The sequence below is a fragment of the Barbus barbus genome (genome assembly GCF_936440315.1).
Source record: "Barbus barbus genome assembly, chromosome: 3".
Lineage (NCBI taxonomy): Eukaryota > Metazoa > Chordata > Actinopteri > Cypriniformes > Cyprinidae > Barbus > Barbus barbus.
In genome coordinates, this window is record NC_136731.1 from 38,068,993 (window position 1) to 38,141,081 (window position 72,089).

The following is a 72,089-nucleotide window of genomic DNA, read 5'->3' on the forward strand; positions in this document are numbered from 1 at the left end:
TCTGTTGTACATACGGCAATAACAGTCTTAATGTTGCTTATAGACAGTGTCAGGTGATTGTTTAATATAACCTGCTCTTTCCCCAGTCCAAATATAGCAACAATATAGCGAACACTCAGCAGATTCATTATGCTCAACCTGCGGGACCCACAAACTGCATTTTATGAACTGATGAGGAACAAGAACGCACAATCAGATGACGCCACAAGATCTCTTGCAACCCAGAAGTGTGCGTGAGCTGAATGCATTCAGGATAACACTGGCAATGCTCCCATATTCACAACATTTTTAAAAAGGTTTGTGCGTGATCCATATCTGTCATGAGAACAGACCGTTGGCCTGAAAGGTCCTGCGTGCAAGCATTTACAAAATCAATATGTGCATAGCAACAATGAAAAACGTCTTCTTATATTTGCAAGACAGTCTGTCAAGTAATTGCCAATCTGCTAACACTCCCTCAAGTTTTCTCAAGAGTTCCCTTCCATAATGCCAATTACAATCTCCTGTTACCTCAGTGACAATGGACTGTGATGATATTAAAGAAATGCATGAACACTATGGTTGCAGATCAAATAGTGGGCTAAAGAATCCTGCTTTTTTCATACTAGATTGAACACATATGTTAAGAAAATGGGTCGTGGATGTTGCTTTTTTGCTGACTCATGATAAAGCGGGTCAGTTGATACTGGAGCCTTGGTAGATGGCTGACTCGTATATTCATACTTATATAGCATCTAGTCATGTAGCCGTTTATCTATATTTACTGACATAGATCAAATGTAACGGCCGTGTACTATTTTCAGTTTTGGCATGCGGTGCATGTAATCTGCAGTAATGAGAGTAATAGGTCTCCATCTGGACATACTTGTCCTTTCTCAGGGAGAGAGGGCTTTTATAGAGACAAGACAGCAATGGTAATAGCTACACCATTAAATATAAAGCAGGATAATACTATAAAACACATAATGTCTATTCTGATTGCACTAAGACATCTGAGATAATACCAGACCCATTTAGCCTGTGTGTTATTGTTAAAACAGAATAGATTAAAGAGCCAGATGATATCAAGACAATTCTAATCAATAAAAAAAACTGTTCAAATACAAACTGTGCATTGTGAGTATTACATTGTTAATTGATGTCTCTAATGCTAAGGAACATCAATATATCCTGACAGATTTAATTTTATCCTGACTGGATTCATTATCCAGACTGAATTAATTGCACTGGCAGAAAAAAGAGGCTGATCTTGCTGTCTTTCCTGACTGCTCGCTTGTTATCCATCGATCACAAAGCTCTTTCTGTGATGTCTTAATTTCAGAGAGTGAGTTAATTCAAGTGTGTGTGTGGGTAAAGGGGTAGTGGTGGTCGTCTTTGACAATGTAGGATGTATATTTATTGATAAATTAACAGATCGATGAAGAACTGCTTCTGACTGGCTACATGATCCCAGTGATACCAGATCTATTGTAACTTACACTTTAGACTTCAAAACACCTACTATCCAGATTGTAAAAGCGATGATGATGTTAGACTGGAATCCAAAGACTTATTGTCACATGCATTTAAAATTTGAATCACCTCACTGGTTGTAACTGACTATAGTTGAGTAACCACCAAAAGTGATTGTACTAACTTTAAGATAAAGTATGCAATATATAATGCTTTTGAATTCATTATCAGTTCAATTATATTTCATGCCATGTAATGAAGCACCAGGCTGTCTAAATGAATGCAAACTACCATTTCACTGTTCATCATGGTTTCATTGTTTAAACGAGGTTATATAAATTAATCTGTTCAAATGTTTATAAATGATGAGATCCTCATTCTTTTTTGTGCCAGATAAACATTGCTTTGACTGATAAAAAGTTTCCGAAGTCCCATCCCAGTGTCATTTGATCTCAAGATGTGAGTTGATGCCAGTCGGCAGTCTCTGTAGATCTGACTATTGGAAGACCACTTTAAGAAAGGTCTTGCTCGGCTTTAATGGATTGGTAAACTGATGTTACAGGTCTAGGTTACCTTTAAAGCTTATATCAGCACAAAGGATCATCGCTCATCACTCTCAGCACTTTCTGCCATGGAGAGGAAAAAAATCACAGACTAACATTATTAATGCATATAGACATTTTCATAGATCAGAAAGACATAGGTCTCAAAGAAAGTAAACGGGGGGACAGGAACAGCTATACTGATTTGGGATTAAAACGGTTGATATTATACAATATGCACACATTTAAATTCATTTTCTAGACAAGCAGATTTTTTTTGAGTATCATATTTAATACATTAGGCTAACATGGCTCATATAGCTATGATATATGATATTGAACTCATGTTTATTTAATAAAAATCATTCAAGAAAAAGACGTGTGACACCTGAAGGTGGACATTTTTAGGATTTTACTTGCTAAAAAAGTATTAAGTATCAATCGGATGACAGAAGGCATGTGTACAACATGTTTTACAATAAAGTTTTGACCACATTTATAATTAAGAGGCCTCAAAAATGTGTGTATCAAATAATAAAGCAGGCTTTATAGAGTTAAAAGAAGAAAAAAAAAAAGCCAATATGGTAAGAAAATGAATTAAATATAAGAACTAAAGAAGTCTTGTTATAGCACAATTTTTTCTCTCCAGAAAAAATAAGATAATTAAGATTTTTTTTTCTTTTAATTTTGCAGTGCACCAAGCTGCTTCTAAAAATGCACTCACAGAAATGTCAGAGCCATGTTTACAACACATGCATTCATGTGCATTTACATGCGTTTCATAAACACCGAACAGGTGGAAAACACATCGGAAGAATGGAGGTGAAAAGGAAAGAATCGTAAAAACCTCTCATCCCTGGCACTTAACCGTCTATGGCCTTATCACGCCTCATCTGTCACATCGGTGACTCACTGGCTGCAGTCGCCCTCCTGTGGCGTCAGTTTGATTACACCAGCCCCGTGACGTCACACACCCCTTACACCCATTCACTCAAATCATCTTATTTATTCATTTTTTACACTCCATTTTTAAAGGGCTTGGTTTGCAAATACACTTGATTTTCTATTTCAAACAATGCATTTTATTCAGTAATTTAAATACAGAGCGCGTGTGGAACGGAGTCAGTGTACAGAGATGGATTGCAATTAATGCTCAGGTGGTCAAGAGATTTATATACATGCACATGCATGCATATATATATATATATATATATATATATATATATATATATATATATATATATATATGCGACGGCAAAGCAATACGTAAGAATAATGAGTCTAAATGCGATCAGATCAAACCAGCTCGTTCAGTCTTCTGCATATGCGTTTCTGTTAGAGATAAAGTGAGAGAGATACTAGAAAGAGAGAGAGAGAGAGAGAGAGAGAGAGAGAGAGGTGCTGATGGGGGGAGTTGGCAAGCACTCGTGCCCCCCTCATCTCTGCGTGCACGACTCTCTTCTCCGCAGTGCACTGCTGGACAGCCCTGAGTGCGGAGGACAGGACAGCACAGGACAGTTAGCGCTTCCCTACAGTCCTAAAGTCCCAAACACGAGAGCAGCACCCACATGGAGCTAATATGAACTGTCGGAGGGCTGGTCTTCACTTCACGACTCACACTCACAGATTTACAGTTTAAGAGGGAAGGGACCTATCAGACATGGACACCTTGGTGTGGATCTTGATTTGCGGAGCGGTAAGTGTTCGCGTTAGTTTAGATGGGGGCGCATGAGCGCTGGGTTTCGGTGGTCGTGTAGGTTAATTGAGATCAGGTGAAGCGCTTCGGCTCGGTGATGCTCCGGTGATGCGCCTGCGGAATCGGCGGAACTTGCGCTCGGTCTGTGGAAGAGATGACTAATCTCAGCTGCCCGGTTTCTGGAGAACAGGTGTCAGCCTCCTGTACTCTCTTAGTCTTAGTCTTTTCAAATGAATCTACTCGTTCAGTTTGTTTATTATGTTCCAGAAAATAGCAATGTGCAGCGCCCAACTGGAGCCAAACTTTCATGTCAAGTTGCCTCAGTTAAATATGATTTTCTCGAATTATTAGACCGACTCAATTCGTTTAATGTTTGGCACATTTTTAGTAGCCCATATTGTGGAGTTTTACTAGGCTATGTGTGTGTTTAGAGTGTCCGTGTTCTAATGACTTTCAGGGGAATCAGCATTGTTATAGAAATGCCAGCAGGTACTTTTCGTGGCGCGATCTGATGAAATGCATCTTCCACAACTTCGTCCTCGGGCAAGCGATTTCTGTTCGCTAGCGCCAGGTGAAAATACATGCCCTCAGTAACTTTTGTGAATACTTAAATGCTTACAGTTGAACCGTATACCAATTTTAATTTGATAAGATGCTTCAGAGCCAGCGAATCACCCATAATTGGTACCTTGCGCAGGTATTTAGATCAGACCGGACTAGTGCAATAATGTGCAGAATTTATCACAAACCCTTAAAATAATAATTACCAAACAGTCTTAAAAATAAAGGTGCTTCACAATGCCATAGAAGAACTTTTTTTTTTTTTGTCTAAATGGTTCCATAAAGAACCTTTAACATCTGAAATTATAAAAAGGTAAGAAAGAGATGATTCTTTAAAGAACCTTGGACTGGTTCTTTGTGGAACCAAAAATGATTCATCTATGGCATCGCTGATGTGAAGAACCTTTTAAGCACCTTTATTTTTAATGTAACCACCAAGTATTAAAAATTAAGGCAAGCATTATAAACCATAGTTTCCACCAAGCATTTATTGTTAATAATGAAAATCATAAAAAAATATCTTAGATGGTTTTTTTTTTTTAATCTTTTTTCACAACGACAGTGGTGCCAAATACAACTGTATACTGGGGTATTTTTGGCGTGAACTTATCATGGTTCGTTTTTGTAAGGGATACGTCTGATGCTCAGGGTGAAAAACTCAAAGTGCGTAAGCATGTGACCCCGAGGGTCCCCTACAGAGCGCCCTGCGTGACCCTCACCACCTCCAGTCTCGTGTAACACGGACCAAATCAATTTAAGCATGCACACGCTCTTGACTAAACACAATTACACCGTGACCTCTTTTCAGTGATCTGATTTGCAAAATGGCAAACGGAGCCGGCAATTGAGTTTGATCCAGGTGCACAGAGTCGGTGAAGAATCTCCACTGACACATGAGCCAGCAGCGCTCCGTCTGGAGTGGGATCTTACAGCTGCGTGAAGGCTTTACGCTCCTGGTGCACTTTACAAGAGATCTGGCAGGGACAGAAATGGCCTAATTGGTGGTGAAAAAAGTGATAGCATCTTGAGCCTTGATGTTTCACGGTATTAAAGCTCAGTAGCATTTTCTGGCCGGTGCATAGCAGTGCTGTACAGACAGGTGCAGAACACTGTAATGATAGGGCCTACATACAGTATGTAAACGAGGATATACCATAGACTTCAAATAACCCATTAGTTGAGTTTCCAATTGAGAACTTTCCTGGATTTGACCAGAGGAGAAGATTTTCCCCAAACTACAGCTAAGTAAATCCACAGACACTCGTACACACATAGTCTTTGCTCAGATGTCTTAAGCATTGGGCATGCTCCATACTGGGGAGTCCATTAAAGCCTGCCAAGTTAACTCATCGGCACACTTACTCAAGCGAATGCAAATTAAGAGAAAAAAGAAAGGAAGACAGCCAGGGTTTGACGAAGAGAGAGAGAGAGAGTAAATGAGGGGGTGAGTTGGCTGCTGTACTGGTGCATCTGTTTCTGAATGAGAACGAGAGAGGATGTGGATGAGGAGGGGAGGAAGAGGAGGGCAGAAAGAGGAGTCTTAAAGGGCAAAGAGAGTGTATGAGAGAGAGAAGAGGCGAGGGAGGTAGATAAGATTAGAAACAAGTGGTGAAAATGTGCAGGAGATCAGAGAGGTTTTCCCTTTTTATTTTGACTGTGGGGAGTCTAGATGGTGACGACCTGTCTGAATTGAATTGAATTGTAACAACTTGTAATGTGCTATGGTTTCTATTAAAGGATGTTTGTGTGTGTGTGTGTGAGTGAGAGAGTGAGTGAAAAAAAAGAGAGAGCATGCTAATTCATTAATGAATGCAATGAGAAAAATGTGCTGTCAGTTTAATTACCCTGCATGTGTGTGTGTGTGTGTGCATGCACATGCTTGTTTGTGAGTGTGTCTTTGAAACGCTCTGGAATCCACAAGTTAATGAATGAATCTGTGCTTCTTTTTTTACAGCTATATTAAAGAGAAATGGTTCTACAAGGCACAAAAGTAGGGCTCTAGAAGTAAAAATGCCATTAATTTACACAGAAATAGATTTGAATGATATTGCATAAACCTTTCAAAACAAACCTACCCGGAGCTCAGAGATTAAGATATATGTTGGTGCTGAAAGCCTTGTGGTTAGTGTGACGACATTTAGCGCAGCTGCGCCTCTGGCGACCCAAGTTCGATTCCTGACTTGTGGTCCTTTGCTGATATATGTTGCTACAGCAGTCACAAGTCAGTGTAAATTCAAGTTCATTATTAAAAATGTGCTTAATAGCTAAACAAATAGGAAACAATTACAGTGCAATTACAGTGCAAAAATGACACCTTTTGGCTAAAAAAAGTAAGCACAAGTATATATATATATATATATATATATATATATATATATATATATGAAGCAGTATATATTGCTTAAGAACTATTCAATTAAAGTATTGAATAATTTTGTATTTTTTTATTATTAGTTATGTGTAAATTTATTACAAGTGCACACTTACTCAACTACTGCATTGTACATAATTCACAACACGTAATTGGATGAGTAGTTCATAAGCAAAAAGAGTTAATTAAATGATAATTTCACACTTTTTTGTTCAAATCAAAGTTTGTAATGTGGTAGCTGATCTGATTGCTTTGGTTCATGTCTTAGGACATTTTAATGAAGAAACTGAAGAATTCCTATGGAGAAAATTAATAGGAAAAATACTTTTGTGTGGGTGGTCACTGAGCTCTGGACACATAAAACACATCACAGCACTGAGCGTGATCACATGATCAGATCGAACCTATAGAGAGATGAAGAGTGAAGCGCCGCAGTAGTAAATTAAATCAAAGTGAAGTCTGCATCTTCACTAATGAGCCTCCGAGTCCTCTTAAACACACCGCACACACACATCTGTTGTCTGAGACAAAATGAGCCCATAAACACCTCTTACAGTGCCTGCGTGTACAGATGTTTATGACCCCTTGGGTTATTGACAATACTCAACAAACAGATCAGGACCCGTGAAAGAGGAAGCACACAGTGGAAGGGTAGGGCTAATAGATGTCTTGGGTAAAGAGGGTCTGCGGACTCTGATCTGTGAGACCTTGATGTGTAAAATATGTGTAATCGTACCCGCGACAATACGAGAGAAACAGCTGGACATGCAGTAGACATATGTATAACTCCAACTGCCTGTCTCATCTTGCTCAGTACGCCCCAGCTTTTGGACACACCAGTGAAATGCAATCAGCACAATATGCTGTGATGCAGCTGTTACCAAACTGTAGTCCCATATGCAGCAAATATGAAGGAGTTTATGGACAGTGAGGGGATTAACTGGAAAATTACATTTCAAAAAATAAAAAATAAAATAAACCATCCAGTACAAATATCGATAACACTTTATTCAGAAAACAAGACTTAATATCTTAAAGTCATGCATCTTAATTTAAGAATGTTGTACTGGAAAAATAAAACAGTGTAGGTTTACTATAAATTAGAAATACCACTAGAAAAGTTTTAGGGATTCAGAGTGATGGTTGTCATGATTCTTAGCATGTCTTGTCTTTTGTCAGCTGTCACAATTCATTATGCAATGTATAATATTTAATATTAAAGTCAATAGAAGATGAACTATATACAATTTTTTTTGGTAACAATTAAGTTCACAGTAACCATAATCAAATCTACTAAAACAAACAAAGAAATGAAATTTTCTGCAGAACAACATTTAAATGGAGTGGTCCAGGTTGAATTAAGTGCAGCAATTACTGGAGAATAAGAATGAAATAGCATTTGAGGAGTATCAATATGACTATATTGCCTTGCAAATACTTTAATTAACGTATTAACATCAAAATATCTCAGGGGGTTATGGGTAATTGGAGACTAGGAACCTGTGGAGCCCTAGAGAGATGGAATAATAATGCCATTTCTTTCTTTCTGTAGCTGGGGCTGGTGTTTGGCTCTAAGCTGGAGCGGGCCATAGATGAGGAGTGTGAGTCGGGCAGTTACACTCATGACGGGGAGTGCTGTTTGCAGTGTCCTCCAGGAGAGGGAGTGGTCAAGGAGTGCGGGGCAACCCAGACCGAATGCGGTCAATGCTTAGACAGTGAGTACAACTACACATATACACAAACTGTACTCACATGCAACAGACAGAAGTGTTCATGCACATGCATACTCATAATCTTCCATGCATATGCACACACAAATGCTCACACTGTAACAAACACTTACTTTCAGACAAATAAATTTATTAACACATAATTAGTCTCTCACACGTACACATGTATACTTATTAGCACATAATTATTTTCTCTCGCTCCCTCACACACTCACGCACGTGCACGTATACCCAAAGAACAGACAGAAGGCTGAGAGTAATTATGCAATTAGTTGGTTATGGTATATGAGCTGCTGTGTGTGTGTGTGTGTGTTTGATGCATTAATTTAGGCCAAATGTTCAGCTTCATAGTTTGTGAGGAAAACGAGATAGAGAGAGTAACAGAGGAAAACAGGAAGTGATAGATGGACACAAATGGAAAGAAATTTTAAATGAGAAATATCTAGTTTCTTATGCTCATCAAGGCTGGATTTATTTGATCAAAAATGCAGCAAAAACTATACTATTGTGAAATCTTATTAATATTTAAAATAAAATGTGAATTATCAGCATTATTACTCCAGTCTTCAGTGTCACATGATCCTTCAGAGATCATTATAATATGCTGATTTATTATTATAAATGCTGAAAACAGTTGTGCTGATTAATGTTTTTGTACTCTTTAAAGAATAGAAAATATATAAAGAAATATATATAGTATATTCTTCCCATTCACTGACACATTTAGAAACTGCACTGGCACATTTGTAAATGACAAGACACATTTTTCACCCGTTTTACAGCAGGTCTCATTCTTTTGTTGTGAGTGTTTCCTAAAAGGGCTCTATCCTACTTTCTGCTCTCAGTAAGAGAAGCGCTCACAGTCCTCTGCGCGCACTGAGAAGCACTTAGAACGACAGGCCTGAAATAGAAGAGGTCTTATGTTTCAGGACAGGACACTTTACATCAATAACCCAACTGGGTGCTTTTTGTGTTTTCAGTCTGTGTGGGATATAAATAAAGATGGTGAATGCTATATTAAAAAAGCTTCTGCATTAATTTTTAGTGTAACAAAACAAGCTTCCTGTTTACTGATAGACAAAAACGCATTCTGTGACCTTTGTGCTTATTTCCTGTCACTTTTTTCCTCAGTATTGGCAAAGACACACACACACGCGCATGCCTCTTTCATGCATCCTCGCCCCCTCATCCCCTACCCGGTCTAGACACAAGCATACATCAGCAACTACTGAAATATTTAGCTGTTCATTTTTCTCTGTTTCCCCTTCCCTCACATGCACATGCACACTCACACACTCACAGACACACACACACACACACACTCACAGACACACACACACACACACACACACACAGACACACACACACACGTTGGTTTTTGTGGTTTATGGGGACTCTCCATAGGCGTAATGGTTTTTATACTGAACAAACTGTGTGTGCTATTGCCCTACACCAACCCTACACCTAAACTTAGCCCTCACAGGAGACTTTGTGCATTTTTAGATTAAAAAAAAAACACCATTTAGTATGTTTTTTTAAGCCTTTTGAATTACGGGGACATAGGCAGTGTCCTCATAAACCACCTTCATATTGTAATACCTCTGTCATACCCATGTCATTATACAAATTTGTGTCCTCATAAACCACATAAACATGCACACACACACACACACACACACACACACAAACTCATGCCAATGTGTGTGTGAGAGACAAACCTCTCACCATCACAGCTACTGTCTCAGTCCTCATTTCTTTACATGCCCGGCCAATGTCCTGGATTCACACACACATGCTAGCTGACATGTATCACTTTCCATTGATTACTTTGATTCATTAATAAAGCCTAAGAGTTCAAAAATGATCTTGTAGCTCCACTCTTGGAGCTTGGCTCTAACAACCCCAAGGTCATTGGTTTGATTCATGTAAGTGAATCTCTCGAACCCTGTCAACAACAAGTTTGAATGTATTTCAACACAATAAAATAAATTAAATAAATGTATATATATATATATATATATATATATATATATATATGCTAAAATAAATGCACTGTAGACAAAATATATATTTACAAATATATATATATATATATATATATATATATATATGTCTATTACAGTGCATTTATGTTATGGTACTATTTGTTATATTGACTAATTTATGCAGCTTTTAAAAATAAAGCATTTACTTTAATGTAATTAAATATAATTAAAAAACACTTTGTCTAATCTAGCGAGAATTACCACTGATAATAAATACAAACATATTTATTAAAAGTTTTTTAAATTGAAATCTGGAAATAAAACATAAAATAGGTTCTAAACAGGTTTTCTTTATTCAAAATCTAAAATGTTTTTCTGGATTTTAGAGGAAAAGTTACCTGGACATATTTTCATGAGATTTAGTCATATTTATATACAATGCATAATTTAAAGGCTCTTTGTTGATTTGAAGTGAACTGTGAATGGAAGTCAGTCTATTATATATTCTGTTTGTAACGGTGGGAGCCGTGCTGAACTGGAATCAGTCAGTGTGTCATTTTAGACAGAGCTGACTAATGACTGATGGGGATTTGGGAAATAGAAGCATTAGATAATGATACTTAAGCACAGGCAACATCAGATGCCCTAATACAGGCCTTATTCATGTGAGAGAAAGAAAGAAATAGAGAGAGAGGTTAATGCTACTGAACATTTAAGCAGAAATCAGGACTAGAGCCTTTGCTGTTTTTATTGGCCCATGCAGCCGCTCTACTGTTCCACGCAGCTTTGATTTATTAACCGTATTATAACAGAAACAGTCATACTAATAAGGAACAACTGAATTGTAAAAACAGAACAAGAGAGAGAGAAATACATTCCAGTTTGTTCCGATAAACCGATATGGTTGTGATTATAAATCAGAATACAGTGCATTACGCAATGGACGTTTTTCCTCTGCCCATTCAGTATTAAGTTACTTTACAAAATCTTTCAAAATGTGCCAGCAAAATATTGGCAAACATCCCCAGTTACAGTTCTCCTCACCCAAATGACAGCCATGCAGAAAACCAGCTCTGAATGAGCGTAAAAAGATCTCATGCACCTGGCTGATTTATCTGTAACTGTAAAAGGATGAAAGCACACTGATGACGGCAGAGGAAGACACGCCACATGAGGCAGTCCAAGACTTTTTATGTTGGCCCTCCTGTGTGTGATGAAGGTATTTATTATGTGTGTAAACAGTCATCAGCAGAGCATGTGCGTGTGTGTGTGTGTGTGTGTGTGGGTGGGCGCTCTGTTGTTTCTGTTGTTGTCATATGTGTTTATAATCAGTGCAGGGACGGATGTGTTCAGGTGCATCCCTGCGAAAATCCGGCTGGTGCTCTGTTTGTCTGTTCACAGCTGAATGCACACGCTCCACACGAATGTCACAATAGTCTTTACTCACTATAAAGATGAAATGTATAAATTAAACTCAAACAAGAAGGAAAAAATTAAACACTAAAGTCAAACTATAGAAGTAATGAAAGTAAGATGGAGATCAGATAGCATGGGGGCCATGTGTTCCTCTCTCAATGTCAGGGATATTATAGTAAACACAAAACAGACAAACAACGTCAAGCGTGTGTGTGTGGGTGTCTGTTTATATATATAAATTTAAATATGTATCGGGGGTGTTTCCTGCCTCAAGGGAGGCAATGTGGGTTTTGTTGTGAAAACCTGGCAACCCTGCAGCAGGAGTCCGTGTCTGTTGTGCCTCCCTGAGCCCACTGAGTCTTAACAGACCCTCTAAAGTGTGCGGTGAGTTTGATGGGGGGGAAATTGAGAGTGAATGGGGGAAAATCACTTGAGAGGAGGCAATGCCATATTAAAAATATGATTGCTTTTTAGTGAGTAATCAGTAATTAAATGTAAATAACCAAGTCTGAGACCAATATTTATTGAGCTTTGATGACCGATGACCCGAAAAATTAAAAAAGATAACTATTAAAAATAATAGCTGAAAATAAGTTCACAAATAAAATATGTTGTTTAAATTGTCACTGCCTTGAGTTATTTTGTAATAAATGGAAAATGCTTAAAAATACTAACTTGAGATTCATACTTGCCTTTAACAGAATATTGATTACAATGTTAATGTAAAAATATACATTAAAAATATTTTTCTGATAGTGTAAGTAATGTTTATTTAAACAAGAAAAAGTGAATTTACATTTGATTTAAAAACATTTGAGGACTATGCCTCTTCATTTTAGAACACCACTGTACACCACTGGTAGATAGATAGATAGATAGATAGATAGATAGATAGATAGATAGATAGATAGATAGATAGATAGATAGATAGATAGATAGATAGATAGATAGATAGATAGATAGATAGATAGATAGATAGATAGATAGATAGATAGATAGATAGATAGATAGATAGATAGATAGATAGATAGAGACAAATGGACTGATCTTTAAATTCTCCGCTGCAGAACGAGGTCATATCCATCCATTAATAAATAATGAAGGAGAGAGCGAGAGAACAAACAGATGGGCTGAAATGGTTGTTCGGCTGAATTGACACTTTCGCAGATCACTGTGGCCTGCATCACATGACCCATATGTTTACCCATCATCCCCCTCTTCTCTCGTAGAGCACTAGAGACCAGTCTGCTCTTTGCTCTTAGAAAGAACATCATTTACTGAGTCCGTCTGTGCGTGTTCATGAGGATGTTACACAGTGATATGGAGAAGTGGTACATTATGTGTAAGGCATTGAGGAGCATACATCAAAGCTAATCAATGAAGATTAATTTATCATCCTTTAATCTGGGAACTGATTATATATGAATTAAACATCATTTAAAAACAGCATTATTGCTGCATCAGCGATCTCAGGTTTGTCAGCACAACATGTTTGAGCAGTTGTTTTGGAATTTCTCAGACACCTTGATTAAGGTAACCAAGTCATTAGTTTTAACATCACCTGCACAACAAGAGCAAACATGACATGAACATCAAGTTTTTCAAGGAGTGCTTCTGTCCAAAGTATGGTAGAGAAGTGAACACCTCACCCTCAGGCCAACCTTAGGCGTGAACTCATCTGTCTGCCCAGTGTCAAATCCTTCCAGCTTCAAACAGACATACTGGTCAAATGCTGGTTGTTTAGCAAGGAAAATCCTAATATGATGTCATTAATATCTCAATATTTTTCCATAGTTTCAGGTTGCATGTTTCTCTTGAGAGTGGGATCCAGTGATCACACATTTTCAGCTATGCCACACCTTGCTCATAAGTCTGCAATTAGACCTCAGAGATTTCAATATGAACTCATTACATTTTTCCATAAACAAATGATCTGGGCTATGCTATCAGTGTCCGTATTATAGATCTTACAGCATTCAAAAAAGGTCTTATTTGTAATAAACTAGGACAAATATCTCAGACAAAGTTAACACTTAAAGGAATAGTTATTTACCTCACTCTTGTCATTCCAATCCCATATGCAACCAAAACAATCAAAAGAATGATTTGTTCACTGAAGCAAGTTCAACAGCAGTAAAAAAAGATGTTTCAAAGTCATGAACAAAGATTACTGGTGTGCAATTTAGTACATTCTTTTTACTTCAAAATGTGAAACATTTGTTTCAATGTGTTACTTGCCATTTCTTTATAATGAATTGTTAAATTTACTAGCAATTTCTGAGTGAAAATTGTTTCTACACCATTTTTTTAAATCTATTTGGTGTAATGCAATGTGTTTATGCGGTTTAAGATAAAAAAACCACATTATTTTCCACATACTGTACATTATTGTTGCTCCTCTATGCCCCGCCTTTCTAAAACACATCGATTTTTACAAAGCTGAGTGCTCTAATTAGTGCGTTGTGATTGGCTGAATACCTCAAGCGTGAGACGGAAATGTAATGCTCCTTACCGTATTATGATGGCGTTTCCAGGCTCGATGCCACAAAAACAATAACCCACTATAAACCCAATAAACAACAAGCACTACTCTACCCAGCTCAAAACTCGCATTTGAATAGTCAGTAGCAGAAACGTACTTACAGGCTGTGAGTCAGAAGTGTCAGACTGTCCTTGCAAAGTTGTAATTGCCCCACTTTATAGAAACAGCCTTTGTGCAAGCCAGCGTTGCAGGCTACTCTTCCAGGTTCAGGAAATAGTCCTTCGTAAAATGCGCTGCACACACTCTAATATTTGGGTTGAACTGTTCAGGAACACTGTTGTAAATACAACTTAACCTCTGATTACTAGTTGTGTCCTCTTTTAGAAGCCCAAACAAAGTACTTTCGCTTTCACAACGAAACACAGCGTCTCCAGGTGCCGGCGGCAGCAACAACACTACAGCGAGAATATAAGTTACGCCTTCTTTCATTGCGTGTACGCTTGGGCGGTGTTATGCAAATCTCCCCACACTGTGACGTAGACATGTGGGGGCGTGTTTGAACGAGCCGTTTTAGGCGGGCGTGGTCGAGTCTTAACTTTCATAGAGAATATCTCTTTGGTTTTGAGACTTTAGTCTTTGCAGCTTCAGGGATCAGCTTGTAACACTCCAAAGAGAAAGGGAAATTTGAAATCGCATCATATGACCCGTTTAAATGTGAAACATCATGAAGATGACTAAATGACAGATTTTTTTTAAAGTCTCCTAGGCTATGAACGGGCAACCTCTGAGCAATGAAATATTCTTCTGGAAAACAGCTGTGGGCCTGTTTTTGTTTCATGTTTGTGGTGTTTGATGAAAAGCTGTCCTGTGTTCCAGGAATACAAGAACATTTCCAGCAGAGATCTATCTGTATGTTTTTCTGCTTATCTCTGTTTGCTTGTTTGTTTATTTATCTCCAGGATAATAAAAGACCAGGGACACACATGAGCGACACATGAGAGAGAGATTAGAAACCCACTTGTGCTTGTATGAATACCTCAGCTTGATAATATCTTCCCCTTACTGCATGTCGGACCAGTCTAAAGAAGAAAAACTGTCATTTCTAAACAGTACGTGGAGAAGTGTTAGATTAGTGTGCTGGTGAGACATTTCTCATGAGTGTGCAGATGTGTATCTGCTGCTCGCTGTGAGAAACCGCATTCTTTCTCAGATATTATCTTCATCTTCAGACAAATATGGCTGGTTTATTTGGTGTTAACAGCTCTAACTTGCAGAACCCACCTTTAAGTGTTTATGTAGAAATAAAAGAGTTTCATTTTTGCTTCAGTACATTTTTGCTGTACTGAAGCAAAAATGATGTTTTTGCCTTTTCAACCTATGATGTCTTGTTCACATCCTGTTCACATTCCTTTGCTTTCTGTTGTAAGATCTTGGCTGTAATATAAAAGAGGAGCTGAAAGTCCAATAGAACAGTTCAGATTTATCTGTCAGATCCTTTTATGGTAATGATATATTATCTGCAGGACATAAATTGGTCTGAACGTTTTTCAAATGCTATTGCTTTGAGCAACAGGGGGACTGAGTACACTTGACCTTCTGTTTCCACACGATAGCCCAGAGGAACATGTTTTTGCTCAGAGGCTTCTCAGTTATGTTTCACGTAATTATCAACTTTGTCTCAGATGTTTCTCCTAGAATTACTTCTCATGAGATCTTGGAAAATTGAATGAAAAATCTCTGACTTTTGATTGTAAACTATCTCTAAATTTAAAGTCTCTAAATTTTATTTTATTACTGTCTAGTAGAAACAAACAGGGGTAACACACTGATCAGACAAAACCCGACAAATGTGTCTGTTACCTTTGTCGGCATTTGTTGGTGTGATGTGAACTGGTCTTTAAAGAGAAAGTTAGTTGTCTGGGGTGTTGGGAGACAGCCAGAGACCTCCATATACACAAGCAAGAGCTGCCACGGCTGTGACCAGGCATTTAAAACAACTTGGTTTATAGAAGATCATCAAGCATAAAGCGCTTCCTCTTTCCTGTGAAAACAAACCAAAACCAAAACCAAACAAACACATTCTTATTCTCCTCTCATCCTTGCTTTCTCCTCTCGTGTTATCAGAGTGACACAAGATCTAGGGAAATATATTTAAATCCCAAATTTGCAGGGATTGTGTTACAAACCCTTAGAACTCCACGCCATCTAAAATGTCTGTCACACGTAATTTTTTTGTCCTACAGTAAAGCCTGATTTCACTGGAAGCCTCACCACACACAAACTCTCTGAATAATTTAAAGCTTTCCAAATAATTTTTCATCCCAATGTTTTATTTTCATACAGCACCTCAAACTCACATATAGGAAAAAACTCCTCTTGAGAAAAGCTCTTATTGTATAATAAAGGTAAACAAATGCTGCCCTGCAAATCTTGAAACTTTCAAATCTAAGTTTAAGTTCTTGGGATGATGGAAAAAGACAGAAGACAAAAAGGAAAGAGGACATAATGTATAAAAAGTCATATGTTCATCACAATGAATCTGAACCATCACATGTCAGTTAACGCTCTTTTTTTCATGATTATTTGGCTGAATCAGTTTGAATCAGTCTGTCATTTGCTGATCCGGTTCCTGTCTCTTCTCTCCATCACTTCCTGTTATTCTTTATCCATTTTATAATACCTTGCAGTGCCATTTACATCAGTGCTCAACTGCTGCAGAAAAATTGGGAAATACGTAACTCATGGAAATCACAGTTTTTTGAGCAAATCGTCTGAGCCATGAATGCCATGTGACTAATCGCTCTGCTAAAAAATGTTAGAGTGACAACACTGATTGATTCAAGACACAAGACTGCATACAGTCCCGAACCCTTCACTAGAGCTGCTGCCAGCAGCAAAACATCTATTTCATGAGTTCGGCTGCTCATCCAGTCCTGATAGTTAATGGTAAACAAACTTGACTCACTGTCCTCAATGGAGGCTTGGCCCCGAGGCTCAGATTGAGCTCACAGTTCATCCGCCCATTGCAGTATTACCTAGAGAGGGAGAAAAATAGAAATAGAGGAGGAGATAGGGAGGTGGAGGGATGCCAGAGGAATTGATGCTTCTTAAATAGGCTCCTAATGATGATGGACAGGACTGAATGAATAGGATACTCCCGAACCTACGTTTGGAATGTCATAATATGAATATATAATGCTGCTTGCAAAGAAATCGGTAACACTTTATTTTGATAGTCCACTTTAGACATTCAACTAACAGTAAGTAACTTTGCAACTACATGCCAACTAGCAGTCATTAGAGTATTAGTAGATCGTCTGCTTAATATCTTCTAACACTTTATTTTGATGGTCCACAACATACAACATACTGACTATAAGAATCTTTGCAAGTACATGTCAACTTATTCGACTAACCCTAAACCTAACCTAATCAAATGTAACAGCCTACTCAGAGTTAGTAGATATGTAGTTGCGAATTAATGAGAATTAGTTGACATGTAGTTGCTAAGTTACTTATAGTTAGTAGAATGTTTAAAGTGGACTATCAAAATAAAGTGTAACCAAAAAATCATCCAGAAAAGTCAGAAAAGACTACTATTTTGATTGGTCTTCTATGGACCCTTTTTCACATTTCAAGCGTTTGCAGAAGCAGAAGTCATTATAGTCAGGCAAACTTTCAGTGAATGGAAAAATTTAATGAAAGCTTCAAGAAATATAAATTTTGGATTGCCATGTTCTCCAATAGCAAAAGAAAAATGAACAACAGGATTTCCATGACTTCTAAAAGTAGAACAAATATTGAGAGATTGATTATGTTGGTTAGAAAAGCGAGATTTCACATTTCTCATCACTCCCTCAGCCATTGTATTAGAAATACTCATGTAGCAATGTTAACTAGTTTTCTGTTATTCAAGGCAGAGCTAATAAAACACAAAGTATAGTGTCATAGATGTACATAATTGAAAAAAAGTTTAATTTAAGTCATAATGTTTCGAAATTGAGATTTATACATCACCTGAAAGATGAATAAAATCAATAAAAAAATAATCAATAATTTTGACCCATTCAATGTATTTTTGGCTATTGCTACAAATATACCCCAGCAACTTAAGACTGGTTTTGTGGTCCAGGGTCACATATGTTAACGTCAATGTCACACTGTTAATATCTGTGGAAAAACGACATCACTGCCTGTAAAAAAGGGGTCCATAGAGAAAGATGCGCTTTGCAGCCAAAGTGTATAGTTATGACCTCTACCAGGAGGGGATGATGGGACGATGCTACAGGGGTGGACAAACCTTTGGACTGCACAGCTATTTTGAAATCTGAAGTCTGTTTCATATCGGGTCTGTAAGCAATTAAACTCAGATGCATTATGTCTACTGTAATGCCAAGTAGACTAGCACACCGTTCCTTTCCTTGATTACTAATTTTTCCACTTTGTCTTTTTTAACACGTCACCCCTCCTCGGTATTTCCATACCTGTAGTGTCTTATTATTACTATCACCACTGATTAATTATAATTAAAGCACTAAGGACGTAATAATTTAACCTGAGGGGTCATTATTAGCAGCAGACGGGCAGGTTGTAATTATCTTGTCATTCTGGTGATTTTTCTCTGTCTCTTTTCTCCAGGTGAGACATTCTCTGAGACGTTCAGTCACACAGAGACCTGTCAGACGTGTAAAGAGTGCACGGGTCTCATGCGCATGCAGACCCCCTGCACTGACTCCAACGACGCTGTGTGTGTGTGCAACTACGCCTACTTCATGAGCGACCTGACGCACCAGTGTGAGCCGTGCACCGTGTGTCCACGTGGTCATGGTGTGATGATACGCTGCGAGCACTCCCACGACACGCTCTGTGAGGAGTGTCTGGACGACACCTACTCTGATCAGGAGAGCACGCTGGACCCCTGCCTGCCCTGCACCATCTGCGAGGAGGGAATAGAGATTCTCAAGAAGAACTGCACGCCCTACGAGGATGCATGGTGTCATGGTGAGAGAATAATACTCTCAAGAATATCATGTGCAAACACTATCAAAATTGAAATCAAATAATAGCATAGTTAAAAAAAAAAAACTGAATTAAAAAAAGGAAGATTATAAAAAATATAGAAATATAGTTTGTATATGGTTTGTAACAAATATAAGAAAAATATAATTTGAAATATTTATTTTAATATATTTTTCCTCCTGTTTTCCCACAAACTAAATTTCTGCTTCATTTTTCAGTTTACTTCTGCAGGGTTTTTCCTGCATATTTATCTCGCACACAAAATGTGCACTTGTAGTATTTGTACCAGTGGTCAATAATGGCAACTGCATGAACACCACAAGCAACTTGTTTGGCTGTATGCGACGTGATTGAGCATGATCTTTCTCAAATGGTTTCTAACAGCTAATTTCTCCCAGTCTCAGTCATAATGTTTGCTTTCCTCCATGTGTTTAAGGATCAGTCTGGGTCATTTCCGTATGTGTCTGATTGTGGCCTTGCAGTTTAAAGGTCAAAGTGTGGATACTCTGTGCAAAGCCCTGTAATTATAGAGGTCACAACAGTCCAAAAGGTCAAACCCAGTGACACATGCAAACACACATGTAAACATACACACCTCGGGGTTTACAAAAGATGTATAAAAGCAGGCATGTGGATCACAGGGATTTTACAACAGGTAATAGATGTTCTTATATCTCCTTAAAAGAGAGAGAGAGACAAAAATCACTGTAAACCTCATCTGGCTTTGTGGCTTTCATAAAAAGTCAGCTTCCCAAAAAAAACAAAAAATTAAACAAAAAATGTATTTAAAAATTTAAATAAATAAAATAAATAAAAATAAAGACTGTTGCAGTTCCATGTTGTGCCACTAGTTGTGCTACAATTGCAGATTTTTATTTTCAAATTATTGATAATATTACTTTATTATCAGAATAAACTATTATATAATATAATAATCAAATTGCGATAATTGTGTAGACTCCATGTTGCTATATAGACACCAACAATAGAAAAAACTTCTTTTGCCAATTACAAAATAAAACTTCAAAAGAAAAAAAAAAAAATCACAAATCAGCTTGATCTACTATTAAAAAATTGCACTTATACAGGCACAAATGAATTTTTATACCTTTAGTTTACAGTGTGGAATAATATAATTATTTATTATAATATAATATATTCAAAGTACTTTATCGGCCACTTTATTATCCACACTATCTGAGGAAGGCTGAAGGCCGAAATGCATCAGTTTGCAGAGTTTTAGGCATTTTTAATGTTTGTTGAGATGGCGAGAATTTGAATAAAGGCTTTTTAACATTTTTGGACCAGAAGAAGTGCCTTGGATTCTTCTTTTTCCTAATAGTTGTTTCAAACCCAACCAAAGAGCACCTTCTGGGATTATTTCAGGAGGTCCTTGATCAGCAAGTAGCACTTCAAGATGTCTCCTATGATACTTTATTGTCCTTCATATTTCACAGACTAACTAAAACATGACCAGGTGAAAGTTTGTTTCTGTTAGGGCTGTGGTTACCAAAGAGACACTCTGGCTGTGGCCTGCAAGTGAAATGATGGACCTCTTTAACACTCACGGTCAACTAAACACACAGAGAAAGCTCTGTTTTCATGGCTGGAGAGGGCATGTAATGTGGCGTGTCATTGCATTAGTGTGCTAGCGCTTGGGCGGTGGGACTGTCTGATGTCTAAAGCCTGGGGCTGTATGTGTGTGAGGGTCATTATGGCTGCTGCTGCTGACGAGGATTGGGTGGGCTGGATCTGTCAGTTTGGGGTTTAGTGTCAGCCCTGGCCCTTTGGTTCATGTGTGTGTCACACCCAGATTAACATCTGTCTCAGGTAATCTGATCACAAATGGACAATGCTAACTACAGGTGTAAACGGGGGTCCAAACAGCTTTGTTATTGGATCACTCAAACCACATTTAGAGGTAGCTGAAAAATGCATGTGGTCGCATGGAATTTCTTGTATAAATGCTAATGTGTCCTGATGCATCCCAGACAACAAAAAGGTAAAGTCTAGGGTCAACAAACGAATTTGCAAAAAAATTGATTGTTTCCAAACAAGTTTCCTGGAATAGGCAAACTCAAACTTTGAGCAGTCCAGAACAGCAACCTCAAAAATCAGAGCAATGTTTAGAAAGAACAACAGCCACATAGTTAAATGTCTTTACTTATGAACATACCAAAATGTGATTAATATCAAAGTAAGAATTAATATCAACAAATCACACATTTTTTATCTGATTTACAAAGTGAATGTTGGCTAAAACAGTGTGTGACTTAAAGTGCTCTGCTGTGTGTATGTAGGGTAGCATAATGTGTGTAATATAAATATAAGGAGATATCTCTGCAGATGGAACCTGTAAATCATAAAGCATCTGCAAGTGCTGTCAGTTACACACACACACACACACACACACACGTTCAGCTTCACTGGTAGCAGTTCCTGCTCTTATGTGACTCTCATCAGCCTCTTTCCTGTGAGAAGAGGAGAAGAGACACAAATGAAACAAAAAGAGAAAAATGGGCAAAGAGCTGAAATGTGATGGCTAGTGTTGTGTTTCTCTTAACAGTGTTGGAGAGTAACTTATCAAATCAGTGTTTGCTAATAGCTTATTTTATTTAGTGTAATTGTGTGTTCAAATTTAATGAATTTTTTTTTTTATTTGTCTTTGCTTTTTGCCTATTTTCATTTAGAAAAAAATTCAACAGCAAACAAATCAACAAAGTTTGGGGTCAGTAAGATTTTGTTTTTGAAAGAAATCACACAATTTACTCAGCAAGGAAATTAAATTGATCAAAAGTGACAAAACATTTGTAATGCTATTATTAACTGTTCTTTGACATCCTGAAAATATGTATCACACTTTCCACAAACATATTAAGCAGCACAACTGTTTTCAATACTGATAATACTAAAAATGTTTTGTGAGCACCAAATCAGCAAATTTGAATGATTTCTAAAGGAAAAAAAAAACAGCTTTGCCATAACAGTTAAAGCAAGTGAATGGTAGTGTGTATACTTTAAAAAACCTACTTAAAACTACATTTTGTTATTAACTTGTAGTGTAGAAAACTAAGATACTTTTTCATTCGACTGTAATTCAACTACTTTATTATTAGCTTGTATAATTGGAAGCTGCAGTTTTAAAATATCTCCCCCAACACTGTCCTGAAGATAATATGATCATCCTTTTTTGTGTACGGTTACAGCACAGAGCAGCCTTGTTCTGCCCTGTCACACACACACACAGTCATAGAGGTCCTTATGTATTTCTGTACAGATGACCACCCTCTGCGAGCACCACATTATCATCCTTAAAATGACCTTATATGTGACCTTTCCTGCTTCTCTCTCTCTCCATCTTGCTCGCTGTCTGTGTATCTCTGACCCTTTCATGTCTATCTCTCTGGTGGGTCAGTCATTTCTGTGCCCTTTGATGAGGGTGGCACATTAAAAACAAGCTTGTTCATGAGAATGACCACAGCACACATGTCTAAAATGATCAGTCTCTCTACACGCTGGTGGTCCATGATTCATTTCCTGCAGCACATACAAACTTAAGTGGCATGTGTCTGTGTGTGTGACAGAAAGAGAGAGATGTGCTGAGCTCTTTCCTTTGTTGGATCGATAAGGCCGCTGAGGTTTCTAACTCTCGGGTTTCAATCTGTGACCTCTATCACAGCTACTGCATCACACACACACACACGCACGCACGCACGCACACACACATATCAGAGTGTGTGAGTGGAGTGGAGCGACAGCAAAATTTCTGTTTTGCTCCAACTCCACTCCGGGTTTCATTTCCCACTCCTAGCATTATTGTTTTGTCACTCATTGCTCAGATAGATGGCTGCAGTGGCAAAGAAAACACTGTTCATCTTTGATATGACAGAAGAATAAGTTCAAGGGTGGTCGTATATTACAAAAAAAGCGCACTATATTCGTCTCACATCACATTGTTAATGTACATAATGACTTCACCCTAGTCTGGAAGAGTTAAAAATAGCCATTTTTCAATAATATATTTGACTTGTTGTGGATTGAATGAAGTCTATGCTTCATATAGAGAGATGTATAAACATAGATTGCTCTTTCTGTTGAAAGAAACTATCCGAAACGATTAACGGACATTTCTTATTTTTATTCTTGAAGCAAATTTTTGCTTGTAAGGTGATTAGATTTGGTGATTAGTAAGTGGTTTACCATCGGGTTTAGATTTCCTGAACAACTTCTCTAAACGTTTGGACCATTTGCCACAATGAACTCATGGTTATGTGAACTATATTATATTTTTATCTCTAATCAGCACAGACCGGGTTCCAGAATCAAATCACTAAGGGTGCTCTAGCCTTAACTCTTTCCCCATCAGTGTTTTTTCAAAAAAGTTGCCAGCCACTGTCAGCGTTTTTGATAATTTTCACTAAATTTTCATGGCCCCCAGACTATTTTGTTGTATGAATATATGATCATGAAAAACATCAAAATAAAGAACAGAGCCTCTACTTTATAGAAAAAAAAAAAAAAAAAAAAAAAAAAGTTTTATTCTATCACCATGCATTTTTTTAAATTGTTTTTTATTTTTTTTACATGGGGAAAGGGTTAATAATCTATTTTGACATTTCATATTTCTGTCCCTTCTATTGCTATATGGTTATCAATCACTATATCAATCATTGCAATTTCAAAAGTGAATCCCACGTTTATATGCAGATTAATTTGTTGCCTCTGGTTCTTATAACAGCATGAAAAACTATTTTAATTTATTAAAATTCTGATTGGATATTCTTATATCTTATATCATGTCTACACTTTGTTATAATGAAACGAGTGTGCAAAATTCTGCATTAAACAAAAAACTCTGGATTCTGACTTAAATGCATCTAATTGATGAGATTGGCAACATTGCTCAACGCTGCCAAAAACACATTGTAAAATCTAAACACATAAAATCTAAACTAAAATAAAAACTAAATTACCTGGGAAAAAACTAATTAAACAAAAACACAGTTTTATAACTGGGACCAAAATAAAATACAAATCATTTTTACTTGGCATATTATAAAACTAGAGCTAACTATGGTAAAATGAAAACTAACAAAACCTAAACTAAACTGAAAAGACACATTTAAAATAAAATGTAAATTAAGTTTAAATAAAAAATATAAATGATAACAAAAATACAAACATGCATACACAAACAAATAGCCTCACATTTTTAAGAACTTGTCTATTTATATATATTTTAAATAACAAATCTTTAAGTGTGTGCGCATATGTGTGTGTTAATGCCTCCTGCTAGTGTAATTACTGCAGCTAATCAGAGCACTTAACAGCAAAGCTTCTGTTCATTTAGCCATATATCCGTTCACACACACACACACACCCATCAGGCTCTTATCGTTCCCCCTCCTGTCTATCACACACACACACACACACACACGAGGAGAGAATAAGGATTGCTGTGTGTGTGACAGTCTTTCGAGAGTGTTTTCTGTTAGATAAAGAGAGCCATTATAACAAACTTGAAAAGGGTCGCCAGATAAGCATTAAAATCCCTTCCAAAAAACAGCACTGTGAGAGGAGGAGAATAAAGACTCCTCATTAAATAAGGCACCCAGCTGAGGGTTAACAAGCACTTCACACTTGGCACCTCGTCTTGAAAACGCCCACTTAAGAAGAAAAATGTTTAAAGTAAAAAGAGAAGAATTTGAAATTGTTAACCTTTGGCTTGGGTGAGTTTTACAGCCTTCGTCCAAAAAAGAAAAGCCTAGTTTTCACTCAGGTTTCAAGCTCAGTCAGGCTGAAAACACATCCACATATCGCAATTTCACATACTCGGTTTTCAATCAGAGAGCCAGAGAAAGAAAAAGAGAGAGCACTTTCAAAAATCGTTTAACTTTTAGTGCATACTCGTTCAGAAAACAAATGAATGTTTCCTTCAAGAAAGAGGGAAGAGACGGGCTTGGGGAGGTCTTGAGAAGACTGACAGCTACTGAGGGAGAGACAGCAAGTGAAAGAGACTGATAAAGAAAAGAAAGAAGGCTGCTGCACATCTTTAGATGCCCACAAGTTTGAAAGGTGTGCCAAAGATAAGAAGACTGTGTCTGCGTGTCTGCAAACCAATCTAGAAAACAATGTTCTTTAATTAATTGTTAAACAGCTCATAACTAAGTCACTTTCATTATGACTTTAATATTCAAACATGACTCATATGACACTTCATAGACTATAAAACAAGCTAGTAGCTGTGGAACAGAGTTGCTGGTTCACACCAAGGACGATATCTATAATGATAACAATAACTATTAAGTTTTAAAAATAGACCGAGACCTTAATCAGGTTAGATGTCATACTGAATATAAAGGGGGCATGAACTGCCTTTGTTTTTTTATTTTGTACTGTTCTCTGAGGTCCACTTATAAAGTTATCAAGATTTTTACACCAATAAACATAATTTAGAAGCCCACTGCTATGACTGGCTAATAGTTGTGTATGTTTGACAGCTTACATTCTTCACAGATGGACTGTGATTTAGGTTAAAAATGCACATATATTCAGTACATATTAAATGATCTGTAATAACAGACAAAGCAAAAGTTACCATGTAATAATAATACCTGGTTTGTAAATGAATCCGTGGTAAAATAAAGTGAACAAAGGACCAAGCTTTTACTGAAGTGGTCTGGAACTTCATTAAAAATAAAGTTCGTCAAATAGAGTGTATTTTTTGGTTTTTGAGTAGAGCTTTGTAACCGCTCTTGTCATTTACCTACTACATGCATGAATCGGTGGGTGGGGCTAAACAGACAGTGATGTAGAAGCAGGTGTTGATCATCTTCTATGGAGGCGGTGCTTATCCACACTATTTCATCGTGGAGTTAAACATTCCACAAGCTGTCATTTTGCTGACTGCCTTCAATATAAGCTGTTTTTAGACTAACAACAAAGTTACAGGATGTTTTTACATTTACATTTACATTTATTCATTTAGCTGACGCTTTTATCCAAAGCGACTTACAATTGCTATATATGTCAGAGGTCGCACGCCTCTGGAGCCTCTGGAACACTAGGGGTTAAGTGTCTTGCTCAGGGACACATTGGTGTCTCACAGTGGATTCAAACCCGGGTCTCTCACACCAAAGGCATGTGTCTTATCTACTGCGCCATCACCACCCCATAGTTTTTATAGTAATGACCTCTTATACGTCAAAAGATCAAGTGAATTGATTTCTCAGTTCATGACGCACACCTCTAACAATATCGCTGGAATCACTTTTAGAATGATTTTTGGGTTTAGAACATAGTGGCTGGTCAATAGCCATCTTAAGCTGAATTTTCATACTGCGGTGAGATCAAAGGCGAGATTAACAGCAGTTTCCAAATCCTAAATGTTGCATGTTAATCAAAAGAGCTGGTTCTTAAACGGCACCTTCAACTTTATTTCCTTCTTTAGCTGGAGCTTCTTGTAAATCAAACCAAAGTTCTTGCAAAAAGGTTCTCTGTTTCAGCACTGCTCAATCAGTCACGCATATGGCCGCTCTGGAACAGTTCAGATGAGAATGAGAATGTTTTAGACAGTCATGGCAACGTGAAGACCGCCTGTTGAGCCAGATCGAACCCTGTCACCACCAATTTTACAGCCATGAAAGATATGAACCATAACAATCTCCACTTGATTCTGGACTCTTTCTTGAGAAAGAGTGAATAGTTCAACAGTAAAACGTAGGAAAGTTGTGTGTGTGTGTGTGTGTGTGTGTATAAGTGCAACAGTTGGGTTCTATAAGTAAAAGCCATTTATTTTTTTTCCTCCATAAAGATATTTTGCTTTCTATTAAAACTTACTGAATTTATGACTTAAATCAATAGCTTTATATTGCACCATCATTTGCAAAGCTTCACTGGATGAGTAATGTATTATTAATAGTTTTAAGTTCTTCGATTTAAACCAAAAGTTTGTAATGTAATTAATCTCAGAGCTGGTTCATTTTGGTTTTAATGATTATAGAGAAAATGAATAGGAAAATACTTCCGGCACAAAGGCCTCTAAAAAGTGGATGGCCACTGTTGTGCTCTATTGGGAGCTGGAAGGAGTTTATGGGGGGTTGCCTTTGTATAAATTATGCATTAAAATCAATAGAGAGAGGAAGAAAGATAAAAAGACAAATAGTGCCTTTAGTGGGTAAAAAAAAAGGCTATATATCATATAACACCATCCAGACAGCCATTGGTCAATTTCACAGCCTCTACTAACGGTCTCATTAGGTTCAGTTCAATATCCCATTTGCATTTTAAATTACATAAATAGTGTGAATTCTGTTTGGATGTAACAGCAGATTGCAGAAGTTTTCACCATCAGTTTGCTTCTATGTCCAGTCATTCAGAGCTAATGCATGTGTCTGTGTCTGTCTTTCTTTCTTTTCTAGATCCTTTGAGTCCTACGTATCCCTCTTCCACTAGTGATTCCAGTTCGTTTGTCACTGATCCGAACCGTTTGTGGAGCCCCAACCCCGGAGGGGACGCCACCACACCCAAACCCAGCTCCCCTCATTTCATTGGCAGAGGGCTAAACGAGAACCTGATTCCCATTTACTGCCCCATCCTTGCAGCGGTCGTAGTCGGCCTCCTGGCTTACATCATCTTCAAGAGGTGAGCGATTGAGAGGGAAAAACTTAAAATAAAGACGTAAGAACAGATTGAAATGATTGAGGCAGTGATAGGTGGTGAATAATTCAGGCCTGGTCTTAATTTGTATTTATCCTGTATTTTTCCTGAAAATGCTAGTTAATGTAATCACATTGTGCTGAAATTTAGTGACTTTACTCACACAGGGCATAACAACCCCCCCCCCCCACCCCACCCACGTAGTGGATAATATTATTATAATATTATATTATTTTATAATATTATAACATTATCACCAAATCTTGGATTCAATCTTTTTGACAACTTGTTTTCTTTTGCATTTCTCTTTGAATCCTCTGAATCCTTTTTGTGTTATTTTTGACACATTTGTCCACAAATAATGCCTTTTCTCATTAAAAAATGGATAGAGGTGTATAAGCTCAGATCAATGATGCAAAAAAAGTACAAAACCTGTTCTAATTAAAAGAAAACAAGCTGACAACAAGATTGAATGCAAGATTTCGTGATAATATAGCATAATGAGAAATTTACAACCAATTTTTACAAGGTTCTTAAAGCCTTTATGTATAATGCATTATAAAGGTAGTTTTATTGCACTAATTATGCCTTGTAATGCACCTTATAATGTATTGTACAATCTCATGAATAATTGTAACCATAGTTAATACATTATAACACTTATACTATGCATTTTAAATTGGTTGTACTTATTTATGACAAGATATAATGTATTACAATGCACATTATGAATAATTATAATGCATTATATGCTTTAACCTCTTAAGACCCTGCGGCCTCATATGAGGACATTATATTTTAGTGAATTTCTCTGAGACTATACATGCCACAGTTTTAAGTCTGGATGTCCTGTACAGAGCACATTGGGCTTTTCAGGGATACCAAATGATTGGATGTTTCACCACGACCACTCCCTCTCCTTGATCTTCAAATATGTCTGAAATTAATTTAGCAATACTCTTATGGAAATATGATAATATTTTGTAATTATCATTTAAATCTGTCAAATTTTTAAATTGTGTGTCAAAAATCAACATCTCCGGAAAATGTTATGAGGTTTCAAATCAAAATATGATTTTTTTCAGGAAGTTGATTTCACACACATCCTCACATGACTAAAAGCATGTTTATTACACGTTTTGGGAGACATAACAAATGAATAGGGAAAGAAATTATATTTCAATATTCTATGAAATATTATATATTATTATGAAAATCTGGTAAATTATTACTCCCATTATTACACTTCTTTTTTCATTACATGTTACCCCAAAAACCCATTAATATGCAAATTAGATTTAGTTTATAGATACATTGTATATAATGAGAAAACCCGTTTATGGCCATTGTACACACATTTTGCAGAAAGAAAAAAGGTATATCAAATCACTCTGTTATAACATAGTTGAGAATCATCTTTATGCAAAGTTTGGTAAAAAAAAAAAAAAAAAAGTCATGAAGACACATTTACGGCATATTAAAACAACACCACTGTGCAAACGCATTTTTGTTGTTGAAAAGCTGCTGATGCTTTCCTCTCACTCATTATATTGATTTGTACTGTACATGTGCATCTGTGCCTTCCAGGTGGAACAGCTGCAAGCAGAATAAACAGGCAGCTAATAATCGCGCAGCCACAGCAAATCAGACACCATCTCCAGAGGGAGAGAAGCTGCACAGTGACAGCGGCATCTCAGTGGACAGCCAGAGTCTGCAGGAGCAGCAAGCGCAGACGCAGGCGCAGGCGCAGGCCCACACACAGCTGCATGCAGCAGAGCAGATCGGTAAGATCACAAGCTAAAGACAGGGCTTGAAGAGGATTTATTGTCATTTCTGCACCAGTCTAAATAACGGAAAGTTCGTTGACACGTTTATCATTCAGATCTTAAAAGGAACACACAAGCTGAGAACTGCATAGATATACATGCACAGACCCTGAAACTAAACCCATGAAGTACTTTCATACATTCCAGGGAAATCTCTAAATCGCTTGTGTGTTGTTCAATAATATTTAAAAGACCACGAGACGGTGGCGATTATAGTCCACTAGTTCCCTCGCACAGGACTGACGCCATGGGGACGAGATAGGGAGGGTTAATAGCTCAAATAAAGTGGCCATGTTGATTCAACCTGCTGCACACACAAAACCGCATTTAAAGGTCAAGTGTAACTCTAGCACCAATAGTGGATCCTAAAGGAACTGCAGATATTAAAGGGATAGTTCACCCAAAAATGAAGATTCTGTCATTATTTACTCACCCTGAAGTGTATGAATTTCTTTGTTCTGCCGAACACAAAGGAAGATATTTTGAAGAAAGTTTGTAACCAGGGTGTTTTGGGGCAGCACTGACTTCCATAGTAGGAAAAAAAATACTATGGAAGTCAATGGTGCCCCAGAACTGCTCTGTTTCCCACATTCTTCAGAATATCTTCCTCTGTGTTCAGCAGAACAAAGACATTCATACAGGTTTGGAACTACTTGAGAGTGAGTAAATGATGACAGAGAGGAAAAAAAGAAAGACAAAGAAAATCCAGCAATGCAAGAGCATAAAATGTCTAAAACGATGTGCTATATGTCTTTAACAACATATGTTGTCTATCTTTTTTTTACCTTTAAAACACAAAATAATTGAAGGATTAGTTCATTTCCAGAATAAATATTTTGTGATAGTTTACCTATGTCATCCAAGATGTTCATGTCTTTCTTTCTTCAGGCAAAAAGAAAGTAAGGTTTTTAGGATATTTTCAGTCTTTTTCAAATAAAATAAAATAAAAAAATAAAATAAAATAAAATAAAATAAAATAAAATAAAATAAAATAAAATAAAATAAAATAAAATAAAATAAAATAAAATAAAATAAACTTTTTACTTTTTAAACACTATGCTTTCTGGGCCCCCTGAACAGCATATTGACTCGGGCTCTGGTTTTTAACCAGAAATGCCTTAAAAGCATTCAACCCATTGAAGTCCACTGTATGGAGAAAAATCCTGAAATGTTTTCCTCAAAATCCTTAATTCCTTTTCGACTGAAGAAAGAAAGACATGAACATCTTTGATGACATGGGGGTGAGTAAATTATTAGGGAATTTTTATTCTGGAAGTGAACTAATCCTTTAACTGGTGCTTTTGAGGAAGAATTAATCACTGTTTTTTCTTTGTGACTAAGGCCTGCAAATAGAACAGAGAAATGAAAGATCATAATAATGGCATCAGTATAGTCTGTTTACAAAGAGAGGTTAGTACATAGAACAGTTTATTAAATATTAAAATGTCACATATCTAATGTTCCACACAACTATATGTGTGTGTGTGAGAAAGAGAGAGAAAGAGAGAAAGTACTGGCCTGAGTGAATCACTACGGATAAAAGCACCTTCTTAATGAATAAATAAGTAGCAGCATTTTCATTTGCATTTATTGAAAACAGTTTTGTGAGCCAAGGGCATTATGTTAACCTGTCATACATACATCAGTCCTCTTCGAAAGAAAGAAAGAAAGAAAGAAAGAAAGAAGGACATCAGCCTACAGACATTTATGAATGAGATGATCAGACTATTGAGTTCAGACCCGATTTAGATGAGGGAGAAAAAGACAGTCTTGGGTTTTGGAGATGAGACTTATGACATTCTTGAGAGGGTGCAGCGGTGCATCATGGGAGCTGGGTGGTGAATGGTGATGGGTTTGGGGGGGAGGAGAGGCAATCTTTACAAAGAAAGAGGAAAACAAAAACAAGAGTGTCAGGAATGTGAAGCAGATCATTGAAACACCATCACAGAGGTCCAGGATACAACAAAACACATCCATTTACTAGAGTAATGGTAAATACAGTAAAACACACACACGCACGCACACACACACACACACACATATATATATATATATATATATATATATATATATACTTAAATCAGCTTAATTTAAGCAGTACAACAAATAATAGGATGAATGAGTATTTCATGAGTATATATTTAAATATATATATATATATATTTTGGGGTTAAATGCAGAGCACAAATTCCGAGTATGGCCCACCATACTTGGCCACACACCACTTCCCTTTCCCTTTCCCTTTCCCATCAACAATTCTGTCAGTCACACACATATATTCCCATAATTCACACATATAATGCAACAATGTCAGCCAGAACTGTGTGATTTTTCCATCAGGTATTTCTGGCAATCCCTCCTTTATTTCTCAAACATGGCTACTCTAAACACAAATGCACCAGTTGTTAACCAATTAGTGGCAAGGGTCTGTCTCTGGCTCTGCCTATAGCTTCAGTCCTCATTGCCCACACTTAGTGATCAATGTTTTGCGTTTGGATCTTCCATTACAGCATCTGTCTCCTAATACAGTACATAATAAACATAAATTTTTATTTGATCATTTTAAATGATGTTTAGAAGTATTTTTGATTGATGTATCAGTGCACTTTTGAATACAATTAACAATGGGGTCTAAAATGAACAAATTTAAAAGCTTTTAGAAGGTTTAAGAAACCACTGCTTCTTTAGCTAATGAAACATCAATGTCAGTTTCATCTTGTATAGCCAAACTTTTGTCTAATGGCATCAAGTCCCCATTGCATCTTAGTTTGGCCAGGAACCGTCTAAGGGTCTGTCTGAATGACAAGTAAAACCATACATTTTAGTTTTTACATGTCCTTTAGGGACTGGTTTATCTAAAACATATCTAAAAACTGCCGGTATTTAAACAGAATCAGACTGAAGCTGCAGAATTTTGAATAGCACTTTCTAGTTTTGTGTGCAAAACACTTTAGATGGTCAGTGAGCATAATCTGTTTAAGGCTAGAGAAATATGCACTGGCCAGAAAGTCTGACAGTAAGACTGGCTCATTAGGAGCTGTTGTATGACAAATCGCAGGACGACTTTAGACCTACTGGTGCGTCAGTGCCTGCATTTTTTGATCTACCAACAAGCTGCTAATAAGCATCAGCTACAAAAGTTTGCCGCCGCTTCTACAGAATCATTAAAACGTTCCGACGACCCACATGGTGTGTTCAGAAATGTGTGCAGATGTATTTTTTAGCTAATAGGGCGAACTTGTCAAAGCACCCAAGAGGCCAGTGAATGTGCTGCAGAATCAGCAGTTCCGGCCTGTACATATATCTTCGTTGACTGGTCTCTGTTGTCTGTTGCCGTCAATTAGGAGTGACAAATAACTTGATTAACTGGTGTAAATGTACTGTGTCAGTAGTTCAGGAGGAGTTACCAACAGACCGTTAGTAGTTAGTGCTAGTATACCAGTATTTCTTTCTCCCTTCTTCGCTGTCACTCTCTAGCAGCTCTTACTTTTCCAAGCTTTCACTAGACTCTAGGGAACAAACGAATGGATGAGTGGATATCAGAGGAGATGGATGAAGGTGAAAGGGTATTTAATTTATTTAAAGGAATTCAGTCCACTTGTGATCCACATTTTGCTCAACATGAAGATCAGTCACACCATCTGCCAAGGTCTGAGCGGCTAATCAGGAGAGTCGGGACAAATCCTGTCGGGCTGTGTGTCATTTGACCTGGTCGAAGGCTGGCAATATAGCATGAACCATAGCTAATTTCAGGCTATCACTATGCTTTTCTTCCTCTCTATATATACTTTTCAGATTCATTCTCATCCATCTAAATTCGCCATCTTCCCTTTTGTCAGTGCAGGTTTAACATTGACATTTGGAGATTTTGTCTTCATGTAATTCCAAACCTGTATGACTTACTTTCTTCTGTGAAATACTAAAGATATTTCAAATAAATAGAAGATATAGAAGAAAGCCAGTCACACAGATTTGGAACACAAAGGTGAACTATCCTTTTAAAGGAACATGTCCCTCCCCTCATCTTGATACAGTTCAAGACCTTTCTGTGCATGGGAGTTTTTTTTCTTTTTGACTCATTAAAAAATGAGTCAAAATCACAAACAGTCCATTGCCTTTTGTAAATGTGTCTTTGCATATAGTGTGCGTAATATTGTTGAACTATATTTAACTATGACAGAAGAAGCTACATTGAAATATTATGTTTACTATTTGCCTACGCACATTTTCACACACTTTCTCAGTGCTCTCAGAGTTGCTCTTGAGCATAACGTTTGGTCAGTAATACCCTCGGCAGGCCGAGAGAATGTGATGTCAAAATACCGCATCCCCCACTGAGGACACTGAAAATGTAGGACGGCCCTCATGGGACAAAAGACTGTAGCATTTCCAGGTTTGATAGAAAGTGTGAATAGAATATGATAAACTATCTCCAGTTTTATAGACATGCTTTTGAATTAAGTTGTATTTCACCCCCCCAAAAATCTAAATTTGATTTTATTGAGCACTAGCTACAGTAACTTTACTTATTTTTAATTTTTTTTGCCTTTTTATACCGCTTGTTTATAGTGTACATATACACAGTTTACATCTTTACTAATTTAAACAGTAGACTTTTGTTTCTCCAGTGGGTGAGTATGGCTACATTTGTCTCCATAGACTACTATGATGTCATATACAAGACGGGAAAAAGGTGTTTTTTTCTTTTTCTTTTTTGGTATTACACAAATGGCACAGCTCTGAATTGCTCCAGACACAAAACGGTACCTCAGAACTAAAAGCCTACTTGCAGCATTCCGGAACTGTTTCCATGGCATCCCACAATTGACAACAGATTGAAGGGTTAGTGGGAAAATGAGGCATTTGTGTTTCAGGCTGAATGTAGTAGTGATTGCAGTTAAATGGTTAGGGCAGGCAGAGGGGAACGGGATGCTCAGAGCTCCAGGGGGACTGCTCGCTGCTCGCTGCTCGCCTTAAATCGGCTAAAAATGGAACCTGCATGCTATTTAGTGAGAAAAAGTTTTCAGTATTTCATTTTGACATGACATGAGGCAGTGCATAATATTTCTCTGTAAAGGATTATTTAGTGCACACCAATAATATTTAAAGGTTACTATTATTCATGCACAAATAATACGTTTTCTTGTCAACTATATTCATAACTAAAGTTGTGTGATCCATTACTAGTCAACACCGATACAAAGTGTCAAACAGTGTAAGAACAAACTGAAAACCCCCTAGTGTAAGATTCTGTAATATTCAATGTTCACCTTTAGGGAAGTTACTGTGACATTGCTTCAAGTTATTCATTAGTCAAAGAAGTTTAACTACAGTCAAACCACAATTTTGAAAATTATCTACACTAGCAAAAAATAACTTACTACATTGAGGCAGTATTTGTGTGGCACAATAAATAATGAGAATATAAATTAGGGTAACAACATAAAATGGCAATTTTTTTCACTTAGATTCACAATAGAACATAAATAACATAACAAATGTTTAAACTGAGAAATTCTACACTTATGCACAAAATGAGCTCATTTCAAATTTGATGCCTGCTACAGGTCTCAAAATAGTTGGGACCGGGGCATGTTTACCATGGTGTAGCCGCTTCTCTTTTTTCATAACTGTTTGAAGACATCTGGGCATCAAGGTTATGAGTTTCTGGAGTTTTGGTGTTGGAATTTAGTCCCATTCTTGCCTGATATAGGCATCTAGCTGCTGAAGAGTTCGTGGTCATCTTTGATGTATTTTTTGTTTAATGATGCACCAAATGTTCTCTATAGCTGAAAGATCTGGACTGTAAGCCATGCTGTTGTAATAGCTGCAGTATGTGGTTTTGCATTTTCCTGCTGAAATACACATCTTCTGGAGGGGAGCATATGTTGCTCTAAAACCTTTATATACCTTTTAGCACAGTGCCTTCCAAAACATGCAAGCTGCCCATACCGTATGCACTTATGCACCCCCATACCATCAGAAATGCTGGCTTTTGAACTGAATGCTGATGACACGCTGGAATAAATATATTAAGCAGCACAACTGTTTTCAACATTGATAATGACAATAAATATTTATTGAGCAATTTTTTTAATTGTAATAATATTTCGCAATATTACTGTTTTACAGTATTTTTATCAAATAAATAAGGCTTGGTTAGCATTAGACTTCTTTCTGAAACATTTAAATAAATTAATGAGTGAATGAAAGAACAAACAAATGAACAAATGAGTAAACAAGCAAACAAACAAACAAACAAATTAATGAATGAACAGACAAACAAACAGATGGACAAACAAACGAATGAACTGACTGACCTAAAAAATTTGAATAGTTGCATGCGTGTGTGTAATTACAAAAAATATTGGTGTGCACTATTAATCCTTTATAGAGAAATTTTATGCAGTCAATTAAGTAATTTGGGACAAATCAGCATTTAACTAAAATGCAGTTTCAGGAAGTGTTTAAAATGAATCCTTTGAATGAACCAAATCGCTTAATTTAATTGTCAAATACAGAGAAGAAAACAATTTAAAATAGTAAATAATAAATTCATACAGTCACTGACTCACAAACATTACTGCTTGAAGAATTTAACCATGAACCACTAACATTTCCTTTCTCTCTCTTCCTCTAGTGGTGAGAGTGGATGGAGGGGCTCAGCCTGACTCCCCCCCACCTCAGGCCTAGCCATTGAGGAAGAGGATGCTATGTTATCAATATAACAATAAAGAGGGGATGAGAGGTTGGAGTGAAGGAAACAAGGAAGCAGAAAGAGGAGAATGGAGGAGCGAAGCCATGATGGCCATCCAGCAAGGGACACAGAGACAAGACCTTTGATCCTTTTGAACACAGCACAGACGATTCGTTGATGAGCTGGTTCAATAGCACCAATGGATCCACATCAGCGATCAGACTCACTGGCTTAAAATAGCTACTTCTAAATAAACATAAGCCCATTACCCTGAAGAAAGTTCACCATAATGTATACTGAAACCCACCACAAACTCTGATGAATGTTTAACACATCCCGGGTTGCTCAGATGTATCAACGCGCCCTTGTGACACAAACTCTGGCTGTCCCAGGCTTCACAAGAGGACGCAAAGAGATGCTATCACAGGCTTCACGGATATCGCGCAATTTAGCAGCCGCACCATGGTTCCTCCACCTGGAGCCTTCTGCCTGATCTAATAAGGATTTAGTTTTTGCCTTATCTTTGAAGTATTAATAGATTTTGTCTACAACATCAAGGCCCTTTATTTAATCAGAATTGTACACATTTTCAGGTGTGTGTTAACACTTTGGGGGTTGTATGCAGTTAGCGCAGAACTTCCAGTCGCCGTCTACTTTCAAAGCGGCTGATCGCAGGTCACCGTTTATGGGCAACAACTCACGACTGTGACATTTGCTGACCTTTAATAATGTAATGACTCAGATCTATACTTAGCTTGCCTTCCCTTTTCTCTCTTTCACAACCTTTCCTCTATAAAAAACACACATAGTGTCATATTCCCTACCTTCCTCTAGTTACTGCAGTTTATGTTTCATTGCCTAGATCTTCTCGCCTTACCTCTTCAGAAATCTGAGACACAATGCAAAGAGAAGCCAGAACTCAAAGAGCTACACAACTATTTTGATGCCATCATGCACTCCTAGAAGTAACCTTCATGTTTATGTCCTACCATTAATAAGGTTTGATAGGGATTTGGTTTTGGTTCAACTTACCAGCACAGGTTCGTTAATGATTCCAGTAATGATTCTTTGAGTACTTTTGAGGAAACCTTATCGACCACCTAATAGTTTGTCTTAACTATTTACTAAACAAAAATTATAATATTTTGTTGATATAAAGTTACTACAAATCTGTATCTTTAACTACATATTGTCACATGAACAACCAGTAACTACACTGACTTAAGTCTCACAAGCCTTAAACAAAAAAAAAAACTATCTTTTTTTTCTTAGACTCTACAATCAATGATTCTTACTGTAGCTCTCGATGAGTCATCTGTCTGGGTTTTCTTCATCTTTTGCTGCCACATTTGCACTTTCTTTCTCACTCTTTGTCTTGGTTAAATGATTCATTCCATGAATGCTGACGCAGATTCAGATGCTATAATGTGGTTTGAATTACTCAACCATCTCAGCAGTCATGAGCTGGAAGCTGCGAGAAAGAGAGCTGGTCTAAGGATGCATCACTGACCTGGACTAAGGGGCAATAAAAAGTACCTTAACATTATTATATAAGCTTTAGAGTAAATCAGAATGGTCTAACCAAACAAACAAGTTAACGCAACAAAAAAAGTCTTTGCTTCCTGTTTTCTATCCATCCAACGGATATTGAACTCGTAAATAGACATTAGGGACCTAACACAGATATTCCATTGCACATCCACACACACACACACACACACGTTGGTTTTTGTGGTTTATGGGGACTCTCCATAGGCGTTTTATACTGAACAAACTGTGTGTGCTATTGCCCTACACCAACCCTACACCTAAACTTAGCCCTCACAGGAGACTTTGTGCATTTTTAGATTTTCAAAAAAAACACCATTTAGTATGTTTTTTAAGCCTTTTGAATTACGGGGACATAGGCAGTGTCCTCATAAACCACCTTCATATTGTAATACCTCTGTCATACCCATGTCATTATACAAATTTGTGTCCTCATAAACCACATAAACATGCACACACACACACACACACACACACACACAGTATCTAATGGACTGTCTTTCGTTGCATTTCTAATGCGCTCACTGTCAGGCTCTGGAATAAACATGAGAGGCATTAGTGAGACATTCCTGTCAGGCAGGTCATAATTACCCCTGAAGCTTTCCGTTTTTCTTCCCCACAGTCAGTTCACTCTCCCGGGGATCCGCACTGCTCGGATTCCCTTCCGTGGAGCTCTGCCTCTCCATTCTGGGACTCACCATCCAACTTTTCTGCTCTCAGCTCCACTAATATTCCTACACTCTTAAAAATAAAGGTTCCAAAAGATGTTTTCACAGTGATGCAACTGAAGAACCATTTTGGGTTCCCCAAAGAACCTTTTAGTGCTAAGAACACTCTAAATTTCTAAATAACCTCTTTCCACTTTCAACCTTTCAACCTCTTTCAACCTTTTGTGCAATGGAAAGGTTCCATGAATGTTACAGGTTCTTAATGGAACCGTTAAAGAACTTTTATTTTTAAGAGTGTACATCAGTGATTAATCTACAGGAAATCACATTTTGATACAACAACAACATGCAAAATCTTAAGCAGGTTGCTGTTTTTTGGAACATTGCCAATCTTTAGCTGATTGACCTGCCATCTTTGTTCAAGCCAACTTGACCATCTTAAGCTGGTATGACCAGCTGGTAGTTGTTTCTTGGTGGTTTTCCGACTACCATGTTTAAAAAAAAAAAAAAAAAAAAAACGCTACCAGCTTAAGCTGGATTTTCCAGCAGAGCGATTATTTTTCCAGCAGACCGTTTATTCCTGTACTCAATGCAAGTTGCTGACTGGTTTAAACTATTAGACTCTAATTCAGTTCCTTGAAGTCATGCATTACCTTAAAGTTTGATATATGTGTCGGTGGAACATAGCTGCCTCCTGCTTTTTTGGCAGGCAGGTTGTCGGCTCCATCAGCTTTTATATGGCTTTAGTAGCGTGCATCTCCCCTGGGGCTGCGTTTTCCATTAAACCAGGCAGCGAAGCATATCATTGGCTTCTGGAGTTGCTCGCATGCTAGTGTTTAATGCACATCATGGGTTGAACGTTCACTCGTGGGGCACTTTGCTGATGTTTGTTCTGATATTAGCCTACTTGAGAGAACCTGATGAGATAAAGATAAGATCTCTGTCTGTCTGCGGGAATGCGCTGAGAACAGACTGGCTTGTGTTTATCCCATGCTTTGATTCTTAACACAGAGCAGAGAAGTTGGCAGACATCAAATAGAGAGAGAGTTGTGATGACAATACAATAGAATTCTAAGTGATTGATGCTTCTCAGGGGGTGGTGATGTGAGTATAATATATCGAAAATATGGCTATATTTTCTTAGAATGTTAAATTGATTGGTTGTCGTAATGTGTTCTGAGAATATAAGTGTGAGGGAAAGCCATTTACCATGTGTTTCACATATAAACCAGACGCCTTGTGCTTGGCATCTACAAGGCGTCTATGCATCAATCAATCAGTAAGCATCTAAAACAATTGAAGTTAACAGGTGGATGGAGTCTTGAATCAGTTCCCTGGAATGTGCCAAAGTTGCCATACATAAAACACCTCCACATTAAAATGTCCACTTACATGGTTATAAATCCATTTGTCAGCCAGAAAGTGTATCAGATGAAAACAAAACTTGTTTGCAATATATTCACATACTAAAAAAACTCCATCCTTGTCCCTTCATCTTTCTTCATTTCTACTTCAGTAATTCTTTATTTTTTTATAAACAGAATTTTTTTTTTATTTCAAATAGATTTATTCTTTGAGAGCAGTATTTTTTAGAGACAGTTTACTTTCGTAGCACTTGTAACAGATTGAATTTGAACACTCAAAGAGTGTCCATCACCAGAAAGTGCCTGTGGATTTTGTCAGGTGTCTTTGAGCAGTGTTCAACAAGTTTGATTTCATGTAAAATGTTTATGTTACCTATTTTGCCTGTGTTCTGTGTTGAGTGTATTTGATAGTGTTTTGCCTTTGTTTTTTATCTTGTTAATCTTTAGTTATAAGAAAATGTTGTTGAGGATTTGAAAATAGTATGTCATTATCCAGGTAAAATACATCCAGGTGAATTTGATCTATTATTCTGTTTCTGAGAAATGCAGTGTAAACAGACAAATACCGTATGTGTTATGTCCATCCCATTGCGGGAATAGATGACACACCCTCCCAAAAAACTGAAAGTATCATATAAATGTCACTGGTAATTCACATTAAACTACTCTATGAATTCACCTCACAGCGCAACATAATTTACAAATCTTTGAGCTCTTCATCCATAAGCCTAAAAATTGGCAATATTTGACCAATTTTGTGTTTTACAGATATGTTGATATAAAAAAGGGATTGTATATTAACTATTAGTTAATAGACTATATCACATTTAAGAGACTCGACTTAGGATATTAGGAAGAACCTCCACATGATGCTTTAGAAAATCAATCCCCCTGTTCAGCCTCCAATAGAGCTGAATGTTCTCTGTACGTAATCCATGCTGTACACTGCATTGTGTAAATTGTTTCCTCGAGTTGTTATGACAGTACACTTATGTAAACAAGAAATGAAAGCATTAGAATTCTATTAAATAAAAACCAAATATGACTGCTACAACACAGTCTGTTTCCATTATTAGCTGTGATTTTCCTAACATACAGGATAAAAAAATAAATAAATGCTTCACCTGGCAAGATCGACAAGTGGTTATGTCAATATTATGAACAATGGCTTATATAAAACATCAAACTTCTAAATGCTAATGACTTCAGTGGGGTCATACTAGTGAGTGAGTCTGACCCTTATAACTCAGATTGTTCTGACCAAAGACTGATGTTGTACGTCTGAAGGAAAAAATACCCATAATTAAATTTTTAGACACCCTGTTTTGATTTGACACGTGAACACCCTGGGAAACATGAATCAGGCACCAAACTCATGATCCATGGTTGAAGTTATTCAGTGGTTCAACCTCTATATGGCCCTTAGAGGCTTCACAACTAATATTAACCCCAAATCCAGACCTCGCCGATACACATGAACCAAAACAAAGTCCTTAAGATCTGCACCCCAGTAACAACATGGGCCGAGCATCAGATTCCCTCTGTAAAACTTTGAGAAATTTGCTGTGCTGAGAATTCAAGCAGGCATGAAGAATTACACAGCCCAGATTTATTGGCCTTTTAGCAGCACGCACGTTTGAAGTTTATTTTTGCATTGTTCTTTCAGTGTGAAGGCAACAAATAAACTGAAAGAAACAATTCCAGATGTATGATTATGAAATAATTCACTAGTCTTTCACTTTTCTAAAAAGATCTTTGACAAAAAAAGTTGGCCATGTCACTTCATCTCAATGGGAAGTGAGAACTGTTTTAAATTCTGTCAAAAAAAGTTTGGAAGTGGCAGAAAAGCATAGACCACAAAATATGTTTGGACCAAGTGTTTGCCAAACCACAGCACAAAGCACATCCATGTGCTTCATTAGAACCAGCCTTTGAGTCAATTGTAACGCTGTTTGCATTTACGCAGAAACCCAAAGAAAGCACACTTTTATTACAATATATATATATATATATATATATATATATATATATATATATACACTGTATCTGTCATGCATTTTCACATAAGCTGGGTACCTACACACATGGATTTTGACCACCAAATTATTGGGCACACACTATTTGTAATATTAAATGAACTATTATTGTTATTTTTAATAATAGTAATAATAACAAAAACAACAACAATAATAATGATATCTACAATATATACATTTGCAAATGAATTGGATCAGATGGTGAAATAAAAGTAATACTTTTGTGTATACTATATACAGTATATATATTTATTTACACACACACACACACACACACACACACACACACACACACACACACACACAGTCCAATCAATTAGTTAATTAATATACTTAATGATTTTTTCAAGCAATTTATAATTTAATGAAAAACAAATAATTAAGAAAAGTAGCAAACAAGTATAGATATTAGTTTTGTACATTATTGTGCACACACAGTTTATTCTTGTCTACAAAACAAATTTGAAGTAAAAGTCTTTTTCAAAAGGTTTGTGAGAAATAAATAAATTCAGTCAAGTGTGTTCAAACTCCTGACTGCTGGTGTATGTTAGCATTTAGACACGCTCATACACCACCTACATAGCCACATAACCACTGTGTGTGAAAACCATTGGAGAGAACAATGCTTGCACAAGAACCAGCGCTTTACAAAGCCTTACATCAGAGCCTTTACCCACTGATGCTTGTCAGCAGGCTTGTAGACAGTGATGAGCAGCAGGGTCTAAGAGATAAGCTCCACTGTCACTGCCTTCACTTTCAATTAGATTAGCCAGACAAACCAACTACCACAGCAAAATGTAGTCACTAATCGAATAATTCGTCCCTTTTTGTCCTTAACCCTCATATACTTAAGAAGGACCATGAGTCAGCTAAAACTTGAGATTAAAAGATTAAAAGCTGTCATAAAAGGGGGCATTAACGATCCTGAATTATATTCATTTTGACAAAGCAAAGACTTGCAAAGTGAATAATGACGTCATTGAATCTGCCCATAGAAACACACACAGACAAACTACTGCCATTATCAGTGAGAGGAAGCGAAAGAGAGAAAGAGACAGACAGAGGTGGAGCTACGCAGAGAAGTGGAAAGGTAGAAGGTGAATAAAAATCTGGTAACACTTTATTTTGATAGTCCACTTTAGACATTCTCCTAACTATAAGTAATTTTGCAAGTACATTTCAGCTACCAGTCAGTAGGGTATTAGTAGACTGTCTGCTTAAAATCTGCTAGCACTTTATTTTGATGGTCCTCCAAAAGACATTCTATACGTAACTTCACCAGTACATGCCAACTTTTTCTATTAAACCCATCCTAACAGATTTCTAATACTCTAATGATAGTTAGTTGATATGTGGTTGCAAAGTTACTCATAGTAAGTAGAATGTTTGGTATAACTTTATATTAGGAAACACTGTTAAATGTTAAGTAGCATGCATATTACTAGAATATGGGCATTTCATTAGTACTTATAAAACACATATTAAAGGATTTAATTTCCTGACACCCCCATGTCATCCAAGATGTTCATGTCTTTCTTTCTTTGATTGAAAAGAAATGACTTTTTTTGAGGAAAACATTCCAGGTTTTGCTCCATATAATGCACTTTAATGGCGGCCAACGTGTTGAAGGTCCAAATCACAATTTTAACGCTGTTTCAAAGGGCTCTACACGGAAAAAAATAATAAATTAAAAAATTACATACTTTTTAATCACAAATGCTCATCTTGCACTACTAGCTCTGCGATGCACATGCTACGCAATCACATTGGAAAAGTCACACGTGGTTAGTTCTTTGTCTGCGTACTTTGGTTCAAAAAGGTAGGGTAGGGCAAAAATCTCCATCTCATTTTCTCCTCCAACTTTAAACTGTCCGACATCATTGTTTAATCTTCGTAAAGGTTTTTGTTTGCACGGTCACTTTGCAAACACTGGGTCAGTTCTTCTGTCTACGTCATGTGCGACCCTTCCAATGTGATTACGTAATGCGTGAGGTCACGTTAGTGCAAGATGAGCATTTGTGGTTAAAAAGTATATACATTTTAATTTTTTTTAGAAAATGACTGATCGTTTTGCTAGATAAGACACTCGTTCCTCGACTGTGTTCCCTTTGTGTTCCCTTCGTTCCCTTTGAAGCTGCACTGAAACTGAGATTTGGACCTTCATCCCATTGGCTCCAATTGAAGTTCACGATATGGAGAAAAATGCTGTAAAGTTTTCCTAAAAAAACTAAAATTTTTAATCTGAAGAAAGACAGACATGAGCATCTTGGAGGATATGGGGGTGAATTCAGGAATTTTTTACTCTGGAAGTGAACTACTCCTTTAATGCTTTATTCTGACCATATTCTTGATCCCTTCATCCTACCCCACACCTAAATTTAACAACGACCTTACCAAATTAGGAGTTTATTGAGGGAAAACTCTCAGTTAAAAGTGAATATGTGGTCGCTAATCTAAAGTGTCTAATCGAATGTCTAAAGTGGACTATATAGAAATAAAGTGTAACCATAGGTAATTTTACACAGATTTGTTAATGATTAGTTTTTATTTCTCTGTCAGTCCAGTCACAACTATGAGCTCTGTGTGATCTTAGCTCTAACAATTCATTGTTCTACTGTAAAGAGATAAGGTCTTTGCACACTGAGTCTTAAATTCTCATTAGAAATTTTCGCACATTAAAAAATAAATACGACCTTACGTTGAGTCAATCACATTTACACATTGCCTCCGAAACTTTCATCCGTCTTAAAAAATTCAGATCAGGCATCAAATTGATCAAAAGTGACAGAAAAGACATGTATCATGGTAGAAAAGATTTCTACATTTTGAATTAATGCTGTTCTTTTAAACTTTATATTCATCAACAAATCAGAAGACTTAGAGTAATAGCTGCTGAAAATTCAGATTTGGCATCACAAGAATAAATTCTTGTGATTCTTAGTAGTAGCCGTTGTACTTACATGAAATAAAATGTACTTACCATGTAACTAAGTTATGGAAAAGCCTGTAATTACAATTTGTAATTATGTAGATGTAATAGGCAGCAAGAGCTGATAAAATGTAAAAACTGTAAATTGAATGCAATGTAAGTCGCTTTGGATAAAAGCATCTGCTAAATGCATAAATGTAAATGTAAATTATTTAAGAAATAATACTACAGTAGAAAACAGTTATTTGAAATTGCAATCATATTTAACAATATTACTGTTTGTACAACGATTCTGATCAGACAAATGCAGCCTTGGTGTGCAACAAGTCTGCATCATTGTTTCAAAACTAACTTTTTTTTTTCTTTACTTAATTGAAGAAAATAGTTTGTGTTGTAAAGATGACACTATGTTTTCATGATGTAGTGAACTCTTTTTTTTCTTATCCAAATTGGAATATCTGTGCAAAGTTCTCTGGGATTGGGAAAGACATACAGCTCACCACAGCAATTAACACATCTACAAATTAATACCTTCCATCACACACACATATGTAGACCCCACACCACATACCACCTGCTGCCCCTCAAGAGAGATGAGGCAGGACCACCAACGGAAGAAAGGAGAGGGGAATATGAGACAGAATTAGGACAGAGTGAGTGACAAAAAGATACAAATGGAGGGACGCTCAGATATAAATACAGTAGGAAGTGCATTACTTTTCCTCTCTAACGCACTCATGTTTAATATTAGCAGAGTCACATACAGACACGAAACCCTGCACGCTAACACAGTTTTTGCCCACCCACGCTCAGATGACCACACATACACACACACACACACACACACACACACACACACACACACACACACACACACACAATCAGCGGGTTATTACTCTGTCATTGTCTCAATCAGAGCATTCTATTGGCACACTTTAAACAGTGACTGCCATGACATGATTCCACCATCTGTTCATGTGGAAGCAACACCCAGCAAATGATGAGCGCACACAAACACATACTGTCCCTCTGATTCTCTTCCTGTCTGAACAGACACCGAGGAACTTGGGAAACACTTTACTGTAATAACAGTACATGAATACTCATGTAATAATACCTAAATTAATTATTACTTTAATTTGAACGAATGATGAGTTAGGGCATGTACTAACCTTAACTATGACATGAGTTATATGGGTAACTACATAATTACAAACTGTAATTACAGGCTGTTCCATAACTTAGTTACATGGTAAGTACATTTTGTTTCATGTAAGTACAAGAGCTACTACTAAGTACTCAATTAGATAATTACTCTGTATTATGACACATTAAAATAAAGTGTTACCATCATATGTATTCTTGTTTGAAAACTTACCCCAAAGTGTTAATTACTACATTAACTAACATTGATTAGATTTGACATGCCTAATCTCATCATTAGTTCATATTAAAGTAATCTTTAATTTAGGAATTAGTATATGATTATTCACATACTGTTATTGTACAGTATTACTTGAATCAGTGTTCAAATACTTACTACTAGATCTATAGTACAAAAACAGATCAGTCAGATCGATAAAGAAATATACATACATGTAGATATATTTATAGATGATTTTTTTGTCGTAGCTCAACCAGTATGACACTAGCAACACAAGGTCACAGGTTCGATTGACTTTGGATAAAAATGCCTGCCAAATCAATAAATGTAAATCCAGATATACAGAACAGTAGCTTTTTCTATTTTGAAATAAATTATTACTTTTATTCAGTAATGGTGCATTCAATTGATCAAAACTGAGAGTAAAGACATTGATATTAATATATATTTCCATTATAAATGAATGCTGTTTTTAAAACTTTCCATTAATCAACAAATCCTGTAAAAAGTATTACCGTTTCCACATTTTACAAATATTAGACAGCCGAACTGTGTTTTGAGCAGCAAATCGTCAAATTAGAATGATTTATGAAGGATCATGTGACACTGAAGACTGGGGTAATGATGCTGAAAATTCAGCTTTGGCATCACAGGAATAAATTATATTTTAAATACATATATATATATATATATACATATATATATATATATATATATATATATATATATATATATATATATATATATATATATATATATATATATATATATATATATAAATGTTATTTTAATTTGTAATAATATTTCTCAGTATTACTGTCTTACTGTATTTTGATCAAATAAACACAGCCTTGGTGAACATAAGAGGCAGAGCAGTCTATTGTAAGTGTCTGTATGTGTATCTACCTGGTCAGTTTGTTATACAACAAAAACTGTATGAGTACAGTGTATATGTGTATGTGTATGTGTATGCTTCAGTATTGCTGTTGGCTATTGGCTACATGCCACATGAATACCAAACCACCATCAGCTTGAGAGTGAGTCACCATCCTGGTCCCCCTGTATGTGTTTGTGTGTGAGAGACTAACAGCAGATGGAGAAAAACTGCAGAGGCATTTCTTCCCAATTCTCCCCATTGATAGGGTCTGGCCTTTGCAGACCTTTTCTGCATTACACTCATTGTGTATGGCCAGCCTTGCTTAAACCGTTTTATTTGGATGGAGTTAATCTAGGCATCATGCCTGCTGACATAATCAATATTTATATGAGATATGGAAATTTATTATTCATATAATACTCTTAGTTGTGCCTATCATTGGCTGCAGCTGCACAAGGCTCACTGAAATAAACCAGAAGAAAATGGAAGGATGCAAATCATGTATTCTTAAGCTTTAATTGTTTGTTTGATTTTAAAGGGTTTAGGAATTCCATTCACTCCCTTTTTGATGAATAACTTTGGCTGGAGAAATGGAACAACAGATGTTGAATTCACCGCCTCAATCAGGGACAGACATTCACACTTGCACGCACACACACACACACACACACACACACACACACACACAAACAAACAAACAACAACAGATACCAAACCAGGCTCATTGGAAAAACGTGCCTATTGCAAAATTTTAGCACAAGGATATTTTTGCTGCTTCTCTTTCAAAGTGAAATGTCCACTAAAAGTGTATATTAAGTTTTATCTGAAACAGAAGAATATGAATCTGGCAACAATTATTATGCTGGTTGTTGTAGAAATCGTGGCAGTTTGGAAATTAAATGTCCTGTGAATGGCACTAATATTTTAAAGCTCTATTGTGTTTAAAATAATTTTTCACCTACACTAAACCCTAAATCCTAAATCTAAACAATAGTGTTAAAAGCAAACATGAGATAAAAACGCATTTGCTGGAGAAGCCATGCCAGCAAGTCTTTTTAAACTCCTTTATTTGGAATTGGTACATTTAATTACTTTTGCATTTATTCATTTAGCAGACGCTAAAAGACGCAAAAGCGACTTACAATTGAGGAAAACAAGAAGCAATTCAGCATAAAGAGGCAAATAAACAGGAAGGAAATTTGAGACTTTGTTCAGATTAGTACAAGCTAGAAAGGGATGGATTAAAGAAAGAGAAAGCAAAGTTTCTGGATGGGGGTGGGAAGTTCATTCCACCAGCCAGGAACAGTGAATGAAAATGTTCTGAAAAGTGATTTTGTGCTCACTTGTAGATCTCAGGCTTCTGGGGGGATGTAGATATGTAAGAGTGAATGGAAGTAGGAGGGTGCTGTGTGCCCGAGCACTTTGCATTATAAGTGCAATACGGTACCAGGTGGGCAATCAAACAATTTTACTACACTGGAAAAGCTGTACATATGGTTCAAGTAACTGTGTGAAATGAAGTTATATTCTATAATCGATAATCTGCCAATATAGTCATAATTTATGTCAAAAGGAAAAAAGTTGTTGATGTCTTACTGCCATTAGTTTTCATTTCAGCTGGAAACTGCAGTGAATTGTATTGTGTAGGTATATTTTTGAAGTTTTGAAAAAATGTAGGTAGAGGCAAGTTTTTCCAATTAGGTATATAATCTTAAACCTATCAATGTAGCATAGTGCAGAATCATCAAATTTATATTTAGAAAGTCTAAGTTTGCATTCCCTGAAAGAAAAAAAAAGCATAGCGCTTGCAAGACTGCAAAAGAATAGCGTTGAAGTTTTTTGGGAAAGTGATCAAAAAAAGGAGATGAAAACAGAAAAATCTGAGAAAGTAGATATTACATCATCCTTGACACACCCTGAATACCTAATAATGTAAAAGTGTAAGTAACTGAGATATTTTAATCTTGAGTATAATCTTTTAATATTGAGTATAAATCTGAAAATACACAGAATACCTAAAACAGTTGTAAAAGCAGTTTGAGTTAGAATTATAATTTGTCCTTTTGGTTGAAAATTGTTTTGGAAACTTGGTTTCTCTTTAATCGATCATGAAATCCTCTCAGTATCTCCTGAGTGCTGGTGTTTTTTGGAGATGAGTGCTCATATCACATGCAGGAGCACAGGGAACACAACCACAAACGCAGCTGAAATTAAAATAATGGCGTACTTATGATGATGCACCTTCATTTAAATGTCCACATTATTTATAGATGACATTTAAAAAAAAAAAAAGAAACGAACAATAAATACAGAGTACCCGTCTGATTCGGCCTCCTTAGAGTGAGGCCACAACCCTGTGAGTGCCATCGAAGTCTATTAAGTGCTTTCTAATTGCCATGGGCTCAGCGTGTATCGTTTTATGAATAGTTAAAAAGGAGCTCCCTCAGGTCCTTGAGCTATCACAGAAGACAAAAACATCTCCTTCACTGTGTATGACACAGGGCTCGTGCAAGAGCCATGACATTTACAAGTGCTATTAAACAAATTTAAAACTCCATGAGCCAGCATATTGAGCCCAAATTGGTGGCACTTCTGATGAGCAACAAGGAAAGCTGAATATCAATAGGGTGTTTGGAATAAAGTGCATTAGATAATTTAATAAATACCAAGATCAGATTCAGGAAAAAGCATGATGGTGTGTTACTGTTACAAGGTGAACGAGACGTGAGGCGTGCGGATCCATGTGCAAACTTTTAATTATAAACACAGTCAGTACACAGGCAGGGTCAAACAGAAATGGCACGGGCAAGATACAAGAGAGATCCTAGGGCAAGCGTGGGTCGGCGACCGGCGAACAATATCCAACAGGGCAAGGCAGAGAGATAATCCAGGTACATGAGCAGTAGTCCAAGAGAGGTACAAACAGAGTCCGAAGGGCAAGGCAAAGGGTTAATCCAGGAAACACAGGCAGAAAACAGGAAACGAGACTATAAACAAAACAAACTAAACTTAGACTTACAAAACACAGAATGGCTCGGTAAGGCAGCTAACACTTGGAGAGTGTTATACGCAGAACCAGACTCAGGGCTAGACATAAGAACAGAAGGGTTAACAGACTACACAGGACAATACTCGGCAGAGAGGAAGAGGAAGTCCATGGATGTGTGATTGTGTGATAGTTCTCAGGTGTGAGCGTGATTAGTGCAATCAGCTGTATATGTGTTGTCAGCGCAATGGACGATGGGAATTGTAGTTCGTGGGTGAAGTGCAACAGTGGTGTGGTGCAAGAGTCAATGTGATGGAGGAGTGACCTCTGGTGGTGAGTAAACAGAAGTCCACAGACCAGATTTGTGACAGTGCCCCTCCCCAAGGAGCGGCTTCCAGACGCTCCAAACTCAGAACAAACCAGGAGGGCGGTGGAGCGGAGGCTGATCAGGGGGAGGGACGGACGGCCAGTTCCGTGGGGAAGTGAAGAGACCCAGAACTGAGGCAAAGCTGGCAGAGCAGGGCACCAAGGCGGAGCTGACAGGACTAGGGCCCACTAGACTAGAGACCAGAGCAGACGGGACTGGAGCCCACCAGGGCGGAGCAGACGACCATCAGACCTGAACAGATGACCACCAGAGTGAGACAGCTGACCTCCACGGCGGAGCAGACAGGGCAGAAGACCTCCATGGCGGATCAGGAGAACACCACAACAGATACCGAAGGACTGACCTTGAATATTTGGGTGTAACAGACAGGACGTGACGTGGTTCTGTATGGTTAGCGGTGACGTGAAGAGACTCTGGCAGGTCAGCGGAGACGTGGTGTGACTCTGGCAGGTCAGCGGAGACGTGGTGTGACTCTGGCAGGTCAGCGGAGACGTGGTGTGACTCTGGCAGGTCAGCGGAGACGTGGTGTGACTCTGGCAGGTCAGTGGAGACGTGGTGTGACTCTGGCAGGTCAGCGGAGACGTGGTGTGACTCTGGCAGGTCAGCGGAGACGTGGTGTGACTCAGGACGATCAACTGTGGCTTGGTTTAACTCGTGACTGGCAGCAATGACATGAAGGGGTGTTGTTGTTGTCGCCGCCATCTTGTGAGTGTGCTCTAGCGCAGCTGCTATCACATTAGTGAGTGCGGTATCGCGTTCCTCCTCGACACCCACAGTGAACGCTGAACCAACAGTCAATAGAGCATAGTCCATACTTGGCCAATATCCACATGAGAAGCTGCTGGATCCTTGTGTGGCCGAGTATTCTGTTACAAGGCGAACGAGACGTGAGGCGTGCGGATCCACGTGCAAACTTTTAATTATAAACACAGTCAGTACACAGGCAGGGTCAAACACCGGCAAACAGAAATGGCACGGGCAAGACACAAGAGAGATCCTAGGGCAAGCGTGGAGGCTTTTAGAAGGGTGAAGATGGCACTTACCTCGGAGCCGGTCCTGCGAGCCCCGGACTTCAGCCCCTTCCTGCTGCAAACGGATGCCTCCGACACAGGACTTGGAGCCGTCCTGTCCTAGGTTCAGGAAGGTGAGGAGCATCCCGTTCTTTATATCAGCAGAAAGCTGACCCCGGCCGAGAAGAACTACGCCACTGTAGGCCATCAAGTGGGCGGTCCTGGAGCTGTGCTATTACCTCCTGGGCCGGAGCTTCACACTCGTTACGGACCACGCACCCCTCCAATGGATGGCCAGAGCCAAAGACCCGAATGCCAGAGTGACGCGGTGGTTCCTCGCGCTCCAGGACTTCCACTTTGAAGTGCAACATTGGGCTGGAGCAGCCAACTCCAACGCGGATGGCCTCTCCCGGATCTAGTCAGCTTTCGCAGGTCTGTCGGGGGTCACTCCCCACCCACCCCTTACATCACCCCTACTAACACCATATTATTCGGCCAGGCCAGGACAACGCTTAGGGGTGGGGGAGTGTGACGAGCGGCCTGAGTCCACATCAGCGTTGCCCTGGAAATTCACGAGGAGCACCTGCTCACAGCTCATCACAGGCTGATCAGCCATACTTGCGGCTCGTCACCCTGGCTGCACTTAAGCAGCACACTCACAGAGAAAGGTTGAGAAGCATCTCCATGAGACAGCAAACTAACCGGTTTTCTCTATTCTGTTCCAGACAGCAGTGTGTGACCAATCAGCACCTCACGGATTCACCCGCACCTGGACACGATCGAGAGCACCAACACAAGCAAGAACGCCATCACCGCCCACGTTTTCACCTGTTTGTTAATAAAATCCATCCTCCGGGGCCTTAACCTGAGCTCTGCTTGTCGCGTGTTCCTTCCACCCTGCCACAAATAATAATTTTTTTAAATTTCAAGTTGTATAAATTAACATTAATTAACATTATTATGAACAAACATGAAATAAACATTAACCTACATTATGTAATGGTAATTATTAGTTCATGATACCTAATGCAATGCTGACAAATTAAACGTAAAGTGTTAACTGCAACTCAGAATACATTATGATAATGGAACACTATAGCTTTAATGAAACATCATAGTCTACGGTCTGTTCTAATAGCCATCATGGAGACTCTAACGAGCAGCCCTGCCCTGCCATAATCAGCTCAGCTCGGCTCAGTCTGCTGCTAATTAAAGCCACATATGTTTACTGCAAGAGTCTGCCTATAGCCGAAAATCACACTCCAACCACAACAAGCTTCGAAAAGTTCGGAAAAAGACAATCTGTACAGCAGCAATTTCACAAGATGTTGTCTCATTAACAAGTTGTTATAAAAGAAATGTAAAGGCAGTTTAGCTTAGGTTAAACTTAAAGTTGAATCTACTCTTTATAATTACATTTAAGCAAGTTCTGTCATAGGATAGGATCTGGTCCCTCTGGATGTGGTTGCTGAGAAGAAAATGATGCAAATTGCTAGTCATCATGGATAACACCACTTCCGTGCGGGGATTAATAAAGTACCTGTCCTGTCCTGTCCTATCCTATTTACATTTTAAAACATTCGGGGTAAATACAACCACAATAGTTCATGCAGTTTGACTATGTGCATGCAACCTAAACATTAATAATAAAAGGTTGATAAACTCCAACCTGGCAACATAACTGGTGCTTCAAGATAAAAAGAAAATATATTGTGCTATTTTGCAAAGCTCATAGAACCTTTGGACTTTTGACTTTAAGCAAAAAGTCTGGTCAATATTACTGCTCATTCTGGCAAATAACCGCCAGCTTTATCCAAATCGACTTACATTGCATTGAATGCTATGCATTTTTTTTTTTGTGCATTCTCTGTGAGTCCATGAACCCATGACTTTGACATTGTTATTACTATGCTCTGCTTATCATCTGAGCATTACACAGTTTGTGCCATTTTAGGTGCAGGTATTTCATTATTATTGAAAAAGGTGTTTTGCCCAGTGCATTAGCACTTGACTATTAAATGAGAAGGTGAAAGGTCAAAAGTTAGACACTTTATAACTGTACATGGCTGTCTGTTGTGTAGTATTAGGTTATATACGGGTGTGTTGAATGTGTTGAAACGGTATTTGGTGTGGTACGGTACAGCGGAAGGAGAATAAAAAGAGTTATCTGAAGTAGTGGCTGGTGGTCGGGTTCATGTACAGAAAAGGGATCGTTGTACCCATCAAACAACAGAACATGGTGTCAGAAGTGATATTCTTGTGAAGACACTTTTTTTTTTTTTTGCGTGTTTTTGAGGTTTTGTTCGGGAAGACGGGACAACGACACGGTCATGTCTCAGTTCCAAGTCTCTCTGCCGGAGAAATTGCACGATGAGATGGTAAGAGATAGACTTGTAGTGAAACTTGGTCTGGTAGTCTGGATCCAAACCTTAAATGATCTGAGATGACCGAACACCTGAAGAAAGATAATGCCAATCCCTCAGAGGACCTCAGAGGATGCCAATGCTCAGACAACATACAGAATTACCAAATTTTGCCATAAGTTAAACATATTAAGGTTCTGCAATATATAAATATATTGTGGAAACTTAAATTCCTGTAGAGCTGCTTTGCAACGATCTGTATCGTAAAAAGCACTATACAAATAAACTTGAATTTAATTGAATTGAACTTATAGATAAGAAGCTGTCAGAACAGTTGCAACTTGATCCGGAATTAACACTACAAAAGGCAGTGGCAAGAGTTCGACAGAGTGAACAATTAAAAAAGCAGCAAGAAATGCTTTTTAAGAAGTCCAATTTTAAAGGGGAAATTGCAAACACGCAGCTGGACAGTGTGCAGGCTCAGCAAAGCAGCAGTAAAGCAACAGCCCAGTAAAAGATGCTATATGCAATCGTTGTCATAAAAAGGGACATTATGCAAGAGCTTGTAAACAAAGAAAGTTTACAAAGTGAATGCTGCCGCTCTAACTGAGGATACAAATGAGGAAATTGCATTTCTTGGCTCGTTGACAGCTAAAGTAACAGGATGTCCATGGATGACTGAAATCAAAATTGACCAGTATGATGCTGTGTTCAAAATAGATACTGGTGCTGATGTAACTGCAGTGCCAGTGACGCTGTATAACCAGGGACAGTTCAACCGGCTGAGACATCCTGAAAGAATCCTCCAGGGGCCTAGAAGGACGTCATTAAAATAAAAGGACAATTCACAGCCATCCTCAGCAGGAACAGTAAATGTACAAAGCAGGACATCTATGTGGTCGAAGGGTTAGACACGCCCCTGTTAGGCTGACAAGCAGCCACGGCTCTTCAGCTGGTGGCCAGACTTCATGATGTCAGCCTGGACTCAAAAATGTGGAAAAAGAATTTCCAAGTCTCTTCAGTGATCTAGGCCAAATGGAGGGTGAGTACAGCATTGTGCTAAAACCAGGAGCGAAACCTTTCTCTCTTTCTACCCCAAGGTGCATTTCCCTCCCTCTTCTACCAAAGGTGAAGGAAAAACTTGAGCGGATAGAACAGCAGGGAGTAATTTCAAAGGTGGAAGAGCCAACTGATTGGTGTGAGCCCATGGTGGTGGTGCCGAAGCGCACAGGCAAGGTGAGAATTTGTACAGACCTAACTGAACTAAACAAATCATGAGAGAATGAGAGAGAGAAAAGCATCATCTTCCTTCTGTGGAAAGTACTTTAGGCCAGCTGGTTGGTGCCAGAGTGTTTTCCAAACTAGATGCCAATGCTGGCTTCTGGCAAATTCCACTTTCAAAGTAATCCTCCTTACTAAAGACCTTCGTAACTCCATTTGGCCAGTACTGTTATAACCGTCTATGCTTTGGTATCTCTTCTGTCACGAGTCCGGGTCCTGCACTTCTCCCTGGCGCCACAGGAGGCCGCCATCTCCCGTTCTCCCGGACTCCTCTCCCATATCACATACACCTGCCACATAACACACACCTGCCGCATCATCATCACACTCAGTACACCCACAGCTGTTCCCCATTTGCCACTGACTATTTAGTCTCCCCTCTCCCACCACTCTGGTGTGGGTTCATTACTTGTCTTGCCATTTTGTTATCTGTCGTGCTGAAGTGTTTGTTGTGCCGTGTTGGCCTTTGTTTGTTTTATTAAAGACCTCACCTGCATTTGGACCCTGACCTCGTCTTTTCCTCTCAGCGATCCGTGACAGAATGAACCCACCACACATGGGTCCAGCAGGGAGGCTCCTCAACATTCGCCAGGGAGTCCGGAGCACGGAGGAGTACGCCAGGGAGTTTTTTGAATTGGCTCGGCGATCGGAGAGGGAGAAGACCTGTCTTATGGTCTTTTTCAGGGGTGGCCTAGCCGAGCCCTTCAAGTCCCTGGCGCCATTCTGGGACCCTGAGGAGTCGCTGGAGGAGTACATCAACCTGGTTCTATGGATGAGCGGCTCAACCTTCAGGGTGGAGTTAGCTGCGGTGCACGCTCACAAGGCTTCCGAGGCGGCGGTGCCCGCTCACAAGGTTTCCGAGGCGGCGGTGCCCGCTCACAAGGCTTCCGAGACAGCTGTGCTCACTCACGTTCCTCCTGAGAGCACGGCGTTCGCTCACGAAGCTCCCGAGACAGCTGTGCTCACTCACGAAGCTCCCGAGACAGCTGTGATCACTCACGTTCCTCCTGAGAGCGCGGCGTTCGCTCACGAAGCTCCCGAGACAACTGCGGTCACTCACGTTGCTCCCGAGACAGCTGTGCTCACTCACGTTCCTCCCGAGACAGCTGTGATCACTCACGTTCCTCCTGAGAGCGCGGCGTTCGCTCACGAAGCTCCCGAGACAGCTGTGATCACTCACGTTCCTCCTGAGAGCGCGGCGTTCGCTCCCGAAGCTCCCGAGACAGCTGTGGTCACTCACGTTCCTCCTGAGAGCGCGGCGTTCGCTCACGAAGCTCCCGAGACAGCTGTGGTCACTCACGTTCCTCCTGAGAGCGCGGCGTTCGCTCACGAAGCTCCCGAGACAACTGTGGTCACTCACGTTGCTCCCGAGACAGCTGTGCTCACTCACGTTCCTCCCGAGACAGCTGTGATCACTCACGTTCCTCCTGAGAGCGCGGCGTTCGCTCACGAAGCTCCCGAGACAGCTGTGATCACTCACGTTCCTCCTGAGAGCGCGGCGTTCGCTCACGAAGCTCCCGAGACAGCTGTGGTCACTCACGTTCCTCCTGAGAGCGCGGCGTTCGCTCACGAAGCTCCCGAGACAGCTGTGCTCACTCACGTTCCTCCCGAGACAGCTGTGATCACTCACGTTCCTCCTGAGAGCGCGGCGTTCGCTCACAAAGCTCCTGAGACAGCTGTGGTCACTCACGTTCCTTCTGAGAGCGCGGCGTTCGCTCACGAAGCTCCCGAGACAGCTGTGCTCACTCACGAAGCTCCCGAGACAGTTGTGCTCACTCACGAAGCTCCCGAGGCGGCAGTGCCCGCTCACAGCGCTCCCGAGGCGGCGGTGCCCGCCTGGTTTGTCCCTCCGGTCCCACCCTGGCCGTTCGCTGGGGTTCCTGTTCGGCTGGAGTCTCCCTGGTCCAACCCTCCGAATCCGCCCCGGTCTCCTGCTCGGTCTCTGTCTCCAGGCCCTCTGCCTTCACATGGACCTGGCCCGCCATCCCTCCCCCTGTTTCACCATCCCCCGGTTCCACCTCCCTCCAGACTTTTGCGCTTGGTGGAACGTCTGGAAGCCGTTCCTTTAGGGAGGGGTAGTGTCACGAGTCCGGGTCCTGCACTTCTCCCTGGCGCCACAGGAGGCCGCCATCTCCCGTTCTCCCGGACTCCTCTCCCATATCACATACACCTGCCACATAACACACACCTGCCGCATCATCATCACACTCAGTACACCCACAGCTGTTCCCCATTTGCCACTGACTATTTAGTCTCCCCTCTCCCACCACTCTGGTGTGGGTTCATTACTTGTCTTGCCATTTTGTTATCTGTCGTGCTGAAGTGTTTGTTGTGCCGTGTTGGCCTTTGTTTGTTTTATTAAAGACCTCACCTGCATTTGGACCCTGACCTCGTCTTTTCCTCTCAGCGATCCGTGACATCTTCTGCACCAGAACATTTTCAAAAGCGCATGTCAAGGATTCTTGAGGGACTGGAAGGAATTCTTTGTCAAATGGGCGATGTGCTCGTCTGGGGAGCAACACAAGCTGAACATGATGAGAGGCTGTGGCGGGCGCTCTCACAACTTCAAGGCGCAGGAGTCACACTGAATGATACATGTGAGTTCTCCAAGAGAAAAGTCAAGTCTCTGGGACAAATCATTGGAGAATCAGATGTTTCTACTGACCCAGACAAAATAGAAGCAGTAAGAGCCATGAAAGAACCTTGTAATGTCAGTGAGGTCAGAAGGTTTTTAGGGATGGTCAATCACCTTGGTAAATTTGTATATCATCTGGCTGAGAAAACACAACCACTCAGAGACTTATTAAAAAAGTCCAACATGTGGGGCTGGGGGCCACTGCAGCAGGAGGCCTTTGAGAGAATTAAAGAGGACCTGACCACACCCCCAGGTCTGGCACTGTATGATTCAAACAAAGAAACAACAGTTTCAGCGGATGCATCTTCATATGGATTGGGGGCTGTTCTCCTTCAGATGCAAGCAGAAAAAGGATGGAAACCTGTGGCGTATGCTTCAAGAGCAGACATAAAGCACACGATATGGTACAGCTACAACCTGGCAATCATGTATGGATCAAAGATACTCTGGAGATGGGCACGGTTGTCTCTACAGCTTACCTCATTGAAATGCCCCAAGGTATTCTGAGGAGAAACTGATTTCACCTTTCACCAACTCCGACACCTCCTGTGTCATCTCTTGACCTGCCAGAGTCATCATTGGATGTCAGCGTGACTCCAAATGGTTTAAGTCCATTAGACGTACCCGATAATCCCAAGATCAGCCCACAGGTCCCTCCCAACGAGAAACGCTATCCCTTCAGAGTTAGAGCACCTCCTGGGTATCTAAAGGACTTTGTTTGTAGTTAGGGATGCCCTGGAGGACACTGAGTGGTCAATGGGGCAGAATAATCCCCACACTCAGTTGAAGGTTTTGGGCAGTCTACCCCGTCCTTCTAGTTAGAAAAAAAAAGTTAATGGAACTGCAAAGGTTGGTTTGTTGCCATTTGTTGTGGAAAAAAAGCAATGCTGTTCACACAGTGTCTTGTTATTTCTTAATTTTGTACTGTGTTGTTTTTGTCATTGCACAGTTTTTCCCTGCACATCCCTTGAAGATGTAAAAGACTTTAACTTGGAAAGGGGGATGTAGTATTAGGTTATATACGGGTGTGTTGAATGTGTATTTCGTGTGGTACGGTACAGCGGAAGGAGAATAAAAAGAGTTATCTGAAATAGTGGCTGGTGGTCGGGTTCATGTACAAAAAAAGGGTTCGTTGTACCCATCAAACAACGGAACATGTTGTACTCTGAGACGGTGCATACAATCTGTACACCATATGTGCAGTGCGTGCACAAGTAGGAAAAAGAATAAAACTATAAAGGAAAGACAGGTGGTAGGAAATGGAATATGGTGGGAAAAGAATACCTTGGACACAAGAAGTCCTATTTGAATACTGTAAACACAAATCAAGCTTTGAATAATCAAGCTTTGACAATAACCAGTCATATTTGCGGCACCGAGGGGCCACCAAATAAAATTCTGCTTAGGGCCCCATAAAGGCTTGGGCCGGCCCTGACACTTTATTACAATAGTCCACTTTAGACATTCTATAAGTAACTTTGTAACTACATGTCAACTAACTCTCAGTAGGGTAGGTTTAGGGTTAGTAGAGTAAGTTGACATACTTGCAAAGTTTCTCAGAGTCAGTATGTTGTATGTTGTGGACCCATCAAAATAAAGGGTCAGCAGATATTAAGCAAACAGTCTGCTAATACTCTAATTACTGCTAGTTGACATGTAGTTGCAAAGTTACTTACTGTTACTAGAATGTCTAAAGTGGACTATCGAAATAAAGTGTTACCCAAAAATGTGACTGACTGGAGAAACAAGACACACGAGGGAGACACAACAGAGCTTAATGTGATTTACTGTAAGGACATGCTCCTGGATCAACATCCTTTGCTGTTACTGGAACAAATAGTAAGCAATCATAAGCAAACTACAACCCCATGCCTGAAAGCAGGGGGACTGATTGGTTGATAGGAGTGCTGGTCTGTTTTGTCTATGCATCATTATCCAATTTTAGTTTATAATAATCATACAAGGGATATTTAACTGAAATATACATGTTAACTATATTTCTAATCTATTAAAAACAAACAAACAAAAAAACTGAACTGCACCACAATAAAAAAAAATAAAAAAAAAGAGTTGAGTTAGAATTAGGATTTCAGCTGTTTTTCTTTCAAGCAAACTGGGTAAATTAGTTGATTATCATATGAGAATGAAAATTAATTACATTTTTACAAGAAAAAAACATTAAAACATTAACATTTAGAACATCTGTAGTTTATATGGCTTATGTATTATTTCAAAATGGAATGGTTTAACCACTTTCTAGGCACTGTATATTTCTGTATAAAATAATATTCCCTTTTAAACTAAATTTAATATTGTTAAACTAAAACTTAAAATTCAAAAACATTGTTTAGAAAGTTTAAAAAAATAATAGTAAATTGGAATACATCAACTATTTATATCATGCACTTATTGTGTACATACATGTTTTAACATTGTAGTTATATATTAAAACAATGGTAACACTTTATTTTAAGGTAAGTACTTAGTAGTAGCCGTTGTACTTACATTAAATAAAATGTACTTACCATGTAACTAAGTTATGGAACAGGCTGTAATTACAGTTTGTAATTATGTAGATGTAATAGGCAGCTACTTTTACACAGCTACTAGTACACTTAAGTACAATCTTGATACACTTTATTTTAAGTAGCTTATGCCTGTGTAATATTATGTAATTGTAATGTAATTAGAAAGTTATTACATGTATTTTAGCTGTGCACTGGTGGCATTAAATCAAACTAAGGTGCAGCTGGATAAGGTGTACAGTATAGATACACATGAAGTACACTTAAGTACAATCTTGATACACTTTATTTAAAGTAGCTTATGCCTGTGTACTTACATTTATCATTGGTACAACCCTCCCCACTCTCCAAGAACTGTACTTATCCAGAGTGAGCAAAAGGGCTGGCAAAATCACTCTGGACCCCTCACATACAGCACACTCCCTCTTTGAACTGTTACCCTCTGGTCGACGCTACAGAGCTCTGAGCACCAGAACGACCAGACACAGGAACAGTTTCTTCCCTCAGTCAATACATCTCATGAACACTCAATAAATAAACGTGGAACACACAACTAATTCATTATCCATTCACCACACTCACTTATTTTATTTTTATTTTTCTCATTTCTAATTTGCACATACTTGACCTGTACATACATAGTCGCCTATATTATATATTATATATTGTGGGTTTTTTTTTTGCTGCTTTGTACATTGGTTATTGGCTATTTCTTGTTATTTTGTTTTATTACCTGTGTCCTGTCCTGTTACTGTCTTTCTGTTGCACTGTGGAGGTTCTGTCACTACAACAAATTCCTTGTATGTGTAAACATACTTGGCCAATAAAGCTCATTCTGATTCTGATTCTGATTTATAATTACGTTGTATAAAGTCTGCAACACGTATGTAACAATCTTTTGGTTACATAAGTAGCTGTGAAACAGAATCGGTCTGCTAGATATGTGTAACAGTAGCTGCCTATTACATCTACATAATTACAAATGAATGAATGAATGAATGAATGAATGATGCATTTATATAAACTGTAATTACAGGCTCTTCCATAACTTAGTTACATGGTAAATTTTGTTTCATGTAAGTACAACGGATACTACTAAGTACTTAACTAGGTAATTACTCTGTATTATGGACACCTTAAAATAAAGTGTTACCAAACAAATACCTCCATGTAATTACATCCGTAATTACATTTATAATTACTCTGTTCCCAAAAATCTCCCAAACATGCCCTTAACCTTACCCGTATCACACCTCAATATCAGCAAAAGTGTTTTGCAATACAATATTAACATAAGTACATTGTACTTACAGTATTAGACCACATAATATAAAGTGGGACCTAATATTGTTTAACATGTATTTATTAAAAATGCTGAAATTTAAATTAATACATTTTATTTGGACAAAATCTGTAATCAATGCACACAAAGTAGGATAATCCTGAATGTAAGCAGGATAATAACATTACTGGATAACATACACTATTGCAGGAGAGAAGAAAGATGTGTGTTCAGGACAGGGAGCCAGGAGACCTGTCAGACAGACCTAAAAGTGAGGAGAAGTTTCAAAACTTCATGCAGTGTTTGTCACATTAATTCCCTGATGAGGTCATCAATCAGCACCAGTCTGGGAGGCGGTCTGACAGCTAGCACTACACCGCAAAGTGTGGGAAAGAGCAATAGGTGAGAGAACGACAGCTTATCTGTTTTACTGCATTTGCTACTTCTAACCTTCTGAGTTTAGTTGCCATATTTATGCTTTCCTTTGCTTTGATTATATCTCTCTATATCTTTATATTATGTTTCTCTCCTGACTCCGTTCACGGATTTTAAAACCACTTTCTTGTTCTCTCTCTCCCTCCCCTTCTCTGTCTGTCTTATGTGAGACGTTTCCCCTTTGGCTTGCTATCCTCACATCTGTCTGAGAGAGTTACAGGTCTAATCTATTTTCAGATGCTGTTTTGCTAACATGTTACTGGAGCTTAGCACGTCCACCCCTGTGCCCCCTGGGCTGCTCCTACAACACAGGCCTCTGAAACTAAAGAGCCCCAGCTGGACATAACGTCAGCCTGCCCTTCAAGGTGCTAAACGCAACTGTGGACCAAACCCACACATTTATGAACTACATTAACAAAGCGTGAAAGTTAATGAACTGTTAATATGTTAACAAGGCCCGACAGGGTGGCCAAGAGGTGAAGTTCTAAGCTCTATATACAGTTACAAGTAGCCCATGTACTGCAGTAAAATGCGCCAATCTCTGTCTTTCAAATTACTCTGTTCTGAAACCTAGTAAGCTGCCTTGCGTTGTGCTGCCTATATTAGGGCTCTATGATTTCCGTGATGCGGAATCCAGTTATAAATACAGAATTTACTGTATATAGTGGAATATAATGGAATTTGCCAAATTTTGGATGGATAAATCAAAAGTAGGTCAGCACCAGGGCTTAATTTGTGCCGGAACAAGCCGGTGTTCCCCCTCCTCACGTGCCAAAGACTTTTGTGCTGACCTATAATGTGCATAATATAAAAAAATCCTCTATAATGACCGCGCTTGCGGCACATCTACATTTGAAATAAAGAACTTGAGCAAGCAAAAGACGTGCGACAAGTGAAATGATCTGCTCTCACAAGACATAATGCACGGATCCATAGCCTATACACATGCGTTTTCTTTCTCAGCTGTTTACATTTATGTAATTTTGTGTGTATTTCACCACTTAAACTCAACAATAAACTACGAAAAATAACTCAATATGATACTCGCTAGGTGGCGTTGGATGTGACTGTGAGCGCTCAGCCTCTGGAGTGCGCCAGTACCGACTGGCTTAAAAAGACGTGAAAATTACAAATTTGTGTGACGATGCAACAATGACGCGATTAAGCAAGTGACAATTTTGACATCTGTCCTGAAATGCGAGCGAAAGTCTTGGATCAGCGACAGCGTGCAGCAGCTCGTATTGCAGACGAGATGCGCTGATGTGAAGCTGCTTTGAGAGAGTGAAAGAGAGAAGACGAGGTCCAGCTGAATCACTCATGCTGTTTTCAAATGACTTATTTAATCTGCTAGTTTGTGTGGATTTATTTACCCATACAGGGCTCTAGACTTATTCTTCCCACTGGTCGCACTTTTGTGACTAACTTTCTCAGTTTGTCACACAAGCACATAATTTGGTCGCAATTGTTTTTTTTGGTTTTTTTTGCTACAACATTTGATTAATCAATGCATGCTGATGAACTTTTATCATAGCTTATATTATAGTTCTATGTAACAAAAGTGTTCAACATTCAACCCGTTCTTTTTCATCAGCCTATATTATTTGTGATTTAACTTTTGTGATCAGGAATTCCTTTTTTCGTGCGCTTTCACTTTCACTTTCAAATTTGCGATCTTGGTGTCCCGTTTTACAAGAAAAGTCTGTTTTTCTTGTATCTATACACCTTTCACTTTTTAAGACCAAAACAAAGGATGGATTCATTGTTATTCTTAATTATAAAGCACAACAACAATAAAACAGTAGGTTACAATGACAAACTAGCTTACATAACATTTATTAACAAAAAGGAATAAGACGAGGCATAGGACACATCACATGCTGTATTATTTACTGACTAATAGCCTAAATTACAGAATGTTTAGCAAACACAGAGGAATCAAATAAATAATAATATAAAAAAATAAGGAAAGCCTCTATAGCATAATGTGAGGTAAACAGCAAAGATAAGCTTTTCAAATGAAAACAAAAAGAAAAGTGAAACTAAACTGGCTGTCGTTAACAGCACTTCAACAGAATATCAACATGTTAACCTTCTCTGGTTTAAGAAGCGGTTTTTTACTTTAGTTTGAAAACCAAATTCTCCATTGCGCTCAGTCCGCTAAGCACACCTATGAGTAAAACTGTGATATACACACGATCCCCCACAAAATTCTAGACAGGATTAATTATAACTCTATTACAGAGATTTGTGAAATAAAATTCCATTATTTTTAATACTGGAATAACGGAATGCTCCGTTACCTCTCCCTCCTCTAATCACATGCCGGATCCATCACCCCGCTTTGTTCCGGGACCTCAAAATTTACAAATTAAGCACTGGTCAGCACACTTAAATCAAAACGTGATATGGACTAGTGTCTGCAGCAAAAATACTATTTAAATATCAATCCTGTATGTTCTGCGTGTCTCTGTGTGAATGAATGGTGTTTCATAGGACCCTACTATATAGACAGCTGACATTTCATTCTTCAAAATGAAGCTCTTAGATGATTTGGAACATTCTCAACCTAGGCTGGAAAAATGCACCTTATGGTTACACTTCATTTTAAGGTGTCCTTGTTACAGTGTAATTATACATTTAAGTACTGGGTAATATTAATTAACTACATATGCTTACTATATGGTTAGGGTTAGGATTAGGGTTTGGCTTAGGGTTACTTGCATGTAATTACGCATAATTAATTTTTATTATAATCGTAAGTACATGTAACATGGGTAACAAGGAGACCTTAAAATAAACTGTTAACCACCTTTCTACAAAATGATTTTATATTGCCTATTACACTTTTTGAAATTTAGTGACCAGTTTACTATGCTACATTCATATGTGGTTTCATTCTGACCGATGAGATCAGAACTACATGACTACATGACAGAACTGGGCATCAAACACTTCCTGACGTTGTAAAGTCACAAAGGAAAAACTGGCCATCATCAAACGAATGAGGATCACACACTACGAGACTTTAAAATTGTTCCGATCACAACAAACTCACACAGAAATGTATGCCTTGTTGCTAGAAGACATGTGACCAATGAAAACAACATGTGTTCTAAATTGGCTGAAATTAGCAAACATGTTTGATCTCCTCTGACTGGATGGAATCAAAGTCTAAAGCTCAAAGACTGTGACCATCATACACTACGCAATATTCTATGAAATCTGTCAACTCAAATCTGCAGACTGGCTCTAACTTTCAGCAACTAGCGTCAACTTCAGTAATGCTACAGTAAACAGTAATAGTAAATCAGCAGAAAATCGGGACAAAACTCGTGTGGTGTATTCCAGCCTTTAGCAGTTATGATTTGAAACACCTTTAGAATGCTATAAATACAGCTCACAATGTTTTGGAACAGACTCAACATTTGCTTTGGAAAATGCAGTGCTACACACGATTCGATTGTACATAAGTGAATTGGCAAGTATATACTACATGCATGTACTGTATACAATATGTGTTTTCAATAGAAACTGTATCAAACTTAAAACATGAAATGTAATAATTTACAAGATTGGTCAAAGATTACAGTAGAATAGCTGTTTTCCTTAGAGATTACATCTTTTATCTACAGCTTCACAGTTTGTCTAGCCTGACCAAACCATTCCGTTCCACCTTTATATAATTGTGTTTATATATTTGCCAGTGAAAACTGAAGAATAAGACATCTGCCAAAGCCACTAAGCTGCAAGATAAGCATCTCTTCACCTCAGGTCATCCTTCCACCCAAACCTCACCGTAATCTTCATACTGTATTGTGCTAACTAATCATTAACCTACAGCCTGCTCATAAACATTTAGGTAATTTACCATCCCTTCCTTCTGCAAGCTGACGATAACAAGAGCAGGACATTATTCAATTATTACAGAGAGGGAGGGTGAGAAATAGAGGGAAGGAGAGAGATGGAGAGCTCTTATGTGTGCAAACTGTCTGCTGCTTAAAGATACTTAAAGATTTTTTAATGCATTTTCTGTCGCATTGTTGCATACACATCTAATTTTATTTAGTTTGTAATCGTGATTATTATAAGACTGCAGTTTTTCTCAATTGCTTTCACTCTAATATCCATATTTGCCAAGCATTTGTACAAGAAACACTGATTCTCAAACCTATGAACATTATTCCCGTGTTTTTGAAAAGTTGCAAACCTGCTAAACCTTTTTTTAGCATACAAATTCAGCATTCTACGTCATGAATGAATTCAAACAATTCAGAAAATGTCAGCCTGAAGAAGGAGATGTTAAAGAAGTGTAGTTGAGGAGAGTTGAAAAGAGCTGAAGGTGGAAGATAAAGAGCTAGGGGTGATATAAATGGAAAAGGAGGCAGTGATTGAGGTGGAATAAGAAGAGATGGATGAGTAAAAGATCCCAGAATTGTGTAATCTTATTCAGAAATTTCATAAAGTTTGCCATAATATGTTTATGTTCTGCATAAATGGTTATAATTTTGACAAATGATTCAAGTTTCAAGAAATGTGTCTTGGCAATTGAGAAACTAAAGAGGAAAGATTAAAAATATCACTATAATTTACCAATAACTTGCACAGTGTTTTCCCTTTTTGCTTAAAAGTCTAAATTTAGCTTTCTTATAAAGGAAAACATGCAGAAACCACAACCTGTGATGTGGATCACTGCATATTATGACAAGACAGAGGCATGGAGAGTAACATATGACACATGAGTGACGTTTGTGTGTTTACAAGGGAAAAAAAGGTTGAAAGAGTAAAAGCTTCCCTTGTACAGTAGACGAGTTTGTCTCTGTGTTGAATTACTGAGAATCAGAACCAGGTTCCTGAAAGAAATACCTTCACTTTAGCACTAATAACAACCTCTTAAATCCAGACACACATGCACACGAAATGCTGTTAACAATCCACACATCACTGTCACTCACAAGCACACATTTTACAACATACACCAAACCTCATTATAATACCACTGCATACACGCACACACCACTACGGTAATGGGCATAATGACAAAGCGATTTTGCTTTATGCTGGTTTACAATAAATGATGCCAATATAAAAACCACAATCATCACAAATGTATGCGAGTATGTGAGAGTTTGTGTGTATTTGCGGCACAATCTGTGTCTCCGGAGTTTTAAAAGTAAAGCTAACATGAGTATTTCCAAACCAAGAAAATGAGCCACATTCACATTAAAGACCACAAGGCAACCAGGAGCGTATACCCAGATGACCTCTTCATCTCTCAGATGAGTGAAAAATAAATCAGAAACTTTTTCATTTAGATCTTTCAATACAAGGTTGTAGCTCGAAGTGCTGTGCAAGTGAAAAGATGTTTAAAAGAATTAATTAAAATGCAAAAAGTAATAAGTTCATTGAAGAATATGAATAGCTTAAGAGTGTATTGAAAACAAATAATTTAATTGTAAATAAATAAATGATATTTAAATTGTCCTGTTTGAAAGTTGACATAAAAAGGTATTAAAATAAAATACAGGCTACATTAAAAAAGGTAAACTGAGCTTGACTGTGTAATAAAACACAGCAATGGGTTTTGTATAGTGGGTCAGTGCTGACAGCTCCCAAACATTTGGTGGTTTTTCAGCATGTCTTCTGCATATATTCTGTTTAACTATGTCTGTTATAAATGTGTTCTTCATAAAATTTTGAACTGCCTCAAATAAAGCCTGCTGGTAACTTTTTAGATCCCAACATCATTTAAACATATTCTGAGGCAGAGCTTTCTCTGATTTTACCAGATAGTGAATGAGAATGTTGCTCCAGGAAACAGGCACATTAACCAATGCAATTTTAGGGTTAGACTTAGTGCTGCAGTTGTGGCCTATCATTTCCATTTGATTTCAAGGGCTGTTAACAGTTAGGGAATGGTAATATTGGACTCAAGTAGTAGGGAGCTTTCAGGACCAGAGTGAAAAAAGGAGTACATGTGAAAGAAACAGAATCACGAAAAACAAAAAACAAAAACACAAACATAAAACAACAAACATTATGCCATTACAGGGGTGTTCCTGATGCTCCAAAAGATGACTAAATGTTTATTCTATAGAAAAAGGGGGACACCACAGCACACCATGTACCCAACTAAATAAGAGGAGGAGTCATATGACCTCTATAGGTCTGTTGATCATGTGACTTTTGTGGATATATTTGCCAGAGTTACTTCCTGTTTTACAACTGATGAAGGTGTTTGGATAGACACCGAAACGTCTTGTTAAGCTTTTTATAGTCCAGTGATTTTAATAAAAAGTATATTTTTGGAATGTTTTAAACACCTGGATGGTTTAGTGATGAATTTACACAGACATAAGAGGAGAGACTTGCCTCAGTGCAGACACATTGCAACAAGGAAACAAGGAAAAACCTGCCATCCAGAAGACATCATTTGATAGTCCAAAACAGTAGATGCAGCAAGTGTAATTGCTCAGACAATCAAATGCTTCAGTCTACTGTAATATTCAACAGAGCTGCTGGAGAGAGAAACTTTGTGTGGCCAGTTGAATGAGCTTAGACTTTACATTAATACTGTGACTTAAGAATTAATCTGACCAACTAGCAGTTAGCTAAGGGGTAATCATTCTTATTTTTTGGATTCAACATAAAAATAAAAAATAAAAATAGGACCAGTCTTAAATGGACAGTTCACCCAAAAAATTTAAGTTCTGTCATCAATTACTCAACTTCATGTTGTTCCTAACCCAAAATACCTTCATTCATCTTTGGAACATAAATTAAGATACTTTTGATGAAATATGAGAGCTTTCTGACCCTGCATGGACAGCAACGCAGCTACCACATTCAAGGCCCAGAAAGGTAGTAAGAAAGTTGATAAAATATTCCACGTAACATCATTGATTCAACCTTAATTTTATGAAGCTACGAGAATAACTTTTGTGCACAAAGAAAACAAAAATAACTTTATTCAACAATTTCTACTGCTCCACGGCACTAAAATTATTCGGGGTGGTGATGGCGCAGTGGATAAAACACATGCCTTTGGTGTGAGAGACCCAGGTTCGAATCCACTGTGAGACACCAATGTGTCCCTGAGCAAGACACTTAACCCCCTAGTTGCTCCAGAGGCGTGCGACCTCTGACATATATAGCAATTGTAAGTCGCTTTGGATAAAAGCGTCAGCTAAATGAATAAATGTAAATGTAAATGTATTCTCCTGGCTTAATAACATTACGGTTGAAGCACTGATGTCACATGAATTATTTGAACAATGTCTTTACTACCTTTCGGTGCCTTGAATGTGTCAGTTACATGCTGTCTACACAGGGCCAGAAAGCTCCCGGATTTCATCTTAATTTGTGTTCCGAAGATGAATTGAGATCTTATGTGTTTGAACGACATGAGGGTGAGTAATTAATGACAGAATGTTAATTTTTGGATAAACTATTGTTTTAAAGAAAAAAAATATATGACTAAATTGTGAGACGAGTCTAATCCTTTTATGCAGCTGGGCCCTGTTCTCATTTGAGCTATATTTTAAGATCAGAGGCCAGATGCATAAACATAGCCACTATGTTAAGACTGTGTTTTAAGAGCTAGTTTTTCCATCTAGCAGATGGGAAATCAGTCTTACTTTTCAGATCCGAAATTAGCCTAGTTTACCTTTTTATGGTAATGACTTTAAAAGCTATGACAAGTCTTGAAGAAAAAATTAGATGACTAACTTTTTAAGACTTATCCAAGCAGTTCATGCAACTGGCCCTCAAGGAGGCTGTGAGGATCTTAATCCAAATTCAAGACTCCCCAACATACGTACATCCAGACAAGACCAGACAAGCAACAAGCAAACAAGAGGATTTGAAATACACAAGGATAAAGGGTTAACCGGCCTAATTAGTGGAACACACATGGAAAAAAGACACAAGAGCAACAGGAAAGACAGAGAGGAAATAATACCTCCATAATATAAAACATATCATCATAAAAAATAAATAAAGAAAAGTACTTCAAAACAGAACAATAACCTAAAAGCACCTCACACAAAGTCAAAGATGTAACATTAAGACTATATTTGCTCTCTCTTAACTTCATTGGCATATAGTATTTTATTTATATCTTATTTAAGCCATACTGCTGTGGTTTGTTGTTTCATTGAGTCTATGTTCTACTTTCAGGCCTCCTTGGCTACATCTCTTCAACACTAAGCTTCAAAGCTTACTTCCTGTAAACAGCTGTCCAACCCAATTGCATAAGACAATCATCAGATATGCAGTAAATATTTACAATGCGTTGCCCTAGCTTTGACCTCAAGAGACAAGAGTAAATGGATCAACAGTAAACGAATTGACAACAAAGCAGAGCATCGATTCATTTGTCCAATCTGAGTCTGCATTGACTGTTTCTAGTCCGAAGTGGCTTGTGTAATTGCAGAGCCTAATAGACTATCGGAGGCTGTTTCTCATAATGTCAGCTTCCTCAATACATTTTTAATTGAATCAGGGGAAATGATCCCTTCTTCAAGGAGCATAATATGTCCTTATAGGCTAACTACATTCTAGCCAAGAAACAACAAACTTTGAAGGTATACGTCTTAATATTAATTCTTAAGAGGATGGAAATTTCCCTGTTTAAAAGAATATGTTGTGGTCTGATGATAGAGAATAAAGACCCCATGTTTCTGAAATTACTCTAATTAGGACATGAAAGGCAAAAACAGATCCAAGACCTGTACTCCTACTCTGAGAGGCGTTGAGCACACAGTGGAAATCAATACTGCAGTCCCTGTGGGCTAAAATTAAACTCTGTGCAGATGTTGCATGCTGCATGTGAAGGTCACAGTCACATCACAGGAAACAACATACTTATTTCAGCACTGACCGAGATCTCTGAGGATCTCATAAAAAGAGTTGCTGTTGGCTGGAAAAGGTTTCAAATCCATCTCTAAAGAATTTGGACTCCACAAATCCACAGTCAGACTGACTGTGTACAAATGGAGTAAATTCAAGACTATTCACTCTTAAAAATAAAAGTGCTTCACGATGCCATAGAAGACCCTTTTTTGTCTAAATGGTTCCATAAAGAACCTTTAACACCTGAAGAACCTTTCTGTTTCACAAAAGGTTCTTTGTGGCGAAAGATTATAAAAAGAGATTGTTCTTTAAAGAACCTTTGACTGAATGGTTCTTTGTGGAACCAAAAATGGTTCTTCTATGGCATCGCTGTGTTGTTACCCTCCCCAAGAGTGGTTGATCAACAAAAATCACAGTAATGCCCCATTTATACTAGTATGTTTTCGTTTTAAAATGGAGTTTTAGAATGAAAACGATCCTCATTTATACTAGCGTTTCTGCTGCGTTTCAGAAATGATCTCCGTCTACACTACACAACTGAAAATGCATGTCACGTGACCATAAATGCAAGTACAACCATAGATGTATAGGTAGATTCCTATTATTTAGATGGCAGATGCATTTATGTGTTTGGAGTGGTCGAATGAGGAATCTACCCATACACATCTATGGGTACAACAATGAGCATGATGTTATTGTTTACACGGTCGTCAAGGATACACAGCACGAATGCCATCATTTTCAAAAGTCTCCGTTTTGGTCGGTTTACACTGAAATGCAACCCCGGAGTTTTCAAACTAAAACGGGGTCTGCAGCTTTTCAAAAGTCTCCATTTTCGAGGGTGGAAAACACCAGCGTGGTGCAAACGATAGGCGTAGAAAAAGTTATGCATTTTAAAACGAAAACATACTAGTGTAAACGGGGCCTTAAAATAAGACAAGTAATAGTCTGTGAGGTTACAAAGGACCCCAGGGTAACTTCTAAGCAACTAAAGGCCTTTCTTACATTGGCTAATGTTAATGTTCATGAGTCCATCATCAGGAGAACACTGAGCAACCATGGTGTGCATGGCAGAGTTGCAAGAAGAAAGCCA

At 38.3% G+C, this 72,089-nt stretch overlaps 1 protein-coding gene across 1 annotated transcript; it reads left to right on the forward strand.

The window, feature by feature from the left end:
* Positions 1–3,459: 3,459 nt before the first annotated feature.
* On the forward strand, positions 3,460–38,018 carry LOC306847430 (tumor necrosis factor receptor superfamily member 16-like). The gene is made up of 6 exons (XM_079381382.1): positions 3,460–3,690; positions 8,175–8,337; positions 18,874–19,236; positions 27,675–27,897; positions 29,500–29,696; positions 36,379–38,018. The coding sequence occupies exons 1-6, from the start codon at positions 3,655–3,657 to the stop codon at positions 36,429–36,431; spliced, it is 1,035 nt and encodes a 344-aa protein (XP_079237508.1). The 5' UTR covers positions 3,460–3,654; the 3' UTR covers positions 36,432–38,018.
* The last annotated feature ends 34,071 nt before the right edge of the window (positions 38,019–72,089 follow it).

Bases quoted from the DNA above. Each gene is read 5' to 3' on its own strand.
- LOC306847430 (XM_079381382.1), top strand. From the start codon at position 3,655: ATGGACACCTTGGTGTGGATCTTGATTTGCGGAGCG. The intron at 3,691-8,174 runs GTAAGTGTTCGC...TTCTTTCTGTAG, and splicing joins GGATCTTGATTTGCGGAGCG to CTGGGGCTGGTGTTTGGCTC. The intron at 27,898-29,499 runs GTGAGCGATTGA...TGTGCCTTCCAG, and splicing joins GCTTACATCATCTTCAAGAG to GTGGAACAGCTGCAAGCAGA.